The following is a 60,948-nucleotide window of genomic DNA, read 5'->3' as shown; positions in this document are numbered from 1 at the left end:
ATGTCTTTTACCCCCACTGCTTCCCTTGGAAGGCTGTTCCAGAACTTAACCCCTCTGCTGGTTCGAAACCTTTGTCTAATTTCAAGTCTAAACTTCCTGATGGCCAGTTTATATCCATTTGTTCTTGTTTCATATCCATTTGTTCTTGTACACTTCTGGACACTTGCAAGGTGCTCAACACCTGGATAGATCAGACCACTCAGGGTATATTTAACCTGCACACGAAGCCCAGGCTCTGACTCGGGTTTGAGCCTAAGTGCCAATTCCATCCACACACACGTCAGCCTGAGTTGGGTCAACAAGCGCTCAGGACACAGGGTCCATGACCCTGCTGGAGGAGTGAGTCAGAGTCGGAGATTCCTGCACTGAGCCCAAGAGCTTGTGGTAGCACTAATGTGAATAATCTGGAGCAGTGGCTCGCAACCTTTCCAGACGGCTGTTCCCCTTTCAGGAGTCTGATTTGTCTTGCGTACCCCCAAGTTATCCCTCACTTAAAAATTACTTGCATCAAAATACAAAAGCGTCCCAGCACACCATTACTGAAAAATGGCTGACTTTCTCATGTTTACCATATAATTATGAAATAAATCCACTGGAATATAAATATTGTATTTTATTTCCGTGTACAGTATACAGAGCAGTACAAGCAAGTTATTGTCCGTAGAACATTTTAGTTTGTACTGACTTCACTAGGACTTTTCATGTAGCCTGTTGTAAAACTAAGCCAATACCTAGATGAGTTGATGTACCCCCTGGAAGACCTCTGAGTACCCCAGGGGAACATCTACCCCTGGTTGAGAACCACTGACCTAGAGACACGTCCAAGCTAGATGTAAGGACTCCCAGGATGGAGAATACATGTCCCTGGGCAATCTGCTCCCATAGTTAATTACCCACACGGTTCAAATATTCCACCTTATTCCCAGTTTGAAAACTCTTCAATTTCCAGTTTATGGAGCCTTCGACATGGATTAAAACTCTTGCTCGCTCATTCCAACCATGCGTCAAACATCAGATGGCCATGACACCTGGTCCCTACAGACCCTTACTGTGTTTGATCTGGGGTGAGACACAGCCCTGAGAGCCCCCAGCCGGGGGAGATCCTTTGGCCCAGATCCTCAAACATAGCCAGGGCCCGGGGCCTTTGTGACTCTCCACCCACGGTTTTCACAAAAGTTTTCTCTCTTTCCCATCACAGCCCCCCCCCCCCGCCGTCCCCAAATGATGTTCGTGCAGCTGGTGCCTCTCCCAACCCACCGTCCCTGTGCGCTGGGCTTTTTTCCAGGACACCCCCCCAGGCTCTATCCCCTTTGTCCTCCCAAGGTTTGCAATCCCAGCACCCCTCTGATGCTTGAGGTTTGCAATCCCTGCAGCCCGAGGTTTGCCATCCCAGCCTGTGGGAGGCTCTCCGAGCCAGCCAGCCACCCTCCTCCTCTGTCCGAGGCTGATGACACTCCAAACCCGGGCAGCTGCGGAAGCCGCTAACCAGCTGCGCATTGTCTGGGCGGGCCCCCAGGCTCCTCCTCCCTGCTCCCCACCGAGCCGGGGGGGGGGGCTGGAGACACCAATGAGGCTGCGGAACGGAGCCGCCCAGCCGCGGCTATTGGTGCGGGGGGGGGCTCCGACCCGCCGCGGGGCGCCGGGAGAAGGGGGAGCGAGGCCGAGAGAGGCGGGCGGGGTCTGCAGCCGCTGCGCCGCCTCCCCTCGGCCCGCGGGCGGCGGATGGAGGCGCGGGGTGGGCGCCCGGCGCGGGCACCGAGCCGGAGCAGCGGGGCGGCTGCCCAGCGGGGCGGCCGCTGATCGCCCGGCCCAGCGCACGGTAAGGGCCGGCCGCTGGCTCTGCAGCCCGGGCTGGGGCTGGGGCTGGGAGGTGGGTAACAAAGGCGGGCCCCTTGGCAGGGGAGCCCGGCCCCGCTCCCTGCTGGCGGGCTGCAGGCTGCGAAGTGGAGCGGCCGCCTGCGAGGCTGCTTCCCACGTGGCAAGAGGCGTCCGAGAGCCGGGGCCGGGCGCCGCGCTCGGCGCGGGAGCGGGGCGGGTGTCCTGGAGGCGGGTGCCCTGGCGCAGCGGATGGGGTGGGAGGCAGGATGCCTGGGTTCTGCTCCTGGCTCGGGGGGGTCTAGGGATGACAGCAGCAGGCTGGGAGAGCAAGCGGTCTGGGGTTCTCGTCCCAGCTCAGGGAAGAAGTGGGGTCCCGGGGTCAGGACAAGGAGTGGAGACCCCGGGGGAGTCTGCTCCAGCTTTGCCACTCGGTCTCTGCTCTGGAGCAAATTGCATCGTCGCGGTGTCCTTCTCCTGAGCCGTCAGCATGGGTGGTTGGGTAACTTCCCCCCTGCAGCCTGCTTTTATTGACAGACTCTAGTTCCCTTTGGACTCTGCTCTGTAGGCCAGGGCTGGGAGAAGGACGCTGAAAGAGGAAGAAACTGGTTCCTGGATTTGGAGAGTCTTGTTTTCAGTGGGCATCAAGCGACGCTGACATAAGAAGGGCCCCACTGGGTCAGACCAAAGGTCCGTCAAGCCCAGTATCCTGTCTGTGACAGTGGCCAATGGCAGGTGCCCCAAAGGGCATGAACAGACAGGTTATCATCAAGTGATCCATACCCTCTCACCCAATCTTCACTGAGCTGTTCGGTGTGTCAGACTTTCTGTTCTCAACCCTGATTTATGGGGAGGTCAGAGGCCCTGGAGGGAGATTAGGTCAGGAGCTATTCAGTGGGTGTGCGTGTACTGAACTAGTCAAGTACACTGTGTCAGTTTCCCTGGAGGAGGAAGAGAGGCAAGGGCTTATGGGTTTTCACTGATGTGCTCCTCCCAACCCATATGAATTTCAGCAATTGTTTGGGCAAACATTACTACGCTGTCGCTTTGAAAATAATAAAAACCTGCTACAATCGCAGTCTTTGAAAGCGGGAGACGGCAACGGTCTGGAAACTTTTTTTAAACGATAGAGGGATCTTTATTTGCCCAGGTGCTGTGTTTATGTGAAGTATGTTCCAAAGCCCCCTGAGCCCTGCAAACCTCCACTTTTCCCCTTCTGCCAGTAAATCAATTTTTGCAAGTTTGAGACTTGTGTGGGTAAGACAGACTCAGGTGCCTTAACAAAAGACGTGTGCACAAGCACAAAAACAGTAAAAAGTCATTAACTTAATAATTCATAGCTCTTTTTCAAGTCAGAAGGAGCCATTATGATAATTTAAAGCTCTTGGCTTCTGTAACGGATGCCTTAAATTTACTTGTCATGATAACATGGCTCAGAATAATTACCTGTGTAGTGAGACTGTTAACTAAGTGCTTACAGGGGGATTTCACCAGGTCATCTGCACCACTTAAAGATGTAAGAGATGCCCAGGCCTCATGCTGACCCCTTGGACAGGGCCGGCTTTCACCCAAATCGACCTGCGTGAGCTGGTTCTAATGCTCGGGAAAGATGCTGTGTGGGCTGGAGTCCTGTGTCGATTTCCAGAGCAGCTGCTGCCTGGGGAGAAGCATTACCTTGGGGCAAGGGGGTAGGACCTCAGCCAGTGCATCTCCATGCTGGCATGGTGACGTCTTGGTGAGAGGCTAGTTCAGTCTGTAGTCCTGGACCTCTGCTGAGATCTCTCCTGTGGGTGTAGCCCCGGGGAGGGGACTGGATCGAAACCCCCAGCTCATTTCCTGTCGGCCACAAAGAGCCATTTGATGGTAACTGTTTGTTTCTAGTCGGGCTGGGTTTGAACCAGTGACCTAGGGGTGAAGAGTTCAATAGACCCCATTGCTCTGACCCGTCCCACTTAATTTCTCTGCGTCTCATCTCGAGGCCTTCCTACCCTTTGCCTCTAACCTTGACCTGGCTTCTCTCCATTTCCCCTGAGCAGGACCCTTCCAGGCAATATCCACTTGGGAATAAGATCCACGGCCTCGGCAGGGCTTTTTAGTGCCCAGCGTCAGAACAGGTGGCATGCGTTCCCCTTTCCAGCCCCTTTGCAGGGCGCAGTACCCGGCTACCAGCAGGACAGTGGCTTTAGCCTTCTCCTGCTAAATTGGATACTGGGCTCCCGTTATAGGGCTTGCCCTGTGGGCTTGGGCCAGCAGTGCTTACAGCAGCCGGGCTAGAGGTACCGCCATTGCCTAGGGCATCCGTTCTCAAACTGTGGGTTGGGGTCTCCACGTGGGTCGCGACCCCTTTTTAATGCGGTTGCCAGGGCCGGCTTAGATTTGCTGGGGCCAGGGGCCAAAGCCTGAGGGCGTCAGATTACAGGCCCCCCTCTCTGAGGGGGAAGTGGGGCTTTGTTTGACATCCCCCAAACCCCCCAGCAGTGAGGCTCGGGCGGGCTCAGGCTTCGGTCCCCCCTTCTGGGGTCGTGAAGCAATTTCTGTTGTCAGAAGGGTGCAGTGAAGTTTGAGAACCCCTGGCCTAGGGCATGTGAGAATTGCTGGAGTGAGCACCTGTTTGTGAGTAAAGCAGCCTTAGTTAGGACAGGGATGGAGTGGGCTCCATGTGACCATTTATGTTGCATGGGCCTGAGACCATCTGGACAGATTGCCCTCACCGGGTTGTGGGTCATGGGGTAGGGAGGGAGTTGATACGTCTCAGGGTGGACTCAAAGCGCAGAAATATCTGTTGAACGGGGCGTGTGTGGGGATTCACACTCAGGCAGCTTTTAGCGGTGGCGACGTTGTTCTTCCACCCGAAGCTGCTATGCACGCATCTTTCAGACATACCTGGCTCTCTCCGAAGAGCAGAGCGATATCCTCATAGCCAAGGGAGTTTGCTCTGCACGGTTAGCTGGTGGGAACCGGTGCTGAATGTCCCAGCTTTGAGCCCCACCGATGACCCACAATGATGGCTCCTTTTTCAGACCCAACAGCTTTAGGAAGTCAGTCCAGGGCTTCCGACGGTGCTTTGACGCTCTTTCCTGACTCTTAACATCCTGCTTTCCGGCCTCAGGGTGGCCTCTGATGTTTCTGGCTGTTTGCAGACGCAGGAGCACGACCTTGGGGTCAGTTTCACTTAGTTTGTGTTTGGAGGGTGTTCTGCGTAGTCATTAGGGGATAGGAACTTTCATTTTAAATCAAAGCTTCGATCTGCACGTGGAAGAGTGCGCCGTTTCTGCCCCTAGGAATCGCTCTGAGCCAGCTCTCCCTGCCCGTCAATTAGCATAACTGCACTGGTGCTATGCCCTAAGTGTACGGAGCAGGTGCCAGGTTAGCAAACTACAGCAGTAGGGCGGATTACACCAGTTCCTGGCCACTCGTGAGAGCTGTTCCTGCCACAAGGCCTCAGGTTCTACAGGACGGGATGAAAACCCCCCCAGCTCTCCAGAGAAACTTCACTTCTCGCTGTTGCTCAAGGTTTCTGTCAGGTTCTGGGCTAACTCCCGGAAGCGTCCCCCTGTCATCGCAGCCTTGTCTGTCGTCACTGTTGCAACGGCATAGGGTGCCCTCCAGATGGGCAGGCTCAGCAAGAAGCTTACAGGCCCAGCTTTGTTGGAGACTGGAGCACGTGTGTGTTGTGTCACCCTCCCCGGGCACCCCGGTGCTGTGAGCGGGGAGGGTGTCGGGCTGAATCCGAACGCTGCTGTCTGGGAGCACGGGCTGCTGGAGAGTATTTCCTTCCACTGTTTGCTAGCACACCGGGATGAGTCAAGTGGCCGGGAAGGAACCCGGCAGTCTAGGTTTTGGTGGGGTGGCTGCAGCAGTGGCTTTGCAGAGCAGATGGGTTTGTCAGGACCAGGGAAAAACGGTCTGAAAAAGATATTTTTAGGGTAGATTGCATTTTGGTACAGTCAGCCCTGAAAGTGACTTTAGAAACGGATAATGTTGAATGACAAGCCTGCTAAATCCTGATATTCCTAACCTTCTGTGGGTGCGGGAGGCATCGAGTTTTCTAATTGGTTCAGGAAACCTCCTATAATTTCATACTTCTGTGTAGCCCCCTTCCACGAAAGCTTTGAAAGGACGTTGCAAAAAGTAAGGGATTCTTCTTGTGTGCATGCGGGCCAAAGAGTAATTAAATATGCTCCATTTTTAATGGTTGGGTAAACTGAGGCACGGTGCAGTTACCTGACTTTGCACAAGGTCACGGAGAGACCTGCTGGCACCGCTGATGGTAGAACACTGGCAGCTGAAGCTGGTAAAGTTCAAACTGGACAAAAGATTCGCGTCTTTCACTGGGAGGGTTAGCCGCTGGAATGGCTTAACAAGCAGTGTAACGAATGCTCTCTCTCGGACTCTTTAAATGAAGTTCTGCTCTAGTTCAACCCTGACGTACACGGTTTACTGCAGCAGTCGCTGAGGGAAATTCTGCAGTTTGTGTGGTCTCAGAGGTCAGACTAGATCGTAACGGTCCCTTCAAGCTTTAAAATCTATTTATCTATGCAGCCCAGGAGTTCTGACTCTGTCCTGTGCACTAGCCACTACATCCTGCTCCGTCCACAAACTTGTTGATCTCAGCCATCCCCTTGCCTGAGGTGGCCATCTACGAGACCAGGGAGAGGAGGTTGGCCGACGGGGTCTCCTGTGACTGTGGGGCCTATTTCTCCGCTCACGCATCCGGGCGGAGTTCCTTTGAGTGGCGTCCGTTGGCTCCCTTGACACCTTCGAGGAGCAGTGGGCGCTCTCTGGGGTTCTCTGCTCGCTGTCCCCCTCAGGTTCCCTTCGTTTAGCCCTGTGACCTCACTCCCGTCCCTGTTCTATCTTTCGTTGTCCCCCGTACTCACTTGGAATCCCAGACCTGTGGATACTCCCCTGAGGCTGGGGGGAGGCCCTTTAGTAATGGGTGGTCGGATCAGTCGGCTCAGAGGCATCTTGTTGAGCCGGCGTTTATGAAAATAAAGCAATTGTTGCAGGTAATGCAATTCTACCGATATGTATTGCTTGGTAAGGACAGCCTCGGGGATTCCTTGATCAGCTGGAGGTTTCTTGTTAGCAGCGTCTGCTCAGAGCTTTAAGTATCAGATCTGACTCCCTTTTAATAACCCAGACTCACGGTATCTCTTGCTGCACCAGTCTTCATCGGTTCCTGTGTCTCCTTTGTCCCATCTACTCCTGCACCATACAGGTTTTCTTTATACCTGCGAGTAAGGGCACGTCGTGTGCAACAGCGTGAAAGTGACCCCTGCTTGTGTCCTCTTTGCACACTTCAGTTGCTCGTTCAGAACGCTCCGTCCGGGTGGCCTGTCAAACGGCGTTAAAGGGAGACGAGCAGAAAGGCCGTTTGGCCTGATGATGCAGCAGCCGGAGAGTGGTGGAGCAAATCGTGCTCAGGGCTTCGAGCATTCTCTCTGGCCATTGGGACTAAAGTCAGGTTTAACATCTGGGGGGTGTGTGTGTGTGGAACCCTAGACTGGACTGTAAGCGCCTCGTGTAGTAATTATATAGCATAAGGGGAGGGGGGCATTCTTAACATGGGCCTTTTGGTGCTACTATGATCAATGTTGTTAATAAAATCCTCCTTTAGGAGGCTGTATTCCTCATTGGCAGAGGGATTGACTCCTTGCCTTATGAGGTTTCTTCCTTAAGCTTCTGTGATCCTAAAATCTCGATAAGATAGAAAATCATCCGATTACTTCCCCCCACTCCACTCTCTGTGAGACCTACAGCGACATTCATTTCTATTGCTTTTGTTTTAATTCCCCAAATGCCACTGTAGTTACTGGTTTCAGAGGGGTAGCCGTGTTAGTTTGTATCAGCAAAAACAACGAGGAGTCCTTGTGGCACCTTAGACGCTAACAAATTTATTTGGGCACAAGCTAGAACCCACTTCATCGGATGCATGGAGTGGAAAATACAATAGATCTTTTCATATATGCCTGCTACTGAATTTTCCATGCCATGCATCCGATGAAGTGGGTTTTAGCTTATGCCCAAATAAATTTGTTAACTTCTAAGGTGCCACAAGGACTCCTCGTTGTTTTTACTGTAGTTGCTATGGGCTTGCGCCACAAAAGGATTTATCATTCCCAAGTGCCACTTCAGTTCCTCGGCCACAAGGTGAGACAATACTCCTGACCAGGTCTAAATAAGAGCCTTGTTGCTGCACCTCTTGAGGGTTGTTTTGTGCATTGACTTGTCGTGCTTGTCAGGTATTGATCTTGTTTATATTGAGCTGCTCGGACCATCTCTCCGGGGCAGAGAGTGGAAAAGCTCTCCTGTTTGCATTGTGGATGCTGGACGTACTGGCTCACTTCTGTGGGTGAGCTCTGGTGCTGATAATTTTTAAAAGGAGATCAAACTACCCCTACGCATTAAGGAAAGTAAGCCTTGCCTTGGGTGTGAGGCTGTCAGCGTCAGACTGCCGGGCCCCTTTCTAGAAACCCTGCATGAGGAACCGTGAATCTGCACAGCAGACCCAAAAAAGGAAGAACTGGCAGCTCTTCATCTCGCTTAGGAAATGGAGATGGTGACAGAGATGAGGGTGTCAGAGAAGGCTTAAGCAGCTTGTCGCTTCAGATCTAGCAGCCAGGCGATAAACAGGAAGTTGGAGCTCAATCAGAAGCAAATCTTCCAACTGAGAAACTGAAGACACCCTGCCACGGCTGCTGCACCAGCTTGAAGTTGTTTTCACAGAGGGGGGGCTCTTCCCGTGCATTTTGAATCATAAGGCAGGCGAAATACACAAGCGTAAGCCCATTCACCTTCTAGAAATTCATTCATAATGTAACTTTTTCAAGGGAAACCAGAGGTTTGGGCTCTCCCTCTCCCATTGTAGATAAATAAGCACCATGTGGCTCAGCTTGGGGACCTTAATAACTAAGCATGTCTGCAATTAAGATCTCCACAAACTTTTTGCAAGAACAGTTTTTTTTGTGAGGGTGTCCTGGGCCTTAATTTCTCCTCCTTTACCCTGATGGCTGCACTCCACCCCAGAGAGAGCTGCATTTTATTATTGCTCTTTTACGGATTGCTTCAAACCTTTAAACTTACAACGACAGTAGCCACCTGGTGCTCCCGGCACCTAGTGCCTAAATTAAAACTAGCAACATGAGCATAAACAAAGGACTATGCATAAATATATCCACTGCCCCCTATCCTCCTTAACACAGACAGCGGTGTGTGCGTGAGGGGGTGTACAGCGGGTCAGGAATGCGAATCAATCTGGACTCCACTGGACCAAGATAGGTAGTTCCAAAATCAAAGACGTTCCCTTTCACAAGTGCTGGCTTGAAGTGGTTTCCATTATGTACAGGGTTTACAGCGTGGTCCAGTGGCTCTCGGCACCCCCACTATACAAATTGTTTCAGCACCCCTGCTCCAGTTAATGTTGAGGTTGTTCCAGCTTGAGAGCCTTTGCTGATTTCAGCAGTGGCCGTGTGTTTGAAGGGTGCTGTATAAACTGCTCCAAGAGGTGCCCCCGGCACTTCTTGGCTTAGGCATGCGACTGCTAAGGAGCTTCAAGGATGCCCTTCAGGTAGGCTTAGAAAGATTAGATTTTAATCGTAAACGTTGACATCACTGTGCACACACAAGCCGACACACAGGTATTTCCATCGATTATAATCAACGTTTGCAGATAGGCCGAGGAAGGAAAACGCTGCTTGAGAACTTAGCTGCATTTGATTTGAGGATATGTACTTTCTACGTTTTGATGTGATGTTGACTGTCTGTGTTTTCATGCTTTATATAAAGCTTTAACTTTTTGAATCTCAGTGGCTACTGTCATGCAGTCTGTGAAAATTTAAATCGATGCAAATCTTAAAAGCCTGAAACCCCTAATTTTGCATAACTCTGAGAATTTAAATCGGGGGGAAATGCTTGAAAATAAATATTGTGTGTCAAAATGACAATAACGTAGAAATCAAATTCTGCCAAGCCTATCTGTGGGTGTATTGAGACAAATAGACAGCTAAGGGGTGTAAATGCATAGAGGCAAATTCCCTGGCTGAAGCAAATTGTCAGTGCTGCATTGGTTAGTTCAAGGTTAAAAACCTCTAAGTTCCCCAGTGTTTTTATAAAGTACTGAGGGCCAGCAGGTTGGTTATGTCCATAGAACAGAAACTTCAGTCTGGTTGCTTCTTTGCCACTGTTTGATGCAGCCAGTGCTTATCTCTAGCCTTTGGGTCACTGTGTGTTTTGAGATGGCCAGGGACTCTGCTAAGAGCCCTAAAGGAAAACACCCGTGCTGCCCATCTGTGTGCGACTCGGGCAACGTTTTTGCATGAGACAAGTAACTGTGTAACTTCTTCTTCCTCTGTGTGGTAATTACTTGGTGGTAACTTCCCCAACGGTTTCTAACTTTTGATGTTGTTTCAGAATACACCAGTCACGTAGCCACGTGTTTCGTTAACAGTCCCCTCTGAGGAAGGGAGACGGGTGGGTGTAAAGGCTTCTTGGTGGAGCTCTCTGTAGCAGAAGGTAATTATTCCAGTAGCCTCTAGGCCCCAACCTAGATTTGGGTCCTGTAGCGCTAGGCTCTACATGGACACTTAATAAGAGACAGTCCCTGCACCGAAGAAGCGTGGGGTGCGAATTTTCAAAAGTGCCTAAGGGAGTTAGGTGCCTAAGAAAAAAATCTCCCCTTCAGAATTTAGATAGAGCAGATGGACAAAAGGTGGAAGAAAGGAAGTACTCTCGTTGTCTGAGGCCCACGGAGAGGAAGCGACTTGCCCAAGGTCACCCAACAAGTCTGGCGGAGGTGGGAATTGAATCCAGATCCCGTCAGCACCAGGTCAGGGTCTTAATTACATGAACACGGTCCTTTCCTCTCAAAATAATCAAGAGACTCCATCCTCGGGAAAGGTCAAATTGAGGTAGTACAAGGTGGCTGGAGGCTTGCCCAGGCCAGATGTCTTGTTGAAAGGTTGGTCTTGAGCCACACAGCTGCGAATCTCGGTTGTGTGTATTGGCTACAGCGTCAGTCTGTGCGTCTCAGATGCAGCCTTGTCGCCCCTTCCCTGCTTGCCTATCAGTCACCCATCCATCCGTCCCTGCTGTCTTTGTAATTGCAATTGCTCCTGTCTGAGAGATGGATGGATCCCACCCCTCCCCTCGAGCAATGCCTTCTCTGCTCTGTTCCTCCCTTCTGAACTCGCATTTGAATAAGACATAATTTCCTCATTTACGGGTCTCTGAGGGATTTTTCGCCCATCCTGGTTTCAGCTTGGCCTACGGACGCTCATCTGTTCTGTTCGGATATCTATGCCGTCCGTCTGGCCCCATTACTCATATCGCCCTCTTGCTCTGTCTTCAATTTTTGCTTTCGCAAGGAGGGCACAAGGAGCTGGTCGCTGGTTCTCTACCCACGCTTCTGCTGAGCATCCAGGGTGAACTGGGTGTATAAGTGCATTGCAAGATCTGTCCTGTGAGTATGTTGTTTGTTTCTATAGCCGTAATTCTGTCCGCTGTGACAGGATCGGGCCAGATGGCTACTGGAGAGTAATTGAGAGTAATAGAAGGCAGATATATTAGCCCCAGGCTAAGTAGGTCCCTTTTCCCTGGGTAAGGTAACAGGGAAGGTTCCAGAACAATCAGGAACCTTCTGGAGACAATTAAGACAGGCTGATTAGAACACCTGCAGCCAATCAAGAAGCTGCTAGAATCAATTAAGGAAGGCTAATCAGGCACCTGGGTTTTAAAAAGGAGCTCACTTCAGTTTGTGGTGTGCATGTGAGGAGTTGGGAGTAAGAGGCACTAGGAGCTGAGAGCGAGAACACGGACTGTTGGAGGACTGAGGAGTACAAGCATTATCAGACACCACGAGGAAGGTCCTACGGTGAGGATAAAGAAGGGGTTGGGAGGAGGCCATGGGGAAGTAGCCCAGGGAGTTGTAGCTGTCACACAGCTGTTCCAGGAGGCACTCTGGATAGCTGCATTCCACAGGGCCCTGGGCTGGAACCCAGAGTAGAGGGCGGACCCGGGTTCCCCCCAGATCCTCCCAACTCCTGTCAGATGCAGGAGGAGTCGACCTGGACTGTGGGTTCAGAAAAACAGCCAAGCTGAGGGCTGCCGTGAAGCTCCAAGGCGAGCAAATCCTCCAATAAGCGCAAGACCCACCGAGGTAGAGGAGAAACTTTGTCACACCACTTAATATCTTACGATTTCATATCACTCTTCATTCAGAAATTATGGTGTAAAGGTCAGTGTTGTCCCTATTTTACTGATGGGGGAGGAGAAGAGAGAGAAGGAGGGGAGGGAAAAGGTCCAAGTTAGTGGATCATCTCTGCAGATATCCGTCTGTGGGCGATGGTCTCTGGCGAGCTGGCTGGAAAGGAGGCTCTCTTCCTCCTTTCCAGCTGTTGAGATAGATGTCCAGGCTGGTCTCTGAGAACATCTGTTAGTGGTGAAGAGCCTAGTTGCCTCTCCTAGAAACTGTTACGTGATGCACAGTGGGCGGGGAATTGGTCCACAAGAGAATCTCTCTGTTAGGATGCGGACTGCACTGTGCAATGTGACGCTTTTCATCTGAGGATCTCTTTACAAGCACTGAACTTTTCCACACTCGCATGAGGTAGAGAAGTGCTGTTCTTCACTTCTGCTGCTGATAAACCAGGATTTTTCCTTTTGTAAGTTTCCATTGTTTACCTCCTAGGCGGTGAATACCATTGAGATCTATTGTCATATTAATTAGTCAGATGACACAGGCACATTTCTGCCGATCAAAATGAGCATGTATGTGGAACCCATCTTGTCAGGGTTCCCTCCCCACTCTGGACTCTAAGGTATAGACGTGGGGACCTGCATGAAAGACCCCCTAAGCTTATTTCTACCAGCTTAGGTTAAAAACTTCCCCAAGGCACAAATTCTCCCTTGTACCTTGGGTTTAAGTAACGCTGCCACCACCAAGTGATTTAACAAAGAACCAGGGAAAAGGACCACTTGGGGTTCCTCTTCCCCCAACAGTCCCCCCCAAGCCCTTACACCCCCTGTCCTGGGGAGACTTGAGAATAATATCCGAACCAATTGGTCTGGGTCTTGGAATAATGGAAACATCAGTCAGGTTCTTAAAAGAAGGATTTTATTTAAAGAAAAGATAAAAGAATCACCTCTGTAAAATCAGGATGGCAAATACTTTTACATGGTAATCTGATTCAAAACAGAGAATTCCCCTCTAGGCAAAACTTTAAAGTTACAAAAAACCAGGATAAACTTCCCTCTAGCAAAGGGAAAATTCACAAGTTGAAAACAAAAGGTAATCTAACACGCCTTGCCTTATTTACTTACTCTTTTTGTAATATCAGAGACTTGTACAGGATGGTTTATAGGAGAAGGAGTTTTTTTTACCTGACGCTTCTCTGCTTTCCCCAGAGAACACCCCAACAAAGCCTTGCCCCCCCACACCAAGATTTGAATGTATCTTCTTTCCCCATTGGCCCCTTTGGTGGGGGGCCAACCAGGTTATTTGAGCTTTTTAACCCCTTGCAGGTAAGGAGGAATTCTAGGCTACCCTTCTCTGTATCGTACTGGGGGGAGGGATAGCTCACTGGTTTGAGCATTGGCCTGCTAAACCCAGGGTTGTGAGTTCAATCTTTGAGGGGGCCATTTAGGGATCTGGGGCAAAAATTGGGGATCGGTCCTGCTTTGAGCAGGGGGTTGGACTAGATGACCTCCTGAGGTCCCTTCGAAGCCTGATATTCTATGATTCTATGACCCCTCTAAAATGAGGAGAGGAATGATACAAGACCCGGAGACCACAACACGGATACTAAACCATTGAGAGGCAGCGTCTGGACTTGGAGTTAGGGGACTTGGTTCTAGTCCCAGCTTTGCCACTAATCTCTTGTGTGACCTTGGGCAAGTTGCGTCTCTCCGTGCCTCAGTTTCCCCTCCCAATGGGACCTCGCCTACAGCTGTGACTTGTAGGGCGATGTCAGTACAAATAATAATAATTGTCCTGAGTTCATAACGTGGCAATCTAAACGTGGCTCGTGTTTGCCTGACCAGTAACACGCATCTGGTCAATATTAATGTTTGTTAGAGCCTCCAATTAAAAAAAAAAAGAGAGTATTTCCTTCCCATTTTTCCAAGTGAACATTGCCTGCCTCTCCCCAGTCCGTTCACGGCCTAGCCCAACTATTTCAGCCTTGCTGGGGTGGTTGTCAAACTCGGTAGCATAAGCTAGGAAATGAAGAGCCGAGTCAGTCTTTCCGTCATTAGTTGCGTTATTATTTTGCGTTTCTGTTCTCCTTTTTTAGGACAATGCACTGTGGACAGAGTTGTTAGCTGTAGCTTTGAATTTCCTGCCCTTTGTCTGCTTGTGTCTCACGCTTGCTGTTGCCGGGTTTAAATACAGGCTTTTGTGTTTGGGCCGCTGCTGGATTTAGAAGCATGGAGTGGAGCATAACTGCTGTTTTTGTCAGGGTTGCGCCAATGTGGGGCGGGAGAGGGTATCCTAACTGTGGCCCAGGAGAACTGAGAACAGGGACTCCTGACCCAGTCACTGGCTGCCATGTGACTGCAGGCAAGTCACTTCATTGTGCCTTCATTTCCCTGTCTGTAAAATATCCACCTCCTTGAGGTATTAAGCGAACTAACTTCTTTGTGTGAAGGGCTTTGAGGTCCCGGAGCGACTTCCCTGTGCAGTAGTGGTGTGAAGTACACTCCAGACCCTTTTATAATGACAGGTTTCAGAGTAGCAGCCTGCTACCACCGCGTGGATCTGCCGTCGACCTCAGTGTGATACTGAGCTACAAGACTGGACCCTGAAACTTTAACTTAACATGTATGCTGTTCTCTTCAAGCCAAAGAGAAGGACTGAGCAATTTCCTTAGGAAAGAATCACAATAATACCTGGATCTCAGAGTGCTTCTCATCCGCAGAGTTCAAAGCACTTTACAAAGGAGGTCAATAACAGTATTGCCATTGTACATTGCAAGTGCGTGTATAGTGTATAAAGTGGTGGCTATTTTTGGCATGAAATCTCCTATTTAAGTATATATCACAGCAGTGTCATTTGATTTGTGCTGGGGTAGCACCTAGAGGTCTCAAACAGGCATCAGGGTCCCCTTTTACTAGACACTTCACAAACACAGATTGAAGAAACATGCCCTGAAAAGTGTACATCTTTCAAAGTAATGCAGTGTTTTCTAATTATCTGTTATAAGTAATCGAAGTGAGAGTTTAAGTAAAAATTTTAAAAGCACCCAAGTGAGCTAAGAGCCTTGGTTATGTTTTCCAAAGTGCCTAAAGCACTTGGGAGTCTTGGAAAACTTTACCCAAAATCTCATTTTAGTAATGCTTCGTAGCTCCCAATAAGTAAATAAAAACTGACAATTTCATGTGGGGACACTTCAAAGGTAAACCGTGGCTGACTTTTGTTGCATGTGTGCATGAGATTGTTTTGGGTTTTTTTGGCAAGTATCTGTCTCCACATCTAAACCCATGGAATTGCAATAAATAAATAAATCTGTGGACCTCAGTGTAAACAATCAATTTTGGTGGCAAGGCCATTCTGCATTTGAAAGTTTATAAAATGTAGGTTTTTTTTGGTTTTTTTTTGTTTTTTTTTTTAAGGGGAGTGAAATCAGGCTGAAAACACAACTGGTTTGTTTTTTCCAAGTGTATTTGGGGGAAACCAGGCTGTTCTTTGTGTGTGAAATGGGTTGTTCCCTCGCAACTGAAACGAAAGGCAGGACCCAGAATGTTCGGGTGGTCGAGTGTTTCATGTGAAATATTCACAACAGGTCGACTGAAGCCCCAGCTGATCAAAGACAGTGTTACTGTCCACTAGGGAATTCAAACAAGCTTCTCCTTATTTATTGATCAAGGCAGGTTCAAGTATGATGGCAGGGGATATTTGGTGTCGATACATAGGGGGGGAAATGCATGTCACCTCGGGCTGCTGGTGATTGGTCAAAGGAGAGTCTTGTGTTCAGGCCAACTGTCCTTGTATTTGTTTTTTAAGACCGTTATTTATGATTTTCCCTCCTGGATTCAACCAAAACACCTCTCCTGATCCAGTGGAGTTGAACTTTTTCTTCCTATCTGTAGAATCCAAGGTTGCATTGCACTAGACTCCCTTTAGAAACACCACTGAACTGGATGGTGGTTTCCGTGTCTGTCGCAGCCATTCTCAAAACAGCAGAGGGTATTGTAAGTTGCATCCTGATGATGATGAGTGGTAGGATGGAGGGGAACCTTATTGTGAGCAGGGTCGGGTGAGAACTGACCCAAACTGGAATCTGATCTGAACGATAAATAGTTCTCCTTCCCTCCACCCCGGTCCCATTTGCACCAGTTGTTCCCACTGTCTCCCCATCTGTAAAACAGGTATAATACCTGCCTCACGGGCTCAATACCTTCCTATCTAGGTGGAAGGGTGCAATAGAAATGCAAAGTATTCTATTAATTGTGTCTCCCAGGGTCGGCTTACTATGGTGCACTTGCAACGATTCTCTTTACTTTCCCCTCACCTGACTTTTCACACTTCCGCTTTTAAGTCCATCATTTGAATTGTAACTTTCTATTTTGCTGTCTGCACCGTGGACTGATGTGGCTGACAGATGGATCCAAAGCTCTGAAGTCAGTGGAAAAACTCCCACTGAGTCAGGTGGGCTTTGGAGCTGCCCCAATCTGCACATATTAAGATGGAAATGATACTGTGATTAATGCAAATTTCTCTTGTATCCTCCCCCCAGCCCCCTACAATTCAGGTCTCTGCTCCTAATGAAAGAAGATCGTGAGGATGGATTACTGCAGCCAGTCATCCGTAGTCCCCTGTGGAAAAGACAAATACATTTCAAAGTAAGATTGCAACCAGAGTTTAACGCAGAAATATTTTTGGTATTATGAGCCGGTGATTTATTTATGAAAGGCCCTGGTGACTGGTGTAGGAGGGGCAGATGCAGACACACAAAGATCTTAAAGCTGTGGACGGAGGTGGAGGGGGAGGTGATCTCGCTAGCAATTGATAATGCAAAGCATGGAAAAATCCACAGAGGAGCCTTGGGGGGGAATAGTAACATTCCATGGCTGAGAAATCATTGAATGGTTTGCAGCCAAGGAGAAAAGAGTTTAGGAGATCAAGATGGAAAGATGCCAGTTACTACCCAAGCCCCCTAGATAGGAACAAGCTATAACGACATCTCAGTAGAATGACGTTGGTAAGAAAAAGAAAAAATCACACCCCTAACTGAAATAGTTACACTGGAACAAAACTTGTGTAGACCAGGCCCCAATCTCTTCATGTGCCTTAGATTGAGGCGCCCCAAATCACTGGACATGTTTTTTGGGAAAATTTTGGCTGTAGTCTGTCTATCTCTGCCTCAGTTTTCCCATCTGTAAAATAGGAATGGTGATAATTTTGTATATTTATAAAAATATTGCTCGAGCATGCAGGGGTGTAACCAGGAAGGCCAAAGCACAATTGGAGTTGCAGCTAGCAAGGGATGTGAAGGGGAACAAGAAAGGTTTCTACAGGTATGTTAGCCACAAGAAGGTGGTCAGGGAAAGTGTGGGACCCTTACTGAATACAGGAGGCAACCTAGTGACAGATTGGGGGTAGGGAAGCACTGGAATGGGTCACCTAGGGAGGTGGTGGAATCTCCATCCTTAGAGGTTTTTAAGGCCCAGCTTGACAAAGCCTTGGCTGGGATGATTTAGTTGGGGTTGATCCTGCTTTGAGCAGAGGGTTGGACGAGATGACCTCCTGAGGTCTCTTCCAGCCCTGATCTTCTGTGATTCTATGATTCTAATTCCCCCGCCTTTGCAGAGTTTGACCCCTCAGAATCTGAAGTGCTGTGCAAATGCTAGGTGTCCTTCCTATGGTATCTTAATAGAAATGGTATCTGGGTGACACCTAATAGTCCAGTGACTGGTGATTCATGAGATGCCTGGTTGGATGGATCAGATATTTAGTGACCTTTGCATGGGAACAATGTTATTCCCAGGCCTCTAGAGGTCAGGAAAATACTGTACCTGCTGCACTCCGGGCCAGACTGACGAATGCACTTTGGCTGCTTTGCATTGTCAGAGTCATACAGAGCTGCCAAAGCTCTGCTGGAGGATAAGGCCCTCGGGCCCTGATCCTTAAACCTATTTATGTTCCTAACCTCCATTGAAATCAATGGGACTTAGGTGGCTAAACACCTTTGAGGATCTGGAGCTGTGTACCTATGCTGGGTCTCTCTTTTCCCTCCCATTCAGTCTCTACAACTGTGGTGCTATTTAAACTCTAAGATGGGGGCCTAGCGCAGTGAGTAGACGTCGGAAATGTGTTGTGATGGGGGCTGTTTTATTATTTTGACAATAACGAAGTACAAAGTCAAGTGACTGTGTGTTCCCTAAGCTGCTTGTCTTGCAGCCTTGAAGTCTGCTTCATCAAGGTCGGTCTGTCTGAGTTTTTTGTTGGTTTTCTGATCATTGGACGAAAGGCCTCTTGCGAAGCATTCCTTCAGGGCAGTGTTGGCTGGCAGGACGCAGCAATTGTAGCTGCACACTCCTTACTCTGGACCGGAAGATGCAATAAACATGCATTGATGGCCCCTGTGCTTAGAGTGGGGCAAAATCCTTGCCCATCCCTAGGGCCAATATGTTGATGTGCCCTGCAGATTTGTTTGTGACGGGCTTATGGAAACAAAGTGGGAGGTGATCACTGGACCTCTAGGCAGTGGTTCCGGTTCTCTGCGTATCGGTTTCTCTGCATTCCCAGATGTGCAGGCACAGAGTTGCACAGTGAACTACATGTCCAAAGCTCTCCTAGCAGTGTGAGAACTGAAACAAGCTGCCCTGACTTTCAGCGCCCTGATTTAGCTGCTGGAGACCCTCTGCATAGGGGACTTGGTCCCATAACTTATCTAGCTAAGTGCCTTTGAATATACAGGAATATTCCCCACCCGCAATTTCCACTTGCTTCTCTAATTTGTTACTCCTGCTACTTTAAGGGGTGGATCCTGCACTTGGTAAAGGGGTTGGGCCTTATTACGGAGAGTGCAGAGAGCACTCATGGTAGTAATTCCGGGGATTCCTCCAAGCATCTGGCTTTCGAAGGGCCCATAAGCTACTGCAAGGGAGAAACACACTTGGACCCAACACACATGCAGAGACACCTACGTGTTCCAGGGAGGAAGGATGCAGAGACACCTATGTGTTCCAGGGAGGAAGCGATGGTCCTGTGGTTAAGATCATAGAATATCAGGGTTGGAAGGGACCTCAGGAGGTCATCTAGTCCAACCCCCTGCTCAAAGCAGGACCAATCCCCAATTTTTGCCCCAGATCCCTAAATGGCCCCCTCAAGGATTGAACTCACAACCCTGGGTTTAGCAGGCCAATGCTCAAACCACTGAGCTATCCCTCCCCCCGGACCAGGATTCGGAAGTTCTTGGCTTTATCGAAGACTGTCGTGGTCAAATCAGTTAATTGCTCAGGGCTGCACTTTGTCTCGTTTGTGGATAATACTCCCAGCATCAGTCACGTCTGCTTAGAGCAGGGACAGTCTCTGACTCTCTGTGGGGTGGGTGAATGAGAGAGAATCTAGGTGCTGCAATAATACATATAATAAATGGAATCTGAACCTGGTAACTTACTGCTCAGGAGCTGCTCGGGAAGAATGCCTACTGGAAAGCATGGGCCCCCTGGCACTCACTGGTAACAAGGACAGTGCTCTGTTAAGGTCCATCAAGGCAGGCTGAAGTCAGGGAGTGGAGAAGGAAAGGAGGTGTATGTGTACAGGGGTAAGGAGAGGGTTCCTGTGTATGTCAGCCTGTCCTTGCTGACAGCCCTATATCTGGAGTAGTCAGAGCTACACAGAGGCCTCATGCAACCTTTGGGAGCAGTGAGTTCCCCTCTCCAGATGGCAGCTGTTGCGTGCCACGTCGCAAAGGTTGGGAAGAGGGTCTCTGTTTCCACCTCGGCATGCTTGTGCTTTTCCCCAACACGCCCCTTTTCCATGCAGTGCGAGTGGAAGTGATGCCAAGGCAGGGAATGACCAAGGTCTGGTCTCATAGCCCTCAGTCATTGAATGCAAGCTCTGGATGTGGCTGGATTAAGCCATCAGTGCTACGGACCCACACCCAGGGCCTCGTCTCCCACAGTCAGGAGATCCCATGAGAATCTCCGCTTTCATATCTAAGAGAAAATGTTTTTCCATCCCTCGCTGTTGTAAAGAAAAGCTTGAAAGAAGGACGCGAGTGTAGCCACTGCAGTGACTCCTGCCGGAGCCTGCAGACAGTCTCCTGGGCAGATCCCAGGGCTGGAGAAGTGGGGTGGCCAAAGAGAAGCAGTAGCAAGTCCCTCAGCAGGGCATCAGATGGCTCTGCCATGGGGAGCCTGCTCCTGCCATCCCATGTAGATTCAGGGCTGCGGGGTCATGAGGTATTGTGCCTATGGCTCGTTTGCCTTAATCCAGCCCTGGCTCTGGAAAGTCATTCCTGACTCCATCAAACCTGCGTCAGCCCCTTCAGGTTACCATTTCAGGCGCTCTGATACTGCAGGGCCGGGTGCAGCACAAGAACCTGAGTTTGTCAGGCTTTGGTTCTTTCCTTGTCTCAGTGCGACTCCTTGCCTGCATTAATGTTGTCTTCATCTTCCAGAAATGAACTGCTGTTGCACTTGAAGACCTACAACTTGTATTATGAAGGTCAGAATTTGCAGCTCCGCCACAGAGAGGTGAGAAATCAATGATTAAATATCGAGCAGGTTGGTCTTGTGACTTAGATGGAGGAGGCTGTGTGAAAAATCAAGACCGTCTGGGTCAATGCCCACCTTGGAGGTCAAAAAGTGACTGCTGGCAAAGCAAGCTTCTGGCTGGTTATTATTGCAAGGAGGTGCTCTCCAGCTGTGAGGTTTTGAGTTCCTGTATTGTAGCTACTTTACTGAGGGAGACAGCGATCCAATGGGCTCTCCCCGTCCCACATGATCGCCTTTTGGAATCCACGGGAATTTTGACACTCATTTAAATAGGAGTGGGCTCTGGTCTCTTCCCGGGATTCAGAGATTAAGGCTGGAATGGGAACACCACAATCCTCTAGATCAGCTTTTTATTAGTAATATAATTATTCTGAAACATTGCATGATTTAAGCCTGTCTCTCGTTGCGTGCTGTGGGATGCTTTTTGGGGTATCGAGTGCATTGCTCCTGAGAGAAGGTGGGCTTTTAGTTAAAGCGGAAGGCTGGGAGTCAGGACTCCTGGATTCTCTTCCCAACTCTGGGCAGGGAGCATAGTCTAGGGTTAGAACGGGGGATTACGACTAAAACTTACGTGTAGACCAGGCCTGGAATCAGGACTCCTGGGTTCCGTTTCCAACACTGCCCGATGGCATGATGTCACATAGTGAGTAAATCCATCACCACTAGGCTTTCCATTTCCCTGTCCATACCGTGGAGATGATATGGCCTGTCCCTCACATTGTGGGGCTTTGTTAGTGATGATCAAGAGTTTGGAGAGCCTGGGGGGAGGGACGGGACAGGGTGGCAGGGCTGTGTGTTTAGATCTGCCTTGCCGAGGAGGAGAGGGCTCTGGCCAAGGCAGCGCTCTGAGATGTTGGCGTGTGTCTTTGTGTTTGCTGCCCAGGAGGAAGGCGAGTTCATCGTCGAGGGTTTGCTGAACATCTCTTGGGGCTTGCGCAGGCCAATCCGGCTGCAGATGCAGGATGACAACCAGCGGATCCGGCCTCCTCCTTCCTCCTCCTCTTGGCACTCTGGCTGCAACCTGGGCGCACAGGGGTCAGTAGATGGTCCGCTCTGCCTAGGGAGGAGGCTGTTGTAAGAACTCCTGGGCATGGATTCATTGTCTTGGTAGAGGCATCCGTGGGGGTCTGCTAGACCGCACACACGCAACACTGGGACCCAACGTGCAGCTCCAGAAACCGTCCGATGGGCTTCTCCTCTCTACTGAGGTCGAATTAGGGCTTATTGCCAATGCAGTCTGCAGTCACTGGGGGAGGATGGTGAAATGCCTGACGTGGAGAACTGAGTGCTGCCTGCATTATTGCAGTAGCGCCTAGAGGCCACAACCAAGAGCATAGCCCCATTATGCTAGGTGCTGTACAAACGTGTAGGAAGATACTCCCTGCCCTGAAGAGCTTACATGCTAAATAGACAAGACAGATGAAGGGTGGGAGGGGAAACTGCGGCACGGGGAGATGAAGTGACTGACTCAAGGTCACACAACGGGTCAGCGGCAGAGCCGGGAACAGACCCCAGGTTGCCCGAGTCCTGTTCTGGTGCCCTCTCCACTAGGCCGCACTGCCTCCCTGCTGGTTGCCTTCAGATTACAACTGTGTGCTGAGCTCTTCCCATCTGAGTTGCCCAGCGCTATGGGGGGGGGAATTGGGGAGCTTCCGTAGCCCTGCTGCTGCTGAGGAAAATCTGGCCAGTTGGCTCATGGCTGAATAGACCAGCGCTACTGGTGTCAGCAGTTGCTGCCGCTCAAAGATGCCCTCTGCGCGTCTACGGTGAGCTTCGCGCATCTCCTGCCATCTTGCCCGAGAGAAGGCTTTCTTCTGCCTCGCCTAATAAAGCAGCTGCCTGTAGCCGTGATGGGCGGGTCCTGCTACTGGGCTGAGGGCTTTGCCAGTGTCGTCTGTTTATTTTAGAGAACGGGCTGGATTGTGGAAACAGAGACACCTGGGGCTTTCTTTCCCAGCTGTACCAGTGACTTAGGCGGCCTGTTCAACGTCACACGGCTCCTGCATGCTTCAATTTCCCATCTCTGAACCGGGAACCTCTTGTAAAGTCATTGGAGATCTGTGGATGGGAAAAATCTCCTGTACAGTCGCTAGTTGGCGGGATTAATTCTTCGTTGCCAGCTGGCAAACAAACGCGAGAGACAGCCTTGTGAATTCCTAGCTTGCAGCGCTGCTTTTTGTGTGCGCCTTATCTGGAAGGCAGTGGAAAGCAACCCAATCTAGAACAGAAGCTAAGCTTCCTTAGGTTTGCTGTGGAGTGAACTTCCCCCTGGTTTTATTTAGAGTCCGTGTATTTCACTGACTCGGTATTTTGACATATCCCGCAGGAGGTATTTTAACTTCTTGATTTGCCAGTCGAATTATTTTCTTAGCTTGGCTCTTGCAACTTCCCTATGCAGAGTATGTAACTTGAATACAGCTTTCTTCTCTCTGGCCCAGCTGGGGTGTGGCTTATGTTCCCACCATCCGATCTGCCTGTTGGCTCAGTTTCCCTGCAGATTGGATAGTTCAGCTCTCTGGCCAAGCCAAAAATTACACCTTCCAGAGTAAACAAAAAAGTCAATAAGGGGGGGAAAAAGAAGGCTCCCTGGGCAACAGTCGCTCATGTTTACGTAGAAGGGCTAACGCAAGTTAAAACTACAACTGCCTTGTTCACGTTTTGTTTTGTTTAAATCACATGTGAAGATGTAACCTTTTTTTCCCTAGTGAAGATGGGGCCTTGTCTTTTGCACCTTGCGTTAGCTGATTATCTCAGATTAATTGGCACTTGACGACATATTTGTAAAGACTAGTTTTGGACATTTTTCCATGGTTATGTTTGCAGCAAATATTTGGACTTTTACCCTAGGCTGATCCTCCTTTGCCTAAGGTACAAAAGTCCAGTGAAGACAAGGCAACAAAGAGCCAGTTCTGCTATGACAGAGACCCACATGAAGCTCCTTGCAGGATGGGGGCCTTTAATAACAGAGCTTCCTTTAACATAGCCAAATGCAAAATTATACACCAAGGAATTCAGGCCAGACCTACAGAATGGTGGACTATATCCTGGAAAGCAGCAACACTGAGGGAGAGTTAGGGGTCATGTGGACAATATATGTCATTGAGGAGACACTGGAATAGAATCATAGAATATCAGGGTTGGAAGGGACCTCAGGAGGTCATCTAGTCCAACTCCCTGCTCAAAAGCAGGACCCATACCCAATTAAATCATCCCAGCCAGGGCTTTGTCAAGCCTGACCTTAAAAACTTCTAAGGAAGGAGATTCCACCACCTCCCTAGGCAACGCATTCCAGTGTTTCACCACCCTCCTAGTGAAAAAGTTTTTCCTAATATCCAACCTAAACCTCCCCCACTGCAACTTGAGACCGTTACTCCTTGTTCTGTCCTTTTCCACCACTGAGAATAGTCTAGAACCATCCTCTCTGGAGCTGCCTCTCAGGTAGTTGAAAGCAGCTATCAAACCCCCCCTCATTCTTCTCTTCTGCAGGCTAAACAATCCCAGTTCCCTCAGCCTCTCCTCATAACTCGTGTTCCAGACCCCTAATCATTTTTGTTGCCCTTTGCTGGACTCTCTCCAATTTATCCACATCCTTCTTGTAGTGTGGGGCCCAAAACTGGACACAGTACTCCAGATGAGGCCTCACCAATGTCGAATAGAGGGGGACGATCACGTCCCTCGATCTGCTCGCTATGCCCCTACTTATACATCCCAAAATGCCATTGGCCTTCTTGGCAACAAGGGCACACTGCTGGCTCATATCCAGCTCCTCGTCCACTGTCACCCCTAGGTCCTTTTCCGCAGAACTGCTGCCTAGCCATTCGGTCCCTAGTCTGTAGCTGTGCATTGGGTTCTTCCGTCCTTAGTGCAGGACCCTGCACTTATCCTTATTGAACCTCATCAGATTTCTTTTGGCCCAATCCTCCAATTTGTCTAGGTCCCTCTGTATCCTATCCCTGCCCTCCAGCGTATCTACCACTCCTCCCAGTTTAGTATCATCTGCAAATTTGCTGAGAGTGCAATCCACACCATCCTCCAGATCATTTATGAAGATATTGAACAAAACCGGCCCCAGGACCGACCCCTGGGGCACTCCACTTGACACCGGCTGCCAACTAGACATGGAGCCATTGATCACTACCCGTTGAGCCCGACAATCTAGCCAACTTTCTACCCACCTTATAGTGCATTCATCCAGCCCATACTTCCTTAACTTGCTGACAAGAATACTGTGGGAGACCTGTCAAACGTTCCCTTGGTGAATCCATGCTGACTGTTCCTGATCACTTTTCTTACTGCATCCTTTTCTGCAAAGGACATTGAAACAATACTGCATCCTTTTCTGCAAAGGACATTGAAACAATTAGCGAGGGTGCAGAGAAGAGCCACGACAGTGATTTGAGGGCTGGAGAAGATGCCTCGCAGTGATCGACTTTAAGAGCTCAGTCTGTGTAGCTTACCAGACTGAGCAGTGACTTGATGCGGTGTATGAACCGTCTTCACCGGGAGAAAATAGCTCATATTAAAGGGCTCTTTCATTTAGGGGAGAAAGGCGGAACAAGAATGGTTGAAAGCGAAAACCAGACCCATTCAAACTGGGAATAAGGCACCATTTAAAATTTTTATTTATTTATTTTTAAACAGTGAGGGTGATTAATCATTGGAACAAACTACCCAGAGAAGTGGTGGATTCCCTGTCTTTGTCTTTAACTCAAGACTCAGTGCTGTTCTGGAAGATACGCTTTAGCAAAACACCCACTCTGGGGCTCAGCAGAAGGGTAACTGGGTGAAATTTTGGGAGCTGTGATATACAGGAGATGAGACGAGATTATCTGTTAGTCCCTTTTGGCCTTAAACTCTATGAAAGTATCTATAAATGTGACCGGGAGAGACTGGGATGGGAAAGTTAACTTTCCCTCCACCTAGGTGGTTTAGAATATCCCAGAAAGGAAATGAGTGCTAATGAGGCTCTTGCAAATGAGGCTCTTACTTCCTACTGTGAAGTAAGCTAGTATTATCACTGCTAGGTAAACTGAGGCACGTGGCAGTTACTCTGTCAGGCTGTGGCAGAGCTGGGAGAAGTCCCAATTTGCTGTCTGGAACCGTAAATCTCATCAGTCCTGTCTCCCTCTCCTCCCTTTCTGTCCTCTTGATTTTTCCATCATTTTGTTGTTGAGTGAAACCTCCTTATGTCTTGTCTTGCATCACGTGACCCTTGGAATCCTTGTGTTGCTGCCTGGTACTTTCTTCACATCATTCTAGTACGACCCCGTTGTTTTTTATGACCGGGGTGTGTGTGTGTGGGTTCGGGGGTGGGGGAACCACTGCGGGTGTCGTACAAACATATTACAGGGGATCTGTCTCGGCGGGAAAATCATCCTATATTTTGAAACATTTGATATAACCCTGTATTTGTTATGAGATCCTCTCTTCAGCAGTGAAACCCAACAAAAGCTGACCGTTCAAAACATCCACCTTACGTAAAGTTGGCTGGTGGGGGAATAGGGGAATTTGGGGGGGAAAACTTCATCAGTTTTTTTCCCTATAAAAATTAGTTTTCATCAAAACTATCGCTGAAAAATCTAAATCCAGAACATTTCAACTGGCTGAGTAGTTTGATCTTAAGAGCTGAGATGGGGACCCAGTTATAGGGCATTAATCCTGCGCAACGGCAAAGCAAAAAACAATGTATGTTATCAAAAGGCATCATTACACTTACCTCAAATCTCCAGAAATGTGGGCAATCTCCTTTAGAAAGCCACCTGATATTTCCAACTGCATAAAATCCTTACTGATTTGCAGATATAACATACAGCTAATGAACTGGACTGGTCAAACGATAAGCTTTTGATTGCCTGTCTTACCATGACCAATGCATTCCATTGAGCTGTGTGTTAAGATATGGGGTAGGGTGCATTGAAAAACAAAACTTAAAATCATTGTGTAGGCACTGAATTCCATGGCACTCGGACACACTGTTGTGTCTTTTGTCATAGCATCTAAAACCCAACCAGTCTACGCTGGGTACTGTATGGTCTCACAGTAAGACAGTCCTTGCCCCAAAGAGCTGACAATTTTAATGCACAAGCGATGGGCAGGGGAACAGAGAGAAGCAAGCTGTCCCATGTCATCCAGCAGGTTAGAGCCAGGAATAGAACCCAGGTTTCCTGACTTCTAGCCCTGAATGCGATCTACTGGACCCACTACCTCTGCATAGCTACAGAGAGCCCAATGTGACTTGGTGCAAGGGCAAGCTATTAAGAGGACTGCAGTCATGCGATGGCAGTGCACACCGCTGCAGAGGGGTGTACATCACCTACACTGTCTTAGCCAAGTTAAATCGGAGGGTCACTTCAGTGTTCCCCCAGGTATTAGACCTTGTGGGACTAAAAGCCAAAAATCTCTCCCTGCTGTAGTGTGGACAAGTAAATAGTGTATTGAAAACTAGGGTGGCAGAAGTTCTCTGCTACGTCCAACAGCGGACACTGTCTTTGAATTACTGTACAGACTAATGGGAGTTCAATTGAAACCTAGCACGCTTTTGCCTTGTCAAATAGGGAGCTCGTGCTTGCCTCTGAGCCAAAATTTCAGTCCCAGCCTTCTTGGCTTCCGGTGTGTGTCCCTCAGTCTGGTAAGAAACCAGAAAGTATCCAGGGATGAAATTCACCCCTGTGTGGAGGGTCAGCAAAAGGGGCCTGGCCCTTTTGCACAGAGGGTGGATTTCCACCTCACTTGTATTTGTATAGGGTTATCTGGCCTGGCTACGTACTGAGATACGAACCTTATTTGGTTGTGTGGTGGTGTTGAGAGGGAAAAAAAAAAAAAAGTCCATTCGATGAGGCACCCACATCTGATGCTCCATTATGTGAGAGAAAGTGAGCTCGCTGTCTTGGCTGGTGACTTTGAGCCTGTATTGTGACAGTATGTCTCTCTCTTTATTAGGTCTGCAGTGAAGCCAAGCACCATACCCGATATTCAGATTACAGATGTTGACACCTCCACGGATGCTGATGACTCAGAGAGTGGAACAGGTGAGACCAGGATGGTGGGTTTGCTAACTGATCTGTTCTCTGTCAGTAGGCTGTCCCAGTATAAACCAAAGGGGTGATGCCCCAGGCCTAAAACTTTTGCTTTCTTTTATTCCAATTCTCTTTGATTCAGTGGAATCACTCTGCCAGAATTTAATCTTGCACTTGTCTTGCATGAAATAGTTTATCTATCTATATTATAAACAGCGATGCCTTTAGTTATGGTCGCCCAAGAGTTTCCACCACGTTTAAACGATGTACTGTAATTAAGACCAAGGGCCACACATCGAATAACAAGGATATGAAGAAACAATCAGTAGCTGCTTGTTCAGTGAGCACTGTCCATCCTGTGCCTTGAATGAGTCTGGGGTTCCGCGAGTTTGTTTTTTTAACATTAAAATGCTCAAGTAAGTGAGGACTGTAACGTGCTTAGGCACGGGCAGCATTAGTTCTGGCGTAGCCTAACTTTTGAGTGCTTCACTTTGCAACCTTAATGTTTTTTAACGTTGTTTAGTGTTGCGGGACGGAGGTTTTTTTTTTTTTTTTTTTTTAATATGTAACATGTAGACCTTGCTAATTTACTGAGTGTTCTGTACCATAGCCATTGTTATACAAGCAGAGTGCCGATTAGAGATGGTTTAAGGCTTGATCTGAAGCCTATTGAGATCAGTTTGAAGTCTTCACCGGGCTCTGGATCAGATCCGTAGAGCTGGTTAAAAAACGAAAATCTTTCCAAAATTCCAAGTTTTGCAGAGTTTGAAACAAATGTATTGGGCAATTCTTCCCCCCTGACAGCTCGGGGTTTTACTTAGGGCTTGTCTACATGGCAACGCAATGCAGAATACGGGGGTGCGAATTGTGCTCTATCACATCTCCTGTAGACCCTACTGATGTCAACGAAAAGGTATCTAGTTTACAGTGATATCCTTCCATTTGAAACTGAACGACACGAACGAGAACTAGGTACTTCTCAGTTCATGCCAGCGGAGTCTGCACGGGGCAGTTAAAGCACCACACATTGGCATGTTCTACAGTTCACGTCCCCGTCATCTGCCTTGCACCTCCCTGTAGACAAGCACTTAACTTCTTTTGTATAATATCGACAGTTCTCATGATTCTTTGTTTCCTCTTCTGAAGAAAGAGCCATTATTTTGGTGTGGGGGATGTGTGGTTGGGCAGAGGTTTTGTTCAGACAAAAACTTGACCAGTTTGTATTATGAAAGCACTCAGAGGTTCCCCCAGGACCGAGACCTGGATGCAACACAAAAATACAATAATACAGCCATTGATCGGACCGCAAATCAGCTGGAGAATGACTTCCCCTGAAGCCGTTGGGTCTGATTTCCGCTTTTCTTCCCACACAGGCACCCCCATTGCCCCGCGCCTTCTCTTGTCTTGGGTGAAGTTTTTTTTTAAAAGCATCGATGCTCCCAAGTTGTTTAAGTACCATTGAGAGCTGACAGGAGCTAGGTTTCATCCACACTGAAAATTTTCTAGTTTAAACCACAAAACTGCACCAATATAACGCCCCTGCGTGGACACGTCTTGTTCTGGATCGAATGTTGTTTTTTTTTTTCAGTTTAGATTAAACTGCTTCCAAAGGGACAAATTGAATAAAACCTCTTACATCAGAATACGAGCATGCACATGGGGTTACATTGGTGTAACTGCGGTGCTTTAAATTCACGCCTTATCTTACACCGGTGTAGCTTTCCCGTGTAGGCAAGTTCTTAGCTCCTATGTTCAGTTCTGAACAATTTGCCTATTCCTATATCTTGCTCTCTGGCCCTATCGCGTTCAGATTCCCCAGGAAGGGGGTTGTTGCTATGTTAACCTGTTGAGTTCTTTAAGCCTAACCCAAAATATCCACCGTAGAAATCTTGGGGAGCACGTTAGCGTGGGACCAGCGTGGCCTTTGCCGTTTGCCCAGAAGCTATGCAGGTGTCCTAGAAGCTACTCCGAAAGCCCAGAGTGAAACCCCAAAGGAAAGCAAGGGTTGTTGAGTAACAATCTCCACTTGTCTCCATGCTTCCTTTTCCTTTAGCAGCCCCCGTGCTCCCCTGGTGCATGGGTTGCTCCCGGCTTTCAAGAGGAAGAATAGGAGCCATTGTTTAGTAGCGTTACCATGGAGAAGTAAACATTTCTAAGAAGGTTTCTCTCCCCCCCCACCCCCACCCCCCCATCTGTGCGTGCACACAGAGTTGAGTCTGAAGGGCCTTTCCTGTGAGAGGGAGGGCTGTCTCCGCTCAGCAAAGGGAGGGCTGTCTCTGCTCCGGGCATGCTTTAGCATAGTAACCCTTACCATGCTGGTGGTGTGCCATCCTGTTGCCTTGGGCTCTGATCCTGCCTGGTCTTCCATGCTAAGCAGGGTTAGGTTGGGTCGCTGCTTGGATGGGAGACTGCCCAAATGCTGTGGGGAATGGGGTTGTTCTTCACTAGGTTATTATTTATATTCCAGTGGGGATGGGGAACTAGTCCCTGCTCTGAATAGAGGCACAGGGAGAGGATCTGACTGGCCACGGTGTCTCAGTGGCAGAGTCGGGAATAGAATCCAGGTCTCCTTTCTCCGGATCCTATTGCTGGGACCAAACTCCGTTTAGTGTCTTGGTGCTGAATTGATGCCCCAGAATGGCGTGAACAGGTGAGGTGCTGCCAAAGCTGCCCTCTTGAGACAGAGAAACAGAAAACCAAATCATTTGGGGTCAGTGAAGAGCCCCATGGCCCGTTTTCCAAGCGTGTGGAGGGCGAAGTCCTGAGGACAAGGCAATCTGTAATTACAGTTCGCCTGTCTGGATCTCCCTGCAGTTCTGGCTGGCTGATCAGCTGCCCTTCCTGGGCTGCAGTGCAGTGTCCCAGGACACAGTGAAAGACCCACCACGTTGCTCTCTGAGATGGCTGCTTTTCAGCAGTAGATGAAGCCGTTCGTGTATAGCCATGGCAATGTGCTGTGGGATCGATTGGGAGGGCAAGTGCTGTCGAAATGTTAATTCTCGAAAAGACTAAGGCACAGTTTGGTCATCTTCTCCATCGCGGGTAAGGAGCTCTCCATGTGTTTAATGAGTGTGCCTGTCTTGGGACTCATTCTAACTCCTCCTTTACCGGGGTAGTCTGACGATATGAGAGGAAGCTGCGTGTGGGTCTGTAAAAACAGGAAGTCCGCATCCTTTCTGCAACTGCTCCCTTGTTAATGTAGCTTCGTTCCATATGTTCCTTCTCAGGGACTGGCTGGTGGGGTAGAGAGATGGAATTATAATCTGGGTTGGGCCTGAAAGGGCAGTTGCAACCCGCTGTGGTTTATATCGCTGCTGCTTGCGGACATGCCTTTTCTGTGTTTCATTTTGTTTTCCCACCCTGCCCCTTAAGACTCCTGGATGCTTTTCTGCTGCTACAGCAGTGGCATCTGGCATTTGGGCGTTGGGAGCCACATGATCCTCGCTCAGCTACCCACTCGCTCCGTGGCCAAGTCGCTTTTCTGAGGCGCTGAGCACCTGTTCGTCCCATTAGGACTTCAAGTTGTAGGTGCTCGGAATCTCTGAAAGTCGGGCTCTCACCCTGTCTCCCTTAGCTTCCCTACGTATCAAAGTGCCTGATGTGTCCCTCCCTGGCAGCTGCGTTGAGGACTGATTGCATGGTATGTGCGAGGCACTTGGAACGTAGCAATCGCCCATCTCAGTGTTGGTCTTTATTACTTGTCTGAAGTACCTTAGAATCATAGAAGATGAGGGTTGGAAGAGACCTCGAGGAGGTCATCATCTAGTCCAACCCCCTGCTCAAGGCAGGACCAACACCAACTACATCATCCCAGCCAGGGCTTTGTCAAGCCGGGCCTTAAAAACCTCTAAGGATGGAGATTCCACCACCTTCTTAGGGAACCCATTCCAGTGCTTCACCACCCTCCTAGTGAAATAGTGTTTCCTAATATCCAACCTAGACCTCCCCCTCTGCAACTTGAGACCATTGCTCCAGCCGAGCTCCATCCTCTCTGGAACCCCCCCCCCCCTTCCGGTAGTTGAAGGCTGCTGTCACATCCCCCCCTCACTCTTCTCTTCTGCAGACTAAATAACCCCGGTTCCCTCAGTCTTTCCTTGTAAATCATGTGCCCCAGCCCCCTGATCATTTTCGTTGCCCTCTGCTGGACTCTCTCCAATTTGTCCACATCCCTTCTGTAGTGGGGGGACCAAAACTGGATGCAATACTCCAGGTGTGGCCTCACCAGGGCCGAATACAGGGGAATAATCACTTCCCTCAATCTGCTGGCAATGCTTCTACTAATGCAGCCCAATATATCGTTAGCCTTCTTTACAACAAGGGCACCCTGTTGACTCGTATCAAGCTTCTGTAATCCCCAGGTCCTTTTCTGCACTGCTGCCGCTTAGCCAGTCGGTCCCCAGCCCGTAGCGGTGCATGGGATTCTTCCGTCCTAAGTGCAGGACTCTGCACGTGTCCTTGTTGAACCTCATCATATTTCTTTTGACCCAATCCTCCAATTTGTCAGGTCACTCTGGACCCTATCCCTACCCTCCAGCGAATCTACCTCTCTCCTCTCCCTCCCACCCACCCCAGCTTAGTTCATCTGCAAACTTGCTGAGAGTGTCTTCTATTAATAGCATGGCACTGAAGGTGTCTTCTATTCATAGCATGTCATTGCAAAACCCTTTACTGTGGCTGTCATATATGCCCGTAAACCTGCTACATAATGTACATCTAGGGCTCCTCATGAATGTTGGGTCACGATTGCCTGTCTGTGGGAAATGGAACTTGCAAGAGATTCTCTTGGCATGGACGTGCTTTGAATTTAAAAAGAAAAAATCTTAAGTCCTAGCTCCAGTGGTTCATTAAAAATGGATGAACTGCTATTTCATTATAATCTGGATATGGGCCAGTTTTCATTCAGAGATGTTAAGTATTGGCTTGCTTCTCCTGTTCTCATCTTAAAAAATTGCTCAAATATGACCAGATGAGTAAGATGCTTAACTTCATAAAAGAAGAGGCTTTAACCAAGCAGTGGCATGGATTTACACTGCAAAATTGTGAATTAATAGCCTCCATCAATAGATGAGAGAGACTACGTGGGTTAATATATAAACCAGCAGCTAAGATTATATTGCACAAGTTCTAACTGGTTTCAAGCTAAAAAATGCAGAATTTTGCATCACTTTAAACCAGGGGTTGGGAATCTTTTTTTTCTATCCGGGGCCACTGACCCACAGAGAAAAACCAGTCGTGGGCCACGCACAGCCCTGTGAAGAAGGTGGGGGCTGCAGAGTCTCGGGGCTTCCCCTAGGCTCCGGGGTGGGGCCAGAAATGGGGGGTTCAGGGTGCTGGAGTGGGCTCCAGGCAGGGGATTGGGGTGCAGGAGGGGGTGAGAGCTCTGGCATGGGGTCGGGGTGGGGCTGGGGGTGAAAGGTTTGGGGTGCAGGAGGGGGTTCTGGGTCAGGGTCAAGGGGTTTGGAGTGTGGGAGCGGGGTCGGGGTGTGGGAGGAGGTGCGGGGTCTGGGAGGGAGTTAAGGTGCGGGAGGGGGCAGGAGGTTGGGGTGTGGTCTGGGAGGGAGTTAGGGTGCAGGAGGGGGTTCCGACCTGGGGGCAGGGGGCTTGGGGTGTGGGCTCTGGCCGGGCAGTGCTTAACTTAGGCAGCTCCCCAGCAGCGGTACAGTGGGGCTAAGGCAGGCTCCCTGCCTGCCCTGGCTCCGCGCTGCTCCCAGAAGTGGCTGCCATGTCTGCCGCTGGGCAGAGGGCTCTGTGCAGTGCACGCTACCCACGCCCGCAGGCCCCGTCCCTGCAGCTCCCTTTGGCCGCAGGTCCCAGCCAGTGGGAGCTGCGGAGCCAGCACTGGGGACGGGGGGCAGGGGCAGCACGCGGGGTTTCCCTGATCACCCTTGCGCCTAGGGGCCACAGGGACATGCTGGTTGCTGCGTGGAGCTGACTGGACTTTTTATAACCTGTCGGCTCCAGACCTGTGGGGTGTGGAGCAGGAGGGGCAGAGGTTCGGGGCTTCCGGCCCATGGCACGGAGGCTTGGTGTGGGCCAGATTAAATGAAGCAGGGGGCCAGATCCAGCCCGCGGGCCAGAGGTTCCCCACCCGTGCTTTAAACCTTATTAAAAGCATTTGTTTTCTGGAACTGTCATTTTGTACAATTAGTGTTAATATCAAATAACGATAGAGACAGGGTTATTATAGCGGATCACAAATTGAATATAAGCCAACAATGTGATGCAGTTGTAAAAAAGGCTGATATCATTCTGGAGTATATTCATGGGAGTTTCATATCTAAGACAGGGGATGTAATGATCTCACTCTGCTCGGCACTGGTGAGGCCTCAGCTGGAGTACTGTGTCTGGTTTTGGGTGCCACGTTTTGGGAAAGATGTGGACAAACTAGAGAGAGTCCAGACGAGAGCAACAAAAAAGCTGTTAAGAACAAGTTGGATAAACACTTGTCCGGGATGATCTAGGTTTACTTGGTCCTGCCTCAGTGTAAGTTGGACAAGATGACCTCTTGAGGTCTTTGTATCGTGGCAGTGCCTAGTAGCCCCAGTCATGGACCAGGACCCCATTGTGCTGGGTGCTGTACAAACACAGAACAAGAAGATGGTCCCTCCCCCAAAGAGCTGACCATCTAAGTAGTAATGACACACGTTTCTCCAATGGTATCTCCTTTTACACATGTGAGTCTCTTGTTTGAAAGCCATTCTTACTCTTCATTTCAGATGTCGGAGACTTAAAACCCCAGCAAGAGGAAACTCCACAGCTGATGCGGACCCGGAGCGACGTGGGAGTCCGTCGCAGGGGGAATTTCCGCACCCCAAGTGAACAGCGGCGGATCAAACGCCATCGGTTTTCCATCAACGGGCATTTCTACAATCACAAAGTAAGGACCCTGAGCCCAGACAGAGCATGTAGTTGCTTTCGAAGTGCCAGAAAATAACTTGAATAGCAGATGAAAAAGAAAGTGTCACTACTCAAATGTCAGCACTGATTATGTGGCTGAAGCGTATCTTTGTAGTGTGTTCCTGCTTTTTGGGATCTTGGCTGGGTCCCCAAAATCCATCCATGTACAGTAAGCCTGGACTCCCGCGAATTCCTCAAAATAGGGTTTAAATGGGTCCTGAAAAGGGCCTAGACCTTGAGCTGAGGAGAGCATTGGAGTGAACTTTGCCAGGGTCAGGGAGGGGACGTGTTTGTGAGGAAAATTACTGATGCATGTTGTGCCTATCGTAATTGAAATCCTTTACGTGTCTTTTCCATCCCTAGACATCTGTGTTCACACCAGCCTATGGCTCAGTCACTAATGTCAGGATAAACAGCACAATGACCACTTCTCAAGCTCTCAAACTGCTGCTCAATAAATTTAAGGCAAGTTTTATCCCAATTTACTCTCTCTGTTAAACCGTCTCATTGAACTCCTATCATTTAAGTTGCTTTTTTAGTTCAACAAGGTCTTTGTATCAGAGAATTCGAGCCAAGCAAAGTCAGAAGTGAACCATTGCTTGGAGAAAGCAGGGTTTCTTGTGCCTACAGCAGGGAGGTGGATTCTGCTTCCCGCTTTTGGGAGGGGTTTTGTCCGGAGCAGGACAGCCTAGTGAACAGAGCACTGGAGGGGGAGTCAGGAAACCAGAACTCTATTTTCGGAGCCGCTACTGACCTGTTGAGTGACTTGAGTCAAGTCGCTTCCCCTGTCTGTGTCTCTATTTCCCCTTGCACCCTTTGTCTACTTAGACTGTAAGCTTTCTGGGGCAGAGACGTTTATTATATGCCTGTACAGCGCCTAGCACGATGGGGCCCTGTTCACTAGGTGTTACCATAATAAAGCAAAAGCAGGAATGGGCAATCATTTTCACAAGGGGGCCACTCCACGAATTTTGCTAAGTGGTCACAGGCCGCACGTTTCTACTATATTAATGGAGGGGATGCAGGGTCTGGGAGGGAGTTTGGGTGCAGAAGGGGGTTCTGACCTGGGGTGGGGATGTGGGAGGGGGTGCGATGTGCAGGCTCCCGAAAGTGGCTGCAGCCGGCTGCTGCTGGCACATTTCTGCTTGCCCCTTGTGGGTAGGGGGGCAGTGGGTCTCCATGTGCTGCCTCTGCCTGCAAGCACCACCCCTGCAGCTCCCATTGGCCAGGGGTGCAGGGAGACGTGCCAGCAGCAGCCGGCCGGTTCCGGGAGCGGCGTGGGGCCACGGCAGGCAGGCAGCCTGCCTGAGTGCCCCGTTGTGCCGTGGGACTTTTAGCGGTCCGGAGATCGCGAGAGGGCAGCCAAAGAGCCTGGCGGGCTGGACAGAAATGTCAGAAGGGCCAGATCCGGCCCGCGGGATGTATTTTGCCCACCCCTGAGCTAAAGGAATGCTAGGCTCTGTTCCCAGCTCTACCCTGTTTATTAACCCATCTACTAAATGGCTAGAATTCTTGCCTGAAGCCAAAAGCATATTGTGGAGAATTGTCTCTTATCAAGTACTTGCAAGTCCTTGGATGCAAGGTGTTATGAAAATGCAAAGTGTTTCTTTTTTCAAAAAGTAATCTAGCTGCCTTTTGATGCTTGGACATCTTCCTTTTTTCCTGTGTTCAGATTGAGAACTCGGCTGATGAATTTGCATTGTATATTGTCCACACCAGCGGAGGTAAGTCTGGAAGAAATCCTCCAGTTGTAATGGTTTAGAGTAACTTGGCTTAACTGGTGACCTCTGCTGTGTATCTTTAAGGCAGTGATTCTCAACCAGGGGTACACATACCCCTGTGGGTACGCAGAGGTCTTCCGGGGCGGGTACATCACCTCCTCGAGATATTTGCCTAGTTTTAGAACAGGCTACGTAAAAAGGACTAGCAAAGTCAGTACAAACAAAAATTTCATACAGACAATGATTTGTTTATGCTGCGTTATAGACTCTACACTGCAACGTAAGTACAATATTTGTATTCCAATTGACTGACTTTATAATTGTTTGGTAACAATGAGAAAGTCAGACATTTTTCCGTTAAAGTGTACTGTGGCACTTTGTTGTGTATTTGTCTTATTTTTGTAAGCCAGTGGTTTTTAAGTGAGGTGAAACTTGGGGGTACGCAGGACCAATCCGACTCCGGAAAGGGGTACAGTCGTCCGGAAAGGTTACGAGATACTGTCAAGATTAAAAATAGTATCTTCTGCTTTGTCTGCATGGTCTGTTTTCTAATTGCTGTCCTATATATTGGGGGGGCCCTTGCAGAAAAACAGAAATTGAAGGCTACAGATTACCCACTGATTGCCCGCATTCTGCAGGGGCCGTGTGAACAGGTCTCCAAGGTCTTCCTGATGGAGAAGGACCAAGTTGAAGAAGTCACCTATGATGTGAGTGTCTTTGAGTGGAGCGCCATAGGCTGTTAAGCTTTAGGAGCCTGTGTGAAGGTGCAGAACTCTTCTGCTGACTCACCCTGGGGGCGGGTTAAATGGGTCTCATAATAGCCAGCCCAGGAATATAAAAAACGGGGTGTCTGAAAGAAGAGGGAGGGACAGGCAGCCTTGCAGGGAAAAGACATAAAACAGCTAGTTTGGGTGAGAAGGCTTATGTTCTCAAGTACAGTCCTGCTTCGGAGATATGCTATTTCAATAAGTGGGTGTGGGAATGTTCATATATATTGTCATTGAATGCATGTGCTGTGTTAGGAGCAGAGTGGAAATCCTCCCTTTGACAGAGAGAGGCACTGCAAATGCTAAAAATGCATAACTTGCTCAGTGGAAAATGCAGATCTGGTGTTCAGCTATGCGTCAAGTTCCCCATCTCTCTCCTTCTAGCATGCGTGTCTGCAATTTTCATGTTGCTGCCTCTGGATTGGAACATGGTGTTACTCTTAGTGTTCACAGGAGGAAATAAGGGACCCCATAATCTGTAACTGAGAGTGGGGGGGAAGGAAGGTTAGGAGAGCAGAAAGTTATTATGGAGTGGAATCTGGCCAAGATGCTACATAAAATGCTCTTGCGAAAAGCGCTGTGAGATCGCAAGTGTTCTGGCCCTGTTTTGCATTTTGCCTCTGATGCGGCAGGACAGGGAAATAATGCTCTGCAGCATTAGGAGAAAAGATCACTTCCTGCTTGGCTCAACAAACATTGAAAGCATTGTTAATAAGCCTACGGAGAAGACCTATAGAATTTTAAAACTAAACTATGCTAATAGCCTATTAGCAGGGAGATAGTTTACAGGATGGCTTTAAAAATTCAAGAGAGGATCTTTCTTTATGGGAATATCTAGGGTTTCTTTAAGGGTAACTGCAGTTCAACCTTATTGTCTATTTCAATTGTGGGATGAGCTTAAGGGACCCAAATATGATGGTAGTTGGGTGTTGTAGGGCAAAACTTTAATTTTGGGACGTTTTCAGTGGGTGTGACATTTCCCAGGTTACCCAGGGCTGTAAGGCACCTCACTATCACCTGCCCTTAGCTTGAGGGGAGCCTTGTCGGTGCCTGCTACCCAACTCCACCAGCCTCAGCAACACAAGGAGTCCTCTCTCAGCCTCCACAGGCCTTGCTGTGTGCTCTCTCTACAGGATAGCGATGGGCACACTCCACCCCCCACCCCGGCCCTGAAAGCATCTCCCTGGAGCATCCAGCCCCTGGTCCGCTGGACACTCGCAGTATTCCCAGAGTTGCTGCTTCCAAAGAAGCAGTAACCCCCATCTTATCAGTTTCACCTCAGAGCACCACTCTGCTTTACTCACGCACTCAGATATGTTGGTAGTGAAAACAGGTACAAGTCAGTGTAACAAAGCATACAAATTCAAGTGATAGCAAGTAGAAGTGTGGGAAACAAATGATTGCCTATAAATAAAATTGTAACATGCATTCTAGAGTCTGGACTTAATTAACAAGATACTCTCATGTCTAAAGCATTGCCTGCCAGTGCTATGCAGTCAGGGGTGGCTGTGATCTTCTGTTGTGAAGTGGACAATATGCGGTACAAGAAGGGTTACCACTGGCAGGTATTTGACTGGCATGGCTGTTTTTTTGTTGTTGTTGTTTTTTTAATGGATATGCCAATTGCCAGAAAAATAATTTAATCAGCCAGGGCTTTTTTTTTAACATGGATCTAAAGACTTGCATTATTATCACAATACACTGGGATAGCTACTGTTAAAAGTTTCTGTGTCCAGCTAAAGATGCTGCAGGGTTCACAATTCCGCGGTTTAAGCGGTAATCGATCAAAACTGTTGAAAATACAGCAGCTGTCTGCCCATCAACACGCAAGCATGTCATGCACGGGCATGAGAGAGGGTTTGAGTTACACAGGAGTGAGGAGACATGAGATGTTCTCAATCTTATCTGTATATGATGTCTCTCTAGATACTGTAAGTGGCTGTTGGGTGCGGGGAGGGGTTTGTGGGGTTGCCTTGTGGGTGGGGAGGCAGTGGGTTTGCCTTTGTGTGGGGAGTGCCTTTTTTTTTTTTTTTTTTTTTTTTTGCATTTCAAAGGTGGTAACCCTAAGTATACCTAGGACCAGACAGGGAGATAGCATGTTCCTTTTAGGCAAGAGGTAGATGCTTATTTCCTCATGACCTGCCTTACCTTAAGAGCAACATTTTCAGCATAGATGCGTAACTTCTTAAATATCTTCCTTATGTACATTTTTGTCAGGATTGTAATGACCAGTGGGCTACTGACTCTTGGTAGAGACATCCCATGAGCTCTAATACGTGACCACGGGGGTCCCTGTAAAATGATGCACCCGGAGCGTCCGCAGCCAGTTGGCATCAAGAGGCCCATAGGTCATAGTGGGTCCCGGGAGACTAAATCCAGTTAGGTGCTTCTGAAAATTTTACCCTAAGTCCCTTTAAGATCCATTTTGAAAATATCAGCCTTCATCTCTCTGGGACCTTTTTGATAAGGGGTGAAATTCCCAAATAGTAGCCAAACCCGATTTAATCCACATTCATCGCTGTAGTGGATGATGGCAGAGTCCATGCAGAAGATTTTCTTATCAAGTTCTCTTCTCAACACCCCATCTCTACATTGCCCTACTCCTTAATGATTGGGTTGTAAGGCTGATTGGGAATGCTTGAGGACTTGTTTTTTGTCACACGGCGCAGGTTCATCGGAACTCAAAACAGTTCATGGGAAAGGGTCGATTTTGATAAATTTCCCACTTGGAAAACTTTCTGGAAAGCTTTGAAATTGCTGAAATGTCCCATTTTGACATTTTTTTGACATGAAAAAGCTGTTTTTTAATTCAAAAGCTTTTTTTTTTGTTTAAAAATTTGACATAAAAAGTAATAAAAATATACAAGTTGAAATCTAAACATTTTGAAATGTAACTTTTTAACCTGATCACAGAGTTTTTGGAGGTCGGTCTTATTGGTTTTGGATTTTAGTTTTTTGTTTATGAAAATTTTTGAGACTGGAACTTCTTATCCCTTTTCGGGATGGTAAAAACAGGCACTTGTTGGATGAATAAATCACCCGGATCTGCCTGGCTATGCCACTGACTTCTATCTCTTACCCTAGTTTAGAGCGTCGAGAGCCAGATCATGTGACCAGATTTTAGTTCTTCCGCATTTGATCAATAATCATTACAACTTCTCATTTCTATCATGTCCCTTGACATAATCCATTGTTTCTAAGGAGAGAAATTAATGCTCAGAGCAAATTGCTGTTTTCTGCCATCTGGTGGATAATAGAGTGTAATCCTATTGCAACTGGATTCCCTGTTTCTCGTCCCTTTTAATTTCAGCAAACAGGAGAGAAAGTCAGCAGAGTTCAGGGTAGAGTGTTTTATATCAATTGATGGAACTTAGCAGGTTTGACTTCCTCCGTAGACACACAGACATTAGGATCAGTGCACACGTACTGGAGAGGGGTTCGAGTTCGCTCCAGAATTGAGACGAGCCTGTAAAGCCAAAATTATTGGTGAAGGTCTCTTCACTACCTGATTTACTTTCTGCTAATACTAATCCACTGTAAGTGGTATGGATATAAAAGATATTTTCATTTAGAGTTACAGGGATCTATTCTGCTCTGTTACCCCGGTGTAAAGCTGGAGTAATTTGTCTGGCTTCAGTGAAATTACACTGGTGTAGCTGAAAGCAGGATACTGGCCCCTGTAGTTCAGAAAAAACAGGAATTTCTGTTTTGCCTTTAGCTTCAGTAATTGTTGAATAAACATATTTAATCCTCTTGCTTAAGGAAACTGCCATTGTTTGTTTGTCTAGATTTCCTCTCGCATCGTACCATAGGATCATTCTATTCTTGAAATATTTTGTGTCCAATTGCAAAGACCCTTTAGCGGGGTATTCCCAGATGTCAACATTTTCCCAACACTGGTGTTGCCGCCTTCCTTGCAAATGCGCAAACGGCTACCGCATTGAGTTACATTGTATAGAATGGAAGGAAACTCGCATCACAAGGCAGCATCCTGTGAAAGGAGTATGGTGAAACCTGGGATCAGTGGTTGATCAGAAGAAGCTATAGACTCACTGGCATGTGATGCCTGGATGTAATAGAGGGCAAGCGGTGTTTAGCCTAAGGAGTTACATGGGGTGCCTGTGATTTGCTCACTTCGGGTGGGGCTTTTGGAGGTACCAAGAGTTAGCTTAACTCTCCTGCCACTGATGTCACTGGAAGTGTGATCAGTTGTAAAGCTAGTCACTCCCTGTGCACAAGGGCTATATGACACTGAAGTTCTGCTCTTTGAGAGCTTAAGTGATAGACTTGTGCTAACTCTCTCCGCCCCAGGAGGCGGGGGGAATTTCACCGTCCGTGCGTCAGCTTATCAACCTTGAACTGGGGCAACGCTGCCCTGGGGGGGCAGTAATGAGGTTTAAATGCCCTGAAAGCACTTTCAGATCTACTGATGACAGGAATTTGTTTGGTAGTGCTCTGTCCACTGTGTTCTCTTATTTTTTCCTTTCAACGCAGGTTGCTCAGTACATCAAATTTGAAATGCCAGTTCTTAAAAGCTTCATCCAGAAGCTCCAAGAAGAAGAAGACCGTGAAGTGAAGAAACTCATGCACAAGTAAGTGGTCCCTTCTCAAGTGAAAATAGTCCCATGGGCTTCTTCCACTAATGCCTTTGGCCAAGATTTGTCACAGGCAAGTGCTTAAAGATATCATGACGTGAGGAGCCTGTGGGTTGTCGGGCCTGGTGTTTGGAACAGGGGTCATGCCAGGGGTCCGAGTCAGAAACCAGAAGTCAGGCGGAAGGTCGGAATCAGGACTCTCATTGGAAATTGTAGCCATCGTCAGGAGATGAGCCAAGGAACGGAGTCGGGGTGCGAAGCAGGGAACAAGAGCACGGTCTGTGAAGCAACAGGCCAGGTGCTGCCAAATTGGACAGACGGCTTCCTGAAAGTTCTGCTGTGCTTAAATAGTGTGCCTGGACCAATCCGAGGTCATGAGGGGTGCAGCCAGTCGGGTCTTCCTTGGGTGGACTTTCTGTGGTGTTTAGTCTCGCAGGATTTGCAGTGTGTTGATCACGGCTGTGCCGTGGCTGCTGGATGGTAGGGCGGAAACCTCAGTCACCCAGAGCCCTGCAGACCTGGGGTTTAGTCCTCCGGATCCGTATACCTGAATCCATACTTGTGCACCTAAATAAGTGGCCCGATGTGCAGAGCTTCTGAACTGCTATCCTCTCAGATTAAAGGGAGTTACTGGTCACTGGGTACTTGGGGAGGGAAAAGGCAAGCCATACAATCAGGTGCCTATATGGGCGTAGCTGCCTAAAGTTAGGCACCTGCTTGCGAAAAGTTTGGTTCCCCCAATATTCAACCTTCTCTGTGTAATTCTGTGGGGAAGCGGAAGACCACTGATATTGCATGTAGCCCATTCTTGAATTGTGGCAACAGGGGCTTCCTGGCAGTGGGACCCATTTTAATAATGATGATGCTGATAAATGGTTTTGACAGTACTCTGCACCTTTTTGATCCCCGTGCTTCACCGCACTTCAGATACAGCCACTGCTGGGGGGGAATGCAGAGACCGGATACCAGAGTAGATGGTCTGTTCCAATGCAGCATTTCCTCTGTCTTTTTAATGAATTATTTCACAGCGCCTCCAAGCGTGCTGGGTGCTTCAGAGAGCTTACAATGTGATTGTCTGTCTGTCTGTCCTCAGTGGATGTGAACAGTTGGTTTCAGACTTCGAACACGCTACCTTTTTAGCTGCAGCCTTGGGGCAAATCTACACCATGGTGCTACGTTGGCACAGCTGCATTGACCTAAGCAGTAGTGTAGACCAGCCCGAAGTGTGTCTAGGAGGGTGAACTCTAGTTATTCTTTGTGTCCTTCGACATCCCAGCAGTGCTGCTAGGTCTCTTGCGGGGACCCTGGCAGCAGGAACGAGTGAACTGAGAGGCATGAAGGCACAGTTGCTCCCTGACTGAGCACCTGGCGCGTGATGACGTGCCGTGGAAATCTTTTTCGCTGCTATTCCTTGCAGGGAAATTGACATAGATGAAAAGGCTCCATTTCTGGGAGTTTCAATTAGAGGCATCATTCGTACATGTCCCCATAAATAATGCAGGGTGGGTGTAGGAGGAAGCGTTCTGTCTTCTATTTTCATAATATGGCTAAATGTGCCAGCTAAGTCGTGTTTTTAAGAAGTCCCTGGCAAGCTCAACCCTCCTTGTTGCCCGTGGTTAAACAGATGGGACCTTGGGAGAGGTCTGTCTGGTTAGACATTGAGCCTGGGGACAAGGTTTGCTGTGAAGCTCAAAGCAGGCTTGTCTGAGGTTCCCAAACTCTTCCTGTAAGTTTGGGCTGACAGATGGCTTCGTATTGCTTTGGTTTGTGGCTCTGGCTACCTCAGAGGCCTGTGCCTCTCCTCATGCTTACCGGACAATTGAGAATATCTTGGGCTGTTGGCCCATAGATTTACAAGAACATAAGAATGGCCACACTGGGTCAGACCATTGGTCCATCTAGTCCAGTGTCTTGTCTTCTGACAGTGGCCAGTGCCAGGTGCTCCAGAGGGAATGAACAGAAGAGGGAATCATCAAGTGATCCATCCCCTGTCCCTCATTCTCAGCTTCTGGCAAACAGAGGCAAGGGACACCATCCCTGTCCATCTTGGCTAATAGCCATTGATGGACCTATCCTCCATGAACTTACCTAGTTCTTTTTTTAACCCTGTTATAGTGTGTTTTAATAGCTGCGGGCAGGGTGTTAGAGGTAGAAGGCTCTTGACTCATGGAAATTGGCTCCTCCACTCCCTTGCCCTGTCAGAGTCTAAGTTCAAAGACCTTCAGGGCCTATTGTGAAGCTCATATGGGTGGGTTTCTCCTGTTGGGTGTGGAGTTATAGTATTGTTGACAATTTTATCAAGGTACCTAGATTTTTCGGGCTCCGCTCTAACGAGGCTTGCTTTTTCTTTCTTTAGATACACAGTCCTCCGGTTAATGATAGAACGGAGACTAGAAGAGATTTCTGAGAGCCCAGCAACGATCTAAAGTTCTCCTCAGTGCTCTGCTACAGCCTTGAGTCAGACGTGATAGGTCTCTTCAAGAATCTCTGTTTACACAAAGAACGGAATGAAAAGAAGATGCACTCTATTCTGGGAACCAAACCTGACCGCAAAACCCTGCGGAGATTGAATGTGTGTCCTGTACCTGCTCAGCAGACATGGATGTGTGAGAGTCAATGGACTCCTTCTGCAGAAGGAACATCTTCCAGTAATTTTCTTTTTCCCCCCTCAAAGTGATTTGCAGAATGCAAGGATTCGGCACGTGTCTCTTAACCCGTCTCCCCGCCCGCTCCTTCAGAAGCCATTTCAGAACTGCCATGCCCAGCATTCACAAAGAGGAGAGCTGACCTTGCTGGCATGTTGAAAGAAGGCTCTTGGGATATGCCCACCGAGGCTGGTGTGCCATGTCTGTGTGCTTTGACCTGCAACGTCTGTACTGAAGAAGCAGTTGCTTTGAGAAGAGTGGCTCGTGCTCCTTTGCCTCTCTCCTAATGCCATTACGAGATGCTTATCCATGCTTGAGCGCTGATGTGACTATGCGTAGGTTTTTCATGTCTGTCTGCAAGAGAAAGAACAAAACTCATGTCCACTGAAGCTAGTAAACCAGCTTCTGCCGTGCCCACGCACTTAGAAAATTCTAGTTTGTGTGAATGCTCCAGACCAGTCCCAGAGCTAGTAGCCACTTCGCTGCAATAACTCCTGCCAACCTCCACTCGTGCCAGAATGTTGTGCGTTATGAAGTGTGTTTTGATGGCAAGATCAATGTTCTGTGTAGCTTTTCTCCCATACAGGACAGTCCTCTTTGTTCTTTATTTTTCCTGTTCAGAGTGTTCTCAGAGTGCAACCACAAAAGATATACTTTTTTTCCCCCTGCATGGTACTGGTGGGATATCAGTCTTGTGGTCTCATGCTCGACCCTTCCTGCCTCGTTCTTCTCCTCCTGCCAGCACAGGTTTTCTGTGCTCCTGCAAATGGTCTCTGGGCTCCTCCAGGGTGTTACCGTCTGGCCTGAGGCACGTGGTCAGAGTGGTACGTTGACGACTATTCCACGGAGCAGTGGCATGTGGGAAGGAGCAAGCAGGGCTCCCCTGACTGATGCTTGGCTCCTCGCTTTCGTCTGTGGGTCACCGAGTGTATCTCTGCACTGCAGCTAGAGGTGTCCTTCCCCAGCTCGGGGAGAAGTACACGTGCTAGATTTGATGGAGCGAGCGTGCCAAAAGTAGCAGAATAGCTGCAGCAGCAGGACACGCTAGCCACCTGAGTTCAGTCCCATCCAAGACCCTAGGTAAGGACTTGGGCTGCTAGCCCATGACACAGCTTGTACCACTGTAGCCGCACCATTCGGTTTAGCGCACGAGCTGGGTCAGAACTAGCGTGCGTCCATCTGCCTGCGCTGGAAATCCCAGTGTCGATCTCCCCAAAGTGAGGAGGAGCCCGAAGAATCGCGGGAGCAGGAAGTGGCGGCCCCCAGAGGGCTGGTGGGAGACAGACAGCAGCTGGAAAGGAAGAGATGCACCTGGACAGCTGTGTCCTCCAACCTAGATGCTGGCACGAGATCTCTTGGGAGGACTGGTGGGGTGGGGGCAGATGTTCCGGAAGTTGGTTCAATTATAACCGTCACCTATTGGTGGTTTGGGCTGCTCCGTCCTTGAGAGCTTGGAGTCTGTCGGTCTTGGTGCAGAGTTAGGGAGTGGGGGCAGAGGAAGGTTAAGTGACGGATTTTGAGAGTGAGGCTTGTGGGCCTGATCCTGCAAGGTGCTGAGTTCTCTCAACATGCAGTAGGCCTGATTCTCCCCTCTCTGGCATAAATCAGGAGTAACTCTGAAGTCAGTGGAGTCCTGCTTCAGTAACCGTTGGTTGGTAGGTTTGGTGTATGGGTGTTGGTGGCCTGTGATATACAGCAGGTCTAAGTAGATGATTTGGTGGTTCCATCTGGCCTTAAACTCGATGACTCTGTGACCAGCCTAAAAAAGGGTATCAAGAGGCGAATTTGCTGAGCTAAGCACCTTACAAGAGCAGGCTGTCAAAGTCAACTAGGACTGGGTGTGTCCATGATCTACTCCTCTTGTGTGATACTCTCACGTGGTTGTCACAAGGAATAAAGGGAGCCGAGACGTGGCAGTTCCATGCAGCTGGACATCAAATATTTGTATAGATTCTGATGCATCTGCCGGAGGAATGTTTTGAGGGGGGCGGGTAACATTTATGTTCCGAAAGTGCCTCAGAGACTTAGGAGCTTCTAGAAAACTTGCCTCAGAACCAGTTTGAAGAAAGACCCTTGATTGGTCCACAGCTGTGATTAAAAACTCTTGATCCATAAACGCTTCCTTAAGCAAGGGAAACCGACTCCCACCAGCGGACTGTCTTTGCCTAGAGCTATATCGAGCGATTCCTCTGTTGCAGGACATGGGCTGGGGCTGTTGATTGGAGAGTGGCGAGTTGTCACTGGATTTTTAATCTCTGCAAGCAACAACAATAGCACCATTATCTCCACACTCCAACTAGTTTGACAAGGACAGTATGGCAGTAGCTCTTCAGATCCTGATGTCTTAAATTCAGCTGATTGTCTCTAAGTAGTGTTTACCGTCTCCACTGTGTGTGTGTGTGTCTGTTTTGTTGTGGGTTTTTTGTATGATGGATGTAAAGCACAATGGAGCTTGTAAGGCTCCCAGCTTGGGTGTAAGTGGCATCCTTCCATTTGGCTCAACAGGGAGACCTGCTTCCTACAGACTAGCAGGCCCTTGGTTCAAAGCCTAGCTGGGGTGACATGGGACACTTATTCTTGGAATCCAACCCAAACTTGATCTTCAGTCATTCATATCTGCGTTGGCAGAGCCTGTAACAGGAAGTCCTGCTTTTAAATGATGGCCTCAAAGATTAATCTAATGCTAGTCTTGAGTGAACAGAGAAACTGGCAGTGCGGTGAGCAGACTTCCAAGCATGCCCTAAATTAATGAAGTCTCTCTGTTCTCCTTGATTGGCTTAGGACCAGGGCTGGGCACGAGTTCTGTGGGGCCTTTTATTTCTTTGAAGATGTGCAGTATACTGCTAGCGTTTCTCGGATGAACGTTGAGCCCTAAGGTGTTCAGCTGTCCATAGATGCCCTGGGGAAATAGGTCCCAGCAGGTCAATGTGAGAGGATGACAATGGTTCTGATACTGTTTAGGAGAATGGATTTGGTTTTATTTTAAATGGGGACTTCGATACAATGGTGTCTGTCTCTCTTTACTTTCTTTGCTCTTGGCGTTCATGGCTGTGGTGTGATCTGTACGACGTGGTTCACTCCTGTCTCTCTGGGCTTGTGTAATGCCCTCAGTAAGGTCACGCAAAAAGTAGGAGCTGAGTTTCCAGAAGGGCGACCGGAACACCTCCATCGCACGGGCTCTGCGTTGCTGTGACCCGCTGCCTGTTGGTGGCTTTACACTTTGTGTCTTAACCTAGAATAGGTTTCAATCTTTGGGCAAATAGTGTTTAATATTTTAGAGCTTCTGTAGCAGTCAGGGCTCAATCTACATAAAGCGTGTAACAAAACCAGCGAGACAGAGAGAAGGGGAGTGGATGTCCCAGAGCACTGGGATAAGGAGCCTTTCATCTCTGCACTGCCTTTTTCTTTTTTTTTTTTTTTGAAGCTGGTTAAAATTTTTTTTTCTAATTTTTGCTGAAAACTTTCACAGAAACCCCTGACTTTTCTTCTTTTTTTTTACTTTAATTCTTGCAACTCCCCCCCTGCCCCGTTCTTTTGAGCCGCTCTAGTTAGCTCAGATCTAAGTCAGGATGGACGCTGTTGTTCACTGATGGCTGTTGAGTGGCCCTCTGGGAGAGGAATGCGTTGTGATCTTGCTCGCGAACTGGGGCTGAGGGCACTAAACCCAATGCCGGAGTGGGTGCTAACGACCCTGTCATGCTGGGAGGCTTGGCAGAGAAGCGAAGCGCTGAACAGGCCCCTGAGCCAGAACCCTTGCTTGGAAGAGGGCAGCCCAGAGGTCATGGTTTTGAGGCACGTCGCCACAGCAGCCTTGGGGAAGCGTATACTGCCCCTGTTTAGGCCGTGTCTGTTTAACCAGTCTCCGGAGCTGTCACGTGGGCGGTGGGTCAGCATGTGTGTGAGGTAGGGTGACCAGATAGTAAGCGGGGGTAGGGGGTAATAGGCACCTATGCAAGACCAAGCCCCAAATATCAGGACTGTCCCTGTAAAATCGAGACATCTGGTCACCCTAGCTTGAGGCCCACTTACCTCAGCATTCAAAGTTATGCCCGTGCTTTGCTGCACAGAGGCCTCCAGCGTCTTTTACCAGTGCTCAGTTCACACACGCAGTGTTAAGATGCTTCCTTGCCCACCTCCCCCCCTCCCCCCACATAATTAAAGGCACAAAACGGTAACGTGCAACAAAATGACTTGACTAATTAAAAGCAAGCACATTTCTATTGTAATAATTAAAAAGAGCGGGGAGACTGTTTAGGTTGGTTTCAGTGACCTTAGAAATAAATATTGCCCTTAGATTGCATGGCTTCTGCTGAAAATAAAAGAAGTTTGCAGTTGAGTGTCCATTGGGCTTTCTATGGGAGAACTGCCCATCCGTGTGGTTTGCTTCTTTTCCACTTGTATCTGGCCGTGTCACCCTTCTTTTTCCCCCCCTCCCGCTTCTCATTTGCACTAGTTCTATTGTGGAATGGAAAAAAAAAATAAAGAAGAATATGATGTGAATCTCTCTCATCGACACAACATGCCAAATATCGCCCAGGGAAATAGTTTTCAAGAGCGAGTTTCTCTTGGAAGACATTGTTCTAAAGAAGCTCAAGCCAGCACAATGACCGTATGAAGAGTTGCAACTCGAGGTTCCGATCAGCGTGGTTTGTGGAGTTTACTCCACACCTGTTTCGGGATCATGTAGCACAGAACCAACTATTTGTGAATTCGTTGGTGTCTCTTTTTTTATTTTTTGAGTCAGCTTGTACATTTTTTTTTTTTTTTTTTTTTTGGTGAATGAATAAGTCTAGGCTAACTTTACCCTTGTGAATAGGGTGAAGAGAGAGAGCTTTGTAATATCTGTTGCTAATGTCTGTCTATATTAGGGGCTTGCGCTAAGGCATATTTCTCTTATCTTTCAACACGTGGCCAGAGTGCCAAATGGTGCTTGTCCCACTGCAGTTTTTGCCAGTACCAGCACCATTTTGCGCTGCTGCAGTATTTTGGGGGGGTGCAAATTTCCCTAACTTAGACTGGCCCTTGCATTGCTCCTTGTTGAGGCGCTCATTGAAGGCAATGGGAGTCTTTTCAAGGCCTTTGGTGTGCACAAGTTCAGACTCGGGGAGCCATTGCAAACGTGGATGCTGGGCTTCTCCTGCTGCTTTGCCAGAAAAACTGCAAACCAGTTCTTGGTTGGCCTGCACCTCATGTGGTTGCTCTCCCCAGCACAGTTCTGACATGGTGTGGGGAAATAAATTCTGATCACCAAGATCTGTTTGCAAATGGGGAACGAATGGGGCAATACTGCATCGTGGTGACTAAAAGAATGAGCAGCAATTGGGATTATGCCAATGACAGATGTGTAGAGACCGGGGCAATGCTGGAACCGTTTTCCCAACCCTCCCTGAGCTTTACAAATTCGTAGAATCGTGAACCCAGATCCAAATCTAAAACCACTACTGGGTTTTCCCCCACATCCCTAGCTGAGCTGCAGTTTCTGAGCCTCAATTACCACCTGCAATATCTGCTTTAGCATTGACATAAGTAGAACATCTGTGTAAATCTCTCTCATTCTGGAGTGAAACTAGCAATATCTCTTTGTATGCTGTTAACGCGAACTAAAATTTGTGGCGATTTTCTTCCTCGAGTTTTTGTAGTGTAACTTTTTGTAGTTTTTGGTTTTTTTATGGTACCTTTTTTACACAGATCTGTCTAGCATTTGTGTTACTGAAAGTATTGTAAAGTGACAAATGCTTTTTATGTACTTTGACAATGCCTCATTTATTAACGAGAAAAGCTTATGTAACAATTCAATACGTTATCAAAGCACACGAGTTAGATCCTTTTTTGTTTTTTAAATAAAGCACTTTGCAGATAGAAATGCTACTGAGATTGCTGAGTTTGTGTGTATTTGTTTCCTTAGAGCTGACGGTGGAGAGGAGACAGGACTAAGTTGAACAAGCAAGTGTTAAAGCAGGGAAAAGGTTTCTCACGGTGAGAATAACTCCAGTTGGGGAGTGCCAGTGGAGCTGCCTTACACCAACTAAGCATCTGGTGCATAATGCTTTAATTGGGCTCAAGGGGGTTGCATCCCAAAACTTTCTGCACTGGCATAGACCAAAGGCTCATTTCATAGTGACCTAGGCAGCATTTGATCTTAGTCAGTTGTCTCTTGTTGGCCTTTTGGCTCTCTGCCTCAGTACTGGACTCTTCAGATGTTTATTCCAGATGGCAAAATTCACCCCTTTGTAGAGGTGGCTGCAGAGTGTCCGTGTATCACTTAAGTCCCACTTTAAAATTTACTTTGAGGTCTTATCTGAGACTACCCCCTTTACCTAGGGCTGTATTTCCTTCATAGAGTACTGAACTGTGCTGTTTGGTACTAAGTGGGGTGGGGTGGGGGGGGGGATTCCTTCCTGACCCCGATATCACTTTATGCCCTGAAGCATGAGGCTTGGTCTTCTGGGGGAAGGTTATCCTGCCTAGTGTCTCTGCAGATGATGATAACCTGGTAAATGGACAAGACTTGTATAGGATTATCTTCCTCCGTAACCTTGTCGAGAGCCTGTGTGGTGGATTCCATCCTCTTCCCAGTGGCTAAGCATCTGCACTGAAACATGCCTGTCTGACACCACACCTCTGGAAAGTGAGGCTGCATCCTGCAAAGCTAACCTGCAGCCCTTCATGCAAAGGCCACAAGTGAATGACTGAGGCCCAACAGAGAGAGTCTGCAGAGTGTCTCTAACAGTAACCATTCCAAAGATAGCACGTGGCTTTAACATAGTCCTCACTGGGCAGGATGTGATGAGTGATGTCAGCTCCATTTGTTAGTCAGGATTAGCTGATGGGGAATCCTAGTCCTGTAGAGTCGCTGATGCTTTATCACCAGCACACATGCAGAATGCAGCACTTTGGAAGTTCTCCCTCAGCAGATGATTTCCCTGCAGGGAATCAAGCTGTCTCTTACTGCCCCAGCAACAAGTAAGTGAAGCTATTTTCTTTGTCTGATCTAACATTTTATTTTCACATGCTCCTGGTTTGATTGCATTTCTTGGACTTTTAAATACAGGAAGGTCTAAGTCTTGGTTATTGTTCTTGTCTTGCAAACTGGTGTGCAGACATGCTAACCTGTTTGTATCTATTACTTCCTAAGCATTCAAATAAAGAGCATGTGAAGGAAAAATTGCAGCAGATGATTGGGTTTAAATGCCTTCAAATAGCAGAAATAAAGGGGACTGGGTGGGGAAGGATAGAACTGAGGGACTAGGCTGGTGGGGATCCTAGAAGCAGTAGAGATGGGGTATATAAAGTGCGGATTGCAAGGCTGTGGCATTCCAAGATTTGCCTCTTGGAACATATGCAACTCAGCCTAGATCCTATGATGTGAAGAGTACAGAGCTCTGCTCTGACTTGGATACACTTGAGTGTTTTCTCATGAGATGAGCCACGCACCTTTATTCTGTATGCTTAAATGAGGAGGCAGAGTGTGAAATGACATCTGGCACGGGGAGCTGACAGTAGATGGGAAATAAACAATTTGCCTTAATGTCGGCATTGTCTTTCTGTCCGAGAACTGCATACATGGTTGACTGCAATGCTGTTCAGATGCCATGGGGATGGGCATGTCATAAACACCCAGCTGGACTCTCTGCTGATCTAGATCTGTAAGCGCCGCTCGACAGGAACTCGGCAGAGCCCTGATGCTGCTCAAAAAGTGTTTAGCTGTGTTTGCAGGATCAGCGTCTCTAATATATACTAAATAAAGCAGATCTCTTCCCCTCCCCCCCCCCCCCAGATCTGCTCTGTATGAGCTTTTATACATTTTGTTTTTCATTCCCTATATTTATTAAATGGGCTTTCTGATGGCTATCCTCACACAGATCTTTGCACCCAGATTGCTGACTTAAATGCTATGTCTGCTCTTCCATTGAAGAGCATGGAACCACGTGTGCATGGGGCTTTTCAAAAGTGCTTTGTAAACATTGAGCGTGTGGCCAGTGCTCGCCAGGGCAGCGCTTGGATGGTGATGGCTCAGCAATTATGCTCAGCGGATTTTGTTTGGTCAGCTTACGGGGAGAAGGTTCTGCTGTGTCACGGGTGCTATGCAAGTTACTGCAGCTCACCCTGTGAACAGCAGGATGACGAGTGGTTCTGGTGATTTTAATACTCAAAGGGCATTGTCCAAATAACAAGACTATGGGAATCCCTTGATTGATGCCGGTTGTCTTTCCATTGACTCACTGGTTCTGACGGTCCCAGTTTCAGGCCAGATATAACCAGACCTCCCCTTTTAAATAATTGTGGGCACAACTTTGCTCTGAAATTTCTGTCCAGCTGTGTTGTAGGTGATCAGCAGATGAACTTTGATATAGCACTCAAGTGTATATAAACTTTATCTCCTCTTTAAGATGACCCCGTAGATAGCAAACCTCTTTAATATTACTTGCATTAAGGTTTGCACTGAGGGGCCTCAACAGTGATTGGATCCTCATTGCGCTAGGTGCTGTACTATACGAGAGTCCCTTCCTGGAGGAGCTAGATGGATGAGACAGACAAAGAGTGGGAGGGGAAAGAGAGGCACAAAGCCTGGCCCGAGGTCACACAGCAGCGCTAGGAACAGAACTCGGGTCTGTTGAAGCCAAAGTACAGACCGGTGGGCTAGGTATCAATGCACCATTCTTTGTAGCATTCCCTGTGGTGAATCTGGGGCTCACTTCCCTCCCTCGTGTACCTGTTGCAGGTGTGGCAGGATGAGGAGAACCCTGAAGGCCTGGTACTGGATAATCATGCTCGTGCTCGCTGTCTTCAGTGAGGCTGCGTTTTGCCGAAGAGGAGGAGGAGGAGGAAGAAGAAGCGGAGGAGGAGGAAGCGGGAAAAATGGAGGAGGAAGCGGAGGGAGGCGCGGAGGGTTCCAGGCCCTCCCGAAGAGCAGCAGCAGCCAGAGCAAAGAGAGCAGCCCCAGGGGTGGGGTGAAGATGGCCGGAGCAGCTGCCGCCGGGGCTGCCGTTGGGTACGGCCTGGGCGCTCTTGGGAGGTCTCGCCACTCCCGCGTAGGCCATGGCGCTTCAGGAGGAAGGCAGGTGCCACTGAGTGGCCAGGGCCATTCCAACTGGTCACACCCCCTCACTGAAGGAGAGTTCTACAACCGGGCCCCGAAGGATGCTGAAGGCCTCACTGCCCTGCTTCTGTCTCCAATTGGGTGCTGCCTTAGTATTCTCCTTAGGGGCTGAACAGTGCCCCCCGCCCCAGTAAGTTAAGCAATGAGGAAGAGAGAGAGGTTATAGCCGTGCACCTCCTTAATGCCGGACTCGTCTAATCTGCGTGTAGGTAAACCCAGGGTGCTGTGTTGAGAGCTGGGCGAACCCCTTTCGAGGCTGGGCCACAATGGGTTTGCTATTGTTTATTATTTTTTGTACCGTTGTAGCTGGCTGGCGGGAGTGGAACTACAGCGAGGGCTGGAGGTCAGATGGAGCCAACTTTCCACCCTCGTGTGCTAAAATTTAACCCTCTAGGCAAGGCAGAGGTCTAATGGGTTTGGGAGTATTCGCATACAGTTGAAGCTAGACACATGCCTAATGAGGGCATTGGTGGTGAATGGTGCAACAATGTATGAGGGCCTTCATCTTTGCCAATGGTGATCTGAAACAAAAATTCCTATTCTGCTGCGTGATAGGGTGAACTGGAAGAAAATCCAGTGAAAGGCATAGAATTACACTGCAGGTGCATGTGAAGGTGAAAGCAGGCCCCTCCAAGCCCTGTGCATCCAGTGTGACGATAGATCTGAGCCCCAGTTGTAGCCCGGACCCTATTGTGCTAGGCACTAAACAAAAAGCTGGTCCCTGCCCCAAATTGCTTACAATCTAAGTATTGAACAAGAGATGGTATAGAACATCTGGAGACCGACAGCCATCTAACACTGTTCGCTTTCTCTCTCGGATGTTCTCCCTAGTCTTGCTCTAAGGCAAAGAGCTGGACTTCATGAAGCAGAGTCACCTTCCCCGCTGTCAATAACCCTACAGTTTTTGGCGGGGAACAGAACCACAACACCATCACAAAGGAGCAAGCTGAGGGCTGGTGCTGATTTTTTGCAAGTCTTTTTAGATCAGCTTTTGGCTTGACAAAATCCAGGCCAGCTGTTGGGTTTTTTTGGGAGGGGGCCTCTGGATCCAAGTATCCAGCCTCTTGTTCTTCAAAGTTCAGCTTAATTACTTAAATTAAAAGCCAGTCCTGACAAAGCCTGGTGTCTAGTTAGAGACTGGATTTGATAGGACTTGGGCTTCCACAGTCCATAGGCCCCCTAGAAAATTCAGCCATGGTTCTTGAAACCCTCCAGTGCCTTCTAATTCTAATAAACAGAGCTCACTACAGCCACTAGGCCTTTTGTGCCACTTATTCCATGATCTTTTATTAAATTGCTTTGTTTCAATAAAGCTCTAAAAACGAGACCTCAGCTGATTAATTGAAAACTGTCCGGAATTCTCCAACAGCACAGTCAGCCAGGGCACCATGCCAGGATCCAAGGGCCTGTTCATAGCTTCCATACATATAACTACTCCCAAGCATCTGAGAATCTCAGTTAAGGATCAGGGCCCCAGGGCATGAGGTGTAGCACAGACACGTTAAGCCTCACAAGCTCCATAAAAGATAGCAGTGGATGAAACCCCCGCAGTGGGTAGGGGTGGGTGGGTTAGCAGGATAAGATAATAAAACTGAATTTAGCGCACAACAAAAAGCAAAAGTCCCAGCTCCCCCCTCTGCTAGTCTAATTAAATGTTGGAGCTGGCTGCTATCATTCAAAATTTCTGGGAACCTTTTCAAAAGTCTTCATGACATTTTTCAAGTTCTCTGAACCAGCTCTTGTTAATAAATATACGATTAAAGAAAAACGTGTAAACCCCTGAACACTGCATCTTCCCTCTCCAGGTCTGGCTGAGCCCCCACAGGGCGTGCGTTAATTACAGCTCTCCACAGGCAGGGATGTCTTTATTTTATTTTTTTTTAGTTCGGGCTGTAGTGACTCATGCTTTGAACACCAGAGGTTCCCAGTTGAATTCCCAGTGTCCTCCAAAAGGGCGATTAGCACAACTGTGCACAGCCGTTCTAGGTGCTGCTATTTTCTTTGACATGATTAGAACTTGCTTAGTTTTTTTCTTGCCCCTCATCCTGCACTTCCATATTTTTACAAGGCTCTATAAGTAGGGCCCTACCAAATTCATGCCCATGAAAAATGTGTCCCGGACCATGAAATCTGGTCCTGCACTATACAGATTTCACAGGGGGAGACCAGATTTCATGGGGGGAGAGCAATGTTTCTCAAATTGGAGGTCCTGACCCAAAAGGGAGTTGCTGGGGGCGGTCACAAGGTTATGGTAGGGGGTTGCGGTATTGCTACCCTTACCTCTGTGCTGCCTTAGGAGCGGGGCGGCCGGAGAGCAGTGGCTGTTGGCCAGGCACCCGGCTCTAAACACAGCGCCCCTCCCGCAGCAGCGCAGAAGTCAGGGTAGCAATACCATACCGTGCCATCCTGACTTCTGCGCTGCTGCTGACAGCAACTCTGCCTTCGGAGCTGGGCTCCTGGCCAGCAGCCGCCGCTCTCCAGCTGCTACCCTGCTCTGAAGGCAGCGTCCCTGCCAGCAGCAGCGCGGAAGTAAGGGTAGCAGTACAATACACTTGCGACCCCCGCCCCCGAGTCTTTTTTGGGTCAGGACTCGTACAATTGCAATAGCTGAAATCATGAAATTTACGGTTTTAAAAATCCTAGGACCATGAAATTGACCAAAATGGACCGTGAAATTGGGAGCGCCCTACCTATAAGCCACATTTGGCTCCCAGGGTATGCTTTAAGGGTGAAGATCCGCCCTATGGAGCACATAGGGCCCAGGAGTATCTTTCACCCAGGTGTTAGTAAAGCAATGTCCAGGCAAGCAGGCCGAAGAACTTCCACTCAGAAGTTGCTCACCCCTTAAGGAATGGTGTGCACAAAGGAAAGAATCTGTTGTGGCACGAGTGTGCATCCCTTTTTTGCATTCACCAGGCAAAAACCTAGCCCCCTTCAAAGAATGTGCATGGATCCCATTCAGCAAGAAGCATTCCCCCCCCCACCCCAAGAAGTGAAACACTAGTTGGACTCCAGCCTACGTGGCCTACGAGCATGTTGCCGTGATGGCTTTGATGCCGTGCCAGCGTGGGGCTGTGCTGACTTAGGATGAGGCAGCTTATTGCCTCGCAAAGCAGTGTCACAATTGGAACATCACACCCAATATGTCACCACAATTATTCTGTAGCTCTCCCTGCGTTTACTCTGTGTCAATACCTCCCAGCTCTTTGTGGGTTGGGAACTATTGTGTTAAAGTAGTCGACACAAAGGACTCATCTGATAGCTAGAAATGCAGGGCTGTTTCCTAATTACTTGGCAGTAGATACATTGGCCTTTTTGAATGACTCCACTCTCAGAAATGTACACAGGATTATGGGACACCCTGTCTTTGGTGGGAGGACAATACTGCTTTTAATCCATTGCTCGATACCAAAGAGTACTATCAAGGGCTGCATGATCTGGAAGGCTGGAACCTTCCAAGACAGACTCCTGGCTCACTCCTTGATTACTTCTATGGGCTTGGGCAAGTCACTTTACCTTGCTGTGCCTCCATTTTCCCATCTGTAAAATGGGGACGCTAAGATTGACCCACTTTGCAGAGGTACTTGGGAGGATTCTTTTTAAAAGTGCATTGAAGAGGAAAAAAAACCCTTCATAAGGGCTATGTGTGTGTGTTACTGCTTTCCACCAGCCTTAGTATTTGGCCATAGCTTAGCAAACAATTACAATGATGGTTCTGAAAAATTATAAAATGGGTGAGAAACGTTAACCTGTAAAATAGACAGCGTAATCAAGAGAACTGGGAGCCAGGCAGCCTCAGGTTCAGATTCAGCCTTGTCAATGACTCACTGCCTGGCCTCAGGTGAGTCATATCTCCATTTGTAAAATGGGTAATAATACCTCGGCACCCATCTCACAGGGCTGTTGTGCGGATGAATTAGCTAATGGTTAAATAGTGCTTTCAATAGAGTGGGTGCTACGAAGGCACCGATTTGCTGTAGTGTAGGTTTGGTGCGCTGACTTGTGTCATGCGGTTAGATTTTACATTTTAAAAAAAGGTGAGAGCTTCCACTATAAACAAATGGGTGGGTTCAGAGACATGTGAGAGAAAAGCCCTGAGCTGCAACCTGTAATAAAGTTTTGCCTTGAGATTCTCTGTCGCTTACCTTTACTGTTCTAACCTCATCTCTTCCCCATCCCACCGCATTCTACTGCCCTGGAACAGAACTTCTGCACTGAGGGTTTGCTGCTGACTTCTTTGCATTCAGCTGATGGCAGATGCCTCTGTTTGACCCCCATACACGCACCCAGGGCCAGGCACGAGGTTAATGCACCGCTGAAGTCCCTAAAGCAACGGTATGTGGGATTTGACTCAGTGTTGTGCTGGCTGAGCGTGAACAGAGGGCATCTGGTCACATACCTGACACCTCCCTGCCTGTCTTCTACCGCTGTGTGCAAATACATCAAGCACCAAATCATACAACTCTTTTAACTTGCACACCTAGGCGCAAGCCCCCTTGCGAGCAGGTGTCTCTTATCTCTTCTCATTAGTCAGTGATTTGATAGTTCCAGGTGCGACTCCTTAGCTTTCTCCAGCAGAAGCCTTCCCTGACATTTTTTAACTCTAACAGCTTGGCAGAGGAAGGCAAACAACCCCCTAGACAGCCAATTCAGCTTTTGTCTATCCTTCCTTCGAGAAAGGGCTAACCTGAGGCTTCCTGAAAAGTCCTTCTGAACTCAGGAGGAGCCCTTAATAATAATGTTTGTCCCTGAGTTCTGTATTATCTCCCCTTCTGAGTTATCCATGCGCTAGGAGGAAAAAGCCATTCAGAAATCCTTGGTTAGCCAAGGTATGAGACCCACCCCTGCTAAAAGCAAAAAGAGGGTGGAAAAACTAAGCAAACAAACACCCTGGCTAACTCAGAGAAGACATGTATTCAGACCTGGTCATCTTCCTCCAGGAGGTAAGTCTCAACTCATGATTTTTAACCTGAGCTTTGTAGGCGGGCTGATGCCCTTGCCACTCGCCCTTCTATTATAGTGTTCAGAAACTGCCTGGAAGATACAATGATGCATCTACCACTGCTACAGAGGCAGAGACTTATTAAAGGTGCATCTGCTTAATGAGTAGCCCAAATTACGGTTTATTTTCTATTAACTCTGTCACAAGGCTGCTTTGAGGCTGAGAGGTGACTGTGAAGAGGGGTGGGTAATGCTGTGTTTGGGGTGAGGGAAATCTAGCCAGGAGTTCTGGACCCCTGATTTTTCAAGCTACCGTACATGACAGATCCCTGTCTAAGTTGCTGGGGTCTGCCTGTGCTTTGTGACTTACAGGGTTGTGGTCAGGTATATCACTTGCTGGTGAAATCTTGACTCTGTTCAGCATGGAGAGGTGCTATCCAAGCTAAAATATAGGCCTCGTTCAGTTATGGAAGAGCGAGGTAGATTCAATTCTGCATTGAACAGGGCCAGCAAAATTCTGACTGCAGCATCTTCCTCCTTGGTGAAGAGGACTGGTTAATACTCGGAGCCTGAGCTGGGGTTGTAGCAACGACTTTTAGAAAAAGGAGCCTTGCATTACCATCTTCCAGATGCTTTCACTCATAAATTAGTGAGACATCATGCAATCCTTTGGAGATACAGGTATGATATATCACAAACAAGGCAAGCTGAGGCCGAGAGGTACGGGTGGGAGCTTTGTATAGCTTGTCAAAGTTTGACTCAGACTCACAATTTATCAGACCACTCTGTTTTATTAGCAAAGCTGCTCTGCTAATACATTTAGAAGTGAGCCCCCCGAGTGGGGCTTGTGTCTCTTAATTTATACAGTTTTTTGGAGAACAAGTTACAGAGACGTTACAGACAAAAGAAGAAAAAGATTTTAGTCACCACCCTTCGAGATCCCTGAGACCAGTCACGTATCTTCAATTACCTGCCACCCTTAACAATCTCCTTTAACAGCTTCCGGTTAACTTAACTAATTGCCCTTCATACCTTCCATTCTGATGCCTGCTTCTTAGACATGCTGGCTCTATCTTAATTGCTTCTCCATTCAAAAGCTAACTGTCCCTACGTGGGCTCCTTCAGATACTTTGTAACATGTTTTGGCATGCCCTCTCATATCCAATGTATCCAGCATGTCCCCTTATACAACGTTATACTTATACAATGTTATACTTCCACAAGCTGTAACAGTAGGAATGTGGGATTTCGTTCCCAGTCCTACGTTCAGACCACTGCATGATTCCAAAAGTCTGTGAACTGCACAGATCTGTGGTTCGATCCTGCAGCCTGTGCAGGTGCAGTACAATTTCAATCAACATTTCATTGGCTGACGAACTGAGCCCATGGTATGAACGTCAGCGTGAGAATACTTGTGGAACTCCAGGATTGCCCTCTTCCGGTCACTTGGGTGCCTACCACTACACTCTAAAGCAGCAGAGAGATTTTTAGGTTAAATAAATATTACCAGACTGTGGTGTGTAGCCAAGAGCAAAAACTGACACAAGATGTTGAGTGTACAGCTGAAGATACCTGAAAGGGGCTTGATTTTCAGAGGGCTGGTGGGCATCATACCCTGAAAATTGGGCTCCTTTAAGGTGTTTCAATTTGGGCACCCAAAAGTGAATGACCCAAAATTGCTTTCCACTTCTGACAATCTTGCAGCATGTCAGGGGCTGGGGGCAGGGAGAGAAACGCACTGAACTTTTCTTAAAAGCTGCAAAGACCAGATTTTAAACAACTACTTGTTGGTGATGATAACAATATAAAAGCTTTTCTTCAGATTTCGCTGACTTACTTGAAACAGTCTGTTTTGACATTTTCCTCCTGCTTTCCTCCTTGTGGCTTGACGGCTGCTGATGTGACGCTGTATTGAAAGAGTTCTTTAAAAAACAAACTAACTATAAAACAAAACAAAAACCCTGACAAATCCCTCCCACTAGATTTGCCAGAAGCTGGGAATGGGCGACAGGGGATGGATCACTTGATGATTCTCTGTTCTGTTCATTCCCTCTGGGGCACCTGGCACTGGCATTGGGCTGGATGGACCTTTGGTCTGACCCAGTATGGCCATCCTTATGTTTCTATGTAGTTGTACTGTTACCATTACCAACTGCTGTTTATTTTGGAGGGCAGCCCTGTGGATAAATCGGTAGTGTTAATCATCGCAGCATTTCCCCTGTTCTCTATGAATGTGGGATCAAGTACTTTGGTGATAGTCACTTGCATTACGCTATCCTGGTGAGCTAGTGGGGGGTGTTTGGTACACTGAGCAATTCTCACAGGGCAGGATCTGGAGAGTTTTTTTGTTTTTGTTTTTTTTCTCTGTACAGAATAATATCTCCTGCTGGTGACTTCAACGGGGGCAGGAGTGGGAACAGTCACACCTCAAAGGCGTGGAGGGAAAAGTACACGTCTTTACCTGGGGTAATTGCATATGTGGTACTAGGGAATGTGCCTTCCAGGGCTGAGCTTCCGAGGCGAGCTTCCGAGGCAAGCTCCTTAAGCACTGAGCGATCAGTGAACACCCCAGACTGAAATGTAGGGTTCCGACCAGCCCTGGATGAAAGTGCCATTCCCTGGCACTCCTCTTCCCCCCGCAAGTGTCCTTGGTCTCCAGCTGAGGCCTCAACATTGCAGAACAAAGTAGCGCCAGCTCTCATTTTAAGGGTATGTCTCTGCAGCAGCTGGG

At 48.3% G+C, this 60,948-nt stretch overlaps 1 protein-coding gene across 1 annotated transcript; it reads left to right on the top strand.

Moving 5' to 3' along the window:
- Positions 1-1,711: 1,711 nt before the first annotated feature.
- On the top strand, positions 1,712-50,050 carry RASSF2 (Ras association domain family member 2). Its single transcript, XM_077805775.1, has 11 exons — positions 1,712-1,819; positions 16,548-16,653; positions 20,439-20,514; positions 21,419-21,570; positions 27,475-27,563; positions 34,268-34,428; positions 34,812-34,913; positions 36,121-36,172; positions 36,755-36,876; positions 41,431-41,528; positions 43,888-50,050. The coding sequence occupies exons 2-11, from the start codon at positions 16,595-16,597 to the stop codon at positions 43,955-43,957; spliced, it is 981 nt and encodes a 326-aa protein (XP_077661901.1). The 5' UTR covers positions 1,712-1,819; positions 16,548-16,594; the 3' UTR covers positions 43,958-50,050.
- The last annotated feature ends 10,898 nt before the right edge of the window (positions 50,051-60,948 follow it).

The sequence above is a fragment of the Eretmochelys imbricata genome, chromosome 26 (genome assembly GCF_965152235.1).
Source record: "Eretmochelys imbricata isolate rEreImb1 chromosome 26, rEreImb1.hap1, whole genome shotgun sequence".
Lineage (NCBI taxonomy): Eukaryota > Metazoa > Chordata > Testudines > Cheloniidae > Eretmochelys > Eretmochelys imbricata.
The sequence above is the reverse complement of the archived record's forward strand: the minus strand, read 5'-3'. Positions and strand labels throughout refer to the sequence as shown.

Coding starts and splice junctions, on each gene's coding strand:
- RASSF2 (XM_077805775.1), top strand. CDS start 16,595: ATGGATTACTGCAGCCAGTCATCCGTAGTCCCCTGTGGAAAAGACAAA. Junction 34,914..36,120: donor TGCTGCTCAATAAATTTAAG/GCAAGTTTTATC, acceptor TCCTGTGTTCAG/ATTGAGAACTCGGCTGATGA. Junction 36,877..41,430: donor TTGAAGAAGTCACCTATGAT/GTGAGTGTCTTT, acceptor CTTTCAACGCAG/GTTGCTCAGTACATCAAATT.